Source organism: Haliotis rufescens, unplaced genomic scaffold (genome assembly GCF_023055435.1).
Source record: "Haliotis rufescens isolate VD_foot unplaced genomic scaffold, xgHalRufe1.0.p SCAF_7, whole genome shotgun sequence".
Taxonomy (NCBI): Eukaryota; Metazoa; Mollusca; class Gastropoda; order Lepetellida; family Haliotidae; genus Haliotis; species Haliotis rufescens.
In genome coordinates, this window is record NW_025964361.1 from 3,534,136 (window position 1) to 3,606,224 (window position 72,089).

Here is a 72,089-nt window from a genome sequence, read left to right on the forward strand (position 1 = left end):
TCTGTTAGCCATTCCACAATTTTCTTTTGTTCAGGTTTCAAATTTTTAATCGAGAATTTGTCAAAAAATGTTTCGAAGCGTAGCCGCCAATTTGAAATTAGTGCCGTAAAGCATGAGAAAGCAGCCTTCTGATTGGTCATTCCATTGGTCGGTCAAAGTTCGCGCAAGGTCGGTCTGACATGACCCGTAATGTGATATCCTCAGATCTATGTTTAGCGGTAGCAAGAACTAAGATCTGATTTTAATGAGATTGGGCTGACATGGAACAGATCAACCAAATCACCGCCCGTTTCTTGTGTCCCCTGCTGTGGCATTACTGGAATATTGCTCAAAGTGGTGTCATCCCAACTCACTCACTCATTCAACCAAGTCACCAAGTCTGGACCCGTGATGATCCGGGGTAGAAAAGGTCTTCAGCAACCCATGCTTGTCGTAAAAGGCGACTATGCTTGTCGTAAAAGGCAACAAACGGGATCGGGTGGTCAGGCTCGCTGACTAGGTTGATGAATGTCATCGATCCCAATTGCGTGGAATGATGCTCATGATGTCAATCTGGACCAGACAATTCAGTGATCAATATCATGAGCATCTATCCACTCAATTGGGATACGATGATATGCATCCACCAAGTCAGCGAGCCTGACCACCCGATCCCGTTTGTTGCCTTTTACGACAAGCATAGTCGCCTTTTACGGCAAGCATGGGTTGCTGAAGACCTATTCTACCACAGATCTTCACGGGCCAATCCTGTGAAGTAAAATAGGTATTGGCTGGTATATATGGGACCTAAGTTGTGACCCTCACCCTTCAGAAGCTGCAATGCTGCTGATGTGGCCTCAGGATGTCTACCGGTGTGATGTGTTCACTGCACAACTGTAACTGGGACTTCTTTCATGTCAATTATTGCCAGCATCAAGCTTTTATACACTCAACATCACATCAAAGATATAGTATTATCTATCAAATTAAAGTGAATTAATAAATTTTATAAACAAGTTTGGTTTCAATTCAGATGTGATTAACAATAACATTAAAGTAAATTTTATGTAATTTAAAGTATCGACTTCATATAACTTGACAAAAACAGTCTATAAGGTGTGTAACTGCATCAGTGCACATGCTCCCAAGGGGTAACATATATTCCTGCTATATGGTCAAAATGACCTATATTTATATGATTAGAGACTATATTTAGCTTAGATTGACTATAAAACTCATATTGTTTGGTGTATTTATTATCATTGTTTTTAATATTTCAATATTGATACTTTGCAACAGATATTGTGCATTTCTTCACTCACAAATGTATTCATAAATACACACACAGACATTTAGCCTGGAAGTTAATTTAAGGTACCGACGTTTACTACAATATCTGAAAAACTATCGGACCTACTCCAGTCAAAGTTGGTATGAGATTATTAAACAGTCATACATACAGTTAACTACGGTTATAACGAACACGCTTATAACGAATTACAGTTATAACGAACTAAAATTAGTAGTCCTTTTGAGTTCGTTATAACCGTAGTTGACTGTAACTGGATATTACATTTAACACCGTATTCGTGCGTGCGTGATTCCCGTGCACTGTTTCGAGTTGAGTTGATTGGTTCAACTGTGTCATATGGCCTTGTGACGCAGCGGTAGCATTATGCAGATGGCTGTTTCAATGAATGCTCGTTCCACCCGTGACAAACAGGTCTGGTTGTTGATGAAATATAGTGATAGCTAAATAGCCAGATTTTTTATTCATGCACCTATTGTCTTTAAATGTAATATCCAGTTATGTATGACTGTTTAATAATCTCATACCAACTTTCAGATATTGTAGTAAACGTCGGTACCTTAAATTAACTTCCAGACTTATACGTCTAAGTCTGCAACCAATGACCCATATACTTCATTGACGAGGTGACTGGAACAATTAAAATAACAAAGTAATAGATCTATTAACAAAACAAACAAATATTATTTAATATCAATTAACAACACATGGTTTGTTACTGTTTACAAAAAAAGTGTATATTATACTTTAAAATTGGGTACTTAGAATTATAACTGATATAATATTACAACAATAATACAAAAATAAAGTGCCTAGTCTGAGAGGCAGACATTTTTATTCCATTCCATTATTCTGTAACTTGCCCATGTCATTGCCATGGACGCACAACCCGTGTATTTCGAGGTTCGTATTAAGAGTTAGAAATCAAGAGTTATCTCCCTTTTGTTTTTCAGCATCAAGCTCCCCCCACCCCCGTGACACCTCCATTACACTCTCGGTAAAGAGAGCGCCGCGTACGGCTATCGCTGTGAGGAGCTTGTTTCAGCATCACATGTCAAAGCAGCTCAAAGTGCACAGGAACCCGTACAATCCGTTCACATAATATTGTGTGAATAAGGAGACGATATCTTAATTCATTTCATATTCATTCACGAGAAGGAGTCAGAATGGTGTCCAAGTCTTCAGTTTGTGCGTCGATCTGTTGTGTTTTGGGCGTTGCGTTGGTGGTTGTTGGCGGAGCCCTTATTGTCGTTTTTAAGAATTTGATACACTCGAATATTGAAAAGGTTTGTAAATAGTTTATTCATTTTGATGACAGTTGTTATTTTTGTAAGCAGTTGAATCAAACTATTGTACAGTATTACAGAGTAATTCACCTATCAAAAGATGTTTAAATATATCATGTATAGCCTACCCCAGATAAATACGTAGTAGCAATGTCACTCTAACCTAACTAGCTCCCGAGGGTATGGTTACGATCGAAACGAATGACATATTTTCAACATTACTAATGTCGAAGATATATATTATTAAAACCGGAAGAGCTGCTATAAAATATGTTCACAATTATTTTCATTCAAGGATCCAAGGGCTTTGTGATGCAGTTATTCTTCCTATTCTTTGCTGTGGATTTGAATGGGGGAACAATGGACACACAAAAATCCATACCAAATTTTAATATGTACTTTGAGTTGGTAAAATTTAAACAACAATATGGCTCTTGTTGAATGTGGAGATTGCCATTGCTGTTCACTCATATGTTAAGGGCTGTTAGTTCAGGCATGGGCCCAACTTATTAAGTGTCCATGGTTCAGGGTAACCTAGCCTATTACATCTATTTACTAACCCTTAGCATTGTTAATGGTAAGACTTCCACAGGTACCCCCCCCAAAAAAATATATATCTGTAAACAAATTGAGCAGCAATGCATACATTTATAACTTTTGGGCAGGGGATACAGGAGGAAGTAAATATGTATTATGTGTATGTGATACGTAATTTTTTTTATGTTTATGGAACACGTAAGTATGTATTATGGATAGGCATTTTTTATGAGATATTGATATAGTTTTTCTGATGCTGTTTGGGTTGGGGCGCTCTCAAAATTAGAAATAGGGGGCTCTTATTAGAATGTTATTTGGGTGGAAAAAACAGAGTTGAAAGATAAATTTCATGGTTTATGCTGACAGCCTGAAATGTTTATGTACGACAGATATATTTTTCCAGAATTAAATGCCCATAATTAAGGGTGCATATAACACACGAATGCATATTATACGCGAATAAATAAGTCTTGTGTACATTGATCACTCGGAAGGGGTGCTGATTGGGATTGTTCACTAGCCAATATCTTAGCAAATGTCGCTGTGGGCGCTTATTAGAGTGGGGCGCTTATTACGTCGAATACGGTAATTGTAAAACCACACCAAGGCAGGAATATTGTCACACATGGGTGAGTAAGCACATCTCATGAAATGTTACCTAATATGCATGAGTAAGCAACTTTTAGGATCCGGATTTGAGATATAGATATCCTGTCATTTTTAAAATTTTATATGTTACGGTATAAATAGATTTAATGACTTCCATTGAGTTACAAAATTCAGAATTATTTTCACCATGAACATATTATTACAAAATTGATGTTTTGGTTGAACAATATTTGTATCTATTCTAGGGAATATCTTTTTATCTAAGGTTGACATGATTGCTATTGGATGCGAAGTCATAATTTGATATATCTCTCCCAGAAGCAGTTTTTCTGAATTGTATTGACTAATTTAATTATCCTTCTTTTTCTAAATCAACTCTTGTTCCACCCTAAAAAAGGTTATACACTGACTTAGAAAAATAGAAAAATAAAACTTGAAATATATTGATAATGTTGATCAAGGTTTGCCCTAGCCTATTACAACTGTGGGTCATTATGACTCCTTTGCTGTATGTAATACAGGGAGTCATAAGTCTTTCAAAGGGGGTCATGTTAACAAAATACTAATCCTGCTAATTGATGTTTGATTTCGTAATGCATTTAATTTTTAATTTAAAACATAATATCTTGTTTCTTTTATCAAGCTGTTTAAGTCATGTTTTAAGTTTTTATCTACTCTATGCAAGTTGCTTATCTAATTACATGTCAAATATTTGTTATCAGGGTTAGAAACTAACAGTTTTCGGCCACTAGTCCTTATAATGATAACATAAAGCAAAACCCTAAAAAAGGGCAAATTTCTACTAGTCCTTATGATACCTTTACCATTGGGCAGTTTGGCAAGGACTATAGGACTAGTGCCAATTTCTAACGCTGTGTTATTATATTTGCAGATAACAGATTGATATAGACTGATAAGGGAACTGCTATATAATGTTATCACTCTTTACATGATGTGACATAACCTGTTCTTGAGAGTGACTGACAGGAAATACAACAACCCTGCTAGGCAACTATTGAGACTTAATTCTGATTGGCTGCAACTGAGAGCTTCCTAGTAGGGCTGTACCATATTAAGATGTTAGGTTTTCCAATATTAAACAAAAGTGATATCAGTTGTATTTTATTGTCAAGGGATATGTCCATTTCAAATTTTATTGTTGCCAATGTATAGTGCAATTAATTGATTTTGACAGTCTGACTGATCTGCATCATAACGGACACAGTGGAGAAATAGTATTGCATATTTTCTCCATAGATTGCGTCAAATACGCAGGTTTTCTGCGTCAGGGCGAACACTGGAGAATGTTGTGAATGTTGCAACAGTTTTTATAGATTTGTTTTTTTGTTGTTTATCACCACACTGAGCAATATTACAGCTTTATGACGTCGGTCTGTAAATAATCAAGTCTGGACCAGACAATCCATTGATTGACATCATGAGCATTGATCTACGCAATTGGAATGCTATGATATGCATCAACAAGGTCAGCCAGCCTGACCACCCGATCCCGTTAGTCGCCTCTCACAACAAGCATGAGTTGATCATTCATAATATATTGTCATTCATATGCAAATTGTGATTAACTTGTCAAGCTACTATTTCTTCAAAGTTAAATTTATTGTTACCACAAAGTCAGCACACCATGGTAAATGATCTTATCCTGATCCCATTACGCCTACTTGTTAAAGAAGAAAGCACGTTTTGTCAAGTGGTTTCATTGGCCGACCTATTGTCCATTTGATATTCAAAGTGGTTATGCCCTAAAGTGGCAGACCACCTCCGTGGTCTATTTGTAGAGCGTCTGCCCGGAGAGTAGAAGGTCAGGGGTTCGATCTCCTGCCGCGTCATACCAAAAGACGTTAAAAGATGGTACTTGTTGTTACCATCTGACGCTCGTCATTAAAGGGCTAAAACAAGGACTGGTCGGCTCGGAGTCAGTATACTGTGTCTGAGTGGGGTATTCAGGTTAAAACTGCAGCATGGTATCTCGGTGAGCTAGCACTATAAATCGGCATCAGTCCAAACTAGTACAAGCAGTCACAGACACACACGTGCATGCACGTCGCTATATAAGTGCAATAATCTTGGACGTGATGTTAAACCCCATTTCTCCTCACCTAAGTTGCCTTATCCTATTTCTGATGATTATTGAGTAGGAGTGTTATGGAGTAGTGTCTATTAAGTATTCTCTATTATTATAGAAGGTCTATTGAAATTGAGAAAGGATAATAGTTTACAATAAATTCATTTGAGGTTTCAGCTGGAACAGTAGATGCGGGAAGTGTAAAATCAGTCAAAGTCAAAGATATTTATTGCATGTAAGGCCTCCGGCCCATATACAAGAGAGTTACAAATAAGTAGTTTACATATTTGGACATATACATGTACTCATGTTTAACAGTTTGTTTCTGAGGGAAATTGAATTTTTAACATATATAGCCAGTTTTAATATGACAGCATCATCTTTTGAAGAAAGAAGAGAAATAAAAGCAGGTACAGGATAATTTGACAGATAGCCTTCTGGTATAAACTTTCTTCTTAGGTCACAATAATAAGAACATACAAAAGTAAAATGAATTTCATTTTCTATAGCTGAACGACATAATGGGCACAGCCTCTTCGATTTTTCAGTGGACATTTTTCTTCCTTCATTTATCATGAGATCTAACAATCCGAGTCCAAATATTGATAACATTTATCTTTACACTTCCTGTAGCATAATGACATATTAATGTTATGATGTTTCATTATAGATGAACGTTTTATCCATATGTGCCTAAAATACTAAATAAACAGAGATGGAAATTTGCACTAGCCTACTAGCCGGACAAGTATGGTTGATGTTTAAGGTCCTCTAAGGGCTAAAGTACTCATGGAAATGAAAAAAACCTGTTTTGCTGGATTTAATAATCGACACAAAGCATTACATAGATGTAAATACGAATTAACAAAACAACTGGAAAAGTACTAGTCTGGATTTGCTAGTTTTATCTCAGTGCTCAATACAAAATGTACTTTACAGGAGGTAATTTGTAGGCACTTTCAACATTCAAAAATAAAACTAAGTCCAAATTGACATGGCAGAAACAGGCTATAGGCATTATGAAATTAGCCTGGAAAAAAGTTATCAAAACAACAATAAAAATAACAGCAATGTTTATGTACATAATAATAATGACCTGTAAGTTGTTGTTTGAGAAGGGAATATGTTACTTTTACGTTCTGATATTTTGACGATGATTCACTATCCCACAATGCCACTCACAAATCACTAACCACTGACAAATCACATGCACGTGGGTTTCAAGCACCTGTTTTCACCTGTCGTCAAAGTGTCATAGGTCATGCACATTCACCTTGATCTACTAACACCTGGTTATGCTCAGTTTCACAATAGTCTGTTTTGTTCATATTTTTACACACTTTTACGTGTAAAAAGACCTTTGATAAGCTGTATTTGTGCCAAGGCCCAATTAGTACTAATTGAGTTGTTTGAATATTTATATATTTTGTATATTAACTGCATTTATTTAAAATCTAAGATCGAAAAAACAGTTTTTTTTCATTTCTGTGAGTACTTAAGAAGAATTTTAAACAATTTAGGGGTATTGCTATATGTTATCACAATTCCGTCTAGAAGACGTTCTTGGTTAATGTCAATCCCTGAGAAAGATAAATATGATAGATTATTCTTTTATGCATTACTGTTACCATGGTTACTCGGTGAGTGATCCATAAATTCTTATCCTTACTCGGTTAACATAGCACAGTGCACATCATTTAGATATTTACATTACCGATCCTATCCAATGTTTATTTGCACAATAGTAGCTATGTAGGGCATCAGATAAGCCGCATATTTCAGTATAATATGCAGAATTAACACCGTAACCCTATTCATTTTGCCTTGCTTGCATACACAAATGCAGGAAAAGTTTAGCTCAGCATGATAACAACACTGAGTCAAGTAGCATCACGCAATGTAGCACTTTCAGCTTGTGTGGCTGTATTTCTTTAAAGATCTTTATTTACTCATAGAATCCAGGCATCACACAGATATGAACTCTACTGTAGTGAATATAACACTGTCAAAGAATTGTTTTCAACAGAATTATTTTAAATTTAGTTAGTATTGGTCTAAAAATACCCAACAGACTGGACCCTAGGGATAGAAAATATATTGAGTACCCAATGAAAACTATTACCGTATTCGACGTAATAAGCGCCAAGGGCGCTCTCAAAATAAGAAATAGGGGGCTCTTATTAGAATATTATTTTGGTGGAAAAAAACAGTTGAAAGATAAATATCGTTATTTATGCTGAAATATTTATGTACGACAGATATATTTTTCCATAATTTAATTGCCCATAATTAAGGGTGCATATAACACATGAGTGCGTATTATACGCGAATAAATAAGGCTTGTGTACATTGATCAATCGGAAGGGTTGCTAATTGGGATTGTTCACTAGCCAATATCTTAGCAAATGTCGCTGTGGGAGCTTATTAGAGCGGGGCGCTTATTACGTTTGAATACGGTAATACCCAATGTGAATGATACTGTGAGTAAATACTCAATGGTAAGCATACCTGCCTATGTATGTAAATACAACCAGAGACCATATAATAGATGGTCTCTGATACAACACAGGTGCAATTTTACAAATCTGTTTAAAGGAAATATTTTCAATGCATTCAAATTTCATGAAGCACTCTAGAATCATTGTGGACACCTGGATGTTTTCAATATATTCTGTCAACTGTTATATTTCATATATGTAATAATGCTGTGTGTTATGTGAACAAAATACACATACCAAATAATCATGTATTCAAAAATACATTAATGACTCTCTGTTGATTTGGTGTAAATTTAGAAGATGGATTGCCCTTAAACAGATCTGTGATGAAACTGGTTTCACTGTTAGTTCGAACAGCAAGCTACGTTCTTTTTGCCAAGCGGCTGTGACCCAATATGTGGTACATGTGACTTACAAAAGGGAAGGTGGGGGTCGGGGGTCCCTGTGGGTCCAGGGACCCCTATAAATTAATTGTAGGGTCCTCACTAGCAATATGAGGGTGCCATAAAGTAATGAAATAATGAAATGGTGTAGTGTACTGTACGTTTTATAATTACTTTAGAGCCTGGAGTGAATCAATGATCATGTGGACACTGGTCATTATTGATAGATGAAATGACAGATGCCAACTGCTCTTGATGTGCTCCAGGTACAATGAACGTTATTGAATTGTATATTCTTTTTCTGCGTCTGTTCTCAACATGTGTGCCTACTGGACCTACATTTGTGTACATGTGTAGCGTATAACCCTGGGTATAGAACCGTATCATCCGGCACAGATGTGTATATGGGGCATCCTTTACTTTGATTGTTAGTAAACATGAAGTTCTGTCTACATTCAGAGAGTTTGGGCCTTATAAATGTGTATCAAACTGCTTTAGTTATGCACAGTCTCATTAAAAAATCAGATCTTAGTTCTCACTGCCGCTAAACAAAGATCTGAGAATATCCCATTACGGGTCATGTAAGAACGACCTTTCATCCGACCAATCAAAGCGTCGCTTACCAGATCATGATAGTGACGGAATGTATTTTCTTATCATGCAACCTCAGAAACGTTAACACAGGGTATTCCGAACGACAGTTACAGTACGTAGGAAGCACTGCCATAACTCTCAACCATATATTAGACATTCCGGAATGTTGGTTTGTTCAGTTTTCAAACTATTTATCGAGAACTGTGTCAATATATTTTTCAAGCATAGACAGAAATGGAATTCGCCAAGTTGAAACGAGTGACATAAAGCTCAAGAAAGCTGCTTTCTAATTTGCTGATGTGGACTTCTTGTTAGTCATTTCAGTCATCGGTCAAAGTTTACAGGGGTCGTCCTGACGTGACCTGTAATGGGATGTCCCCAGATCTTAGATCTGATTTTAATGAGATTGTAGTGATGCAATTATAGACATAACCACTAGTCCGTTAGACTAGTGAAAATCTAGAGAGACAAGTTGGTATATCCCCAAATCCATATTTTACACAGCCATAAGTCTGAAATGAGCTCTTGGCTACTTGGATATGACCAGTTGCGTCTACCCCTGTGATGTTAAGTTGGAGACCAAATTGATTCACAAAACCACTGTCTGCTATTTGATTTTATTCTGTATCAATTTTAAGTACCCATGAATGCTGTATTTTGTGTCAGCCAATCACAGCCTGTGAGGAATTAGCCACCATCTTGTTTAGGTAGACTGGAACTGAGTGAAATCAGAGAAGATCCTGACATCTTCAAAGAAAGTTTAGGATAAAAAAAAATAATACTCTTGGTTCTCAGGCAATGCCCGCTTCATTATAAAGTCTGCAGCACGTTTCTTTTTTATTTCAATTTAAAAAAAATCCTAATACTATAAAACAATGCAATCCAAAATAGCATGCAGTTACTTCCCTTTACATGCACACTGCTTTACTGTGCATTTCGTGTTATGGTCATGGCGGCAATAGGAGTGTGTATGCTTGTTTATTTGATGCGATGTTCGATGGAAGGGAGGTAACTCTTGACAGACAAACTTACATTGAGCGTAGCTAAGAAGCGAGCTGTATCATTCAGTTACAGCGTGATTAATGGCTGTTTGTGTGTGTATATGAAGGTGAGCAGTGTTAAAGATGCTCGTTGTGTTGAACTCTTCTCTTCTTGTGTGGGTTAGACCGCGCTGCTTCACGTCAATAAAGACAAACACCGCTGCTCCGTTACACTTGGTGGAAGCTCAGACGTTTCATGAGGAAGCAAAAACACGGAATGGTTAATGTGAAACACTAACTTACAACAAACGAAATACGAGTAATGGCGTAGGGAGGCCCTTCTCCAGGTTGATGGTACACAACTGTTTATTTGGTTACATACTAGTTTGAACAAGCCGTTAAGATTCTGGGTAGAATAGGTCTTCAGCAACCCATGCTTGCTGTAAAAGGTGACTATGCTTGTCGTAAGAGACGACTAACAGGGTCGGGTGGCCAGGCTCGTTGACTTGGTTGATGCATGTCATCATATCCCAATTGCATGGATCGATGCTCATGATGTCAATCACAGGTTTGTCTGGTCCAGACTCGATTATTTACAGACCGCCATCATGTAGCTGTAATATTTCTGAGTGTGTCGTTCAGCAAACAAATAAACAACCAAACAAGCCTAAAAAAACAACCACCACCCGCCTGCATTATATTTTCAAAATTCATTGCCTGAGAACCAATTCTTTTATTTTTTTAAGCCTTAGTAAAACAGTTGTGAGTAATTATTCCTCAGGTGACATTATCTTCTTGCAGCAAGTGAATCTGAAAGAGGGGTCAGAGACCTACAATGATTGGTTGGACCCACCGGTGCCAATCTACTTTCAAGTGTGGGTGTTGGATGTAATCAACCATGACGAGGTTGTCAGTCAGGGGAAACGCCCATCTGTCGTACAGAAAGGACCTTATACATACAGGTAACCAGCACACAACACCAGATGTTTGGCAGGAGTGAGTGAGTTGGGTTTTATGCCGCCTTTAGCAATATTCCAGCAATATCGGAGAGACACTTGAAATGGGGTTCACACATTGTACCCAGGGGTATCGAACCCAGGCCTTCAGCATGATGAGCGAAAGCTTTAACCACTAGGCTACCCCTCCATCCCAGTTTGGTAGGAGCTGTGCTAATATAGTTTATATGAACAGAAACTTTTATTATCCCCCGCCCAACAAAGTTTCGTTTCCGGAGCATAACTCATAAACCGTTCAATATTTTTTCATCAAACTTTGCAGGTCTGTCAGGTACATGCTGAACTGGAGCATTTTGCTATTTAGAAATTTTAGAAATTTTTATTTTTTACATTTCCATGGCAACAAGATGGACTTAGGTTCTGTGAGGGTAGGGTTCGATTCCGGAGCATAACTCATAAACCGTTCAATATTTTTTCATCAAACTTTGCAGGTTTGTCAGGTACATGCTGAACTGGTGCCTTTTGCTATTTAGAAATTTTAGAATTTTTTTTTTTTTTTACGTTTCCATCGCAGCAAGATGGACTTTGGTTCCAAACTCTTCTTTTTTTTACAATTTCCATGACAAGTTCTACCCAATTAAAAAAGGTTAGGGTTTGTTTAGATTTAATTATGTCATTAATTCTGCAACAGGGGAGGGGGATATAGCCACGTTAGTGGCAAACTCTTGTTTTCAGATTTTTGATAAAAAAAATTATTATCACACCTCCATGTCAGAATGATGAGATTTGATTGGTCCACGTGTTCTTGATGAAATACTATGAATCCTGCCTTGGACAGTGTGTTCGGAAAAAAAGCTGCATGCCTTTTCTGAGTCAATGAAAGTCACGTGACATAGCACAAGTTATCATTAAGAGGACAAGTAGATTAAAAATGTTAGTTTCTATCGCTGTTGGGCAGTTAAGGTTTGGTAAAGGTTCATCTGACTTGACCTCCAGGGAAGGTTTTGTGAGATCGGCATGCAGAGAGGCATAGTATCAGAGTAACAGATCTGATCTCAGTGAGCCTGATGCCTGTAAAGACAGCCTCTTTGAAAGTATTGACAGACTGCAAACTGTTATCAGAACACAGATTTACATAGGAAACTGTCATGAACACAATAAACGTTTTTTGTATGATTGACAACTGCCATGAATATTGCCCTAGCATTTTGATTTGAGAATGCTACTGATAACCCTTATATATAACTGAATGTTCCTCACGATTGTGAAAAACATTTTTTGTGTCGGCGACAGGGAGCACCGTGGGAAGGTGAATATTACATTCAATGACAACGACACAGTGACATATCGGGAAGACCGGTCGTTCGAGTTCAAGCGCCATATGTCGGCGGGTCCGGAGTCCGAGACATTCACCACCGTCAACTTACCAATGTTGGTAGGTATAACAGCTAGACACCTTCACCACATCTATGTCTGTATAGTGGTCACTTTACCTATGTTGGTATGTATAGCAGTCAATATACTCATGTTGGTAGATAAAGCTGTCAATTTACCCATGCTGGTATGTATAGCTGTCAATTTACCCATGTTGGTATGTATAGCAGTAAATTTGCCCAAGTTGGTAAGTATAGCAGTCTATTTACCAATGTTGGTATGTATAGCAGTCAATTTGCCCAAGTTGGTAAGTAGAGCAGTCTATTTACCTTTGTTGGTAAGTATAACAGTCAATTTACCTATGTTGGTAAGTATAGCAGCCAATATACCCTTTGTGGTAGGTATAGCAGTCAATATATCCTTGGTGGTAGGTATAGCAGTCAATATACCCATGTTGGTAGGTATAGCAGTCAATATACCCTTGGTGGTAGGTATAGCAGTCAATATACCCATGTTGGTAGGTATAGCAGTCAATATACCCATGTTGGTAGGTATAGCAGTCAATATACCCATGGTGGTAGGTATAGCAGTCAATATACCCTTGGTGGTAGGTATAGCAGTCAATATACCCTTGGTGGTAGGTATAGCAGTCAATATACCCATGTTTGTAGGTATAGCAGTCAATATATCCTTGATGGTACTTATTTATCTGCTCCTCTAATGCTGTACATATTTATCTGCTCCTCTAATGCTGTACATATTTCCCTGCTCCTCTAATGCTGTACATATTTATCTGCTCCTCTAATGCTGTACATATTTCCCTGCTCCTCTAATGCTGTACTTATTTATCTGCTCCTCTAATGCTGTACATATTTATCTGCTCCTCTAATGCTGTACATATTTCCCTCCTCCTCTAATGCTGTACATATTTTCCTCCTCCTCTAATGCTGTACATATTTCCCTGCTCCTCTAATGCTGTACATATTTATCTGCTTTTCTAATGCTGTAGATATTTCCCTGCTCCTCTAATGCTGTACATATTTATCTGCTCCTCTAATGCTGTACATATTTCCCTGCTCCTTTAATGCTGTACTTATTTATCAGCTCCTCTAATGCTGTACATATTTATCTGCTCCTCTAATGCTGTACATATTTATCTGCTCCTCTAATGCTGTACATATTTCCCTGCTCCTCTAATGCTGTACATATTTCCTTGCTTCTCTAATTCTGTACATATTTATCTGCTCCTCTAGTGCTGTACATATTTATCTGCTCCTCTAATGCTGTACATATTTCCCTGTCTTCTAATGCTGTACATATTTCCCTGCTCCTCTAATGCTGTACATATTTATCGGCTCCTCTAATGCTGTACTTATTTATCTGCTCCTCAAATGCTGTACATATTTCCCTGCTCCTCTAATGCTGTACATATTTATCTGCTCCTCTAATGCTGTACTTATTTCCCTGCTCCTCTAATGCTGTACTTATTTATCTGCTCCTCTAATGCTGTACATATTTATCTGCTCCTCTAATGCTGTACATATTTATCTGCTCCTCTAATGCTGTACATATTTCCCTGCTCCTCTAATGCTGTACATATTTATCGTCTCCTCTAATGCTGTACTTATTTATCTGCTCCTCTAATGCTGTACATATTTCCCTGCTCCTCTAATGCTGTACATATTTATCTGCTCCTCTAATGCTGTACTTATTTCCCTGCTCCTCTAATGCTGTACTTATTTATCTGCTCCTCTAATGCTGTACATATTTCCCTGCTCCTCTAATGCTGTACTTATTTATCTGCTCCTCTAATGCTGTACTTATTTATCTGCTCCTCTAATGCTGTACATATTTATCTGCTCCTCTAATGCTGTACATATTTATCTGCTCCTCTAATGCTGTACATATTTCCCTGCTCCTCTAATGCTGTACATATTTATCGTCTCCTCTAATGCTGTACTTATTTATCTGCTCCTCTAATGCTGTACTTATTTATCTGCTCCTCTAATGCTGTACTTATTTATCTGCTCCTCTAATGCTGTACTTATTTATCTGCTCCTCTAATGCTGTACTTATTTATCTGCTCCTCTAATGCTGTACTTATTTATCTGCTCCTCTAATGCTGTACATATTTCCCTGCTCCTCTAATGCTGTACTTATTTATCTGCTCCTCTAATGCTGTACTTATTTATCTGCTCCTCTAATGCTGTACATATTTATCTGCTCCTCTAATGCTGTACATATTTATCTGCTCCTCTAATGCTGTACATATTTCCCTGCTCCTCTAATGCTGTACATATTTATCGTCTCCTCTAATGCTGTACTTATTTATCTGCTCCTCTAATGCTGTACTTATTTATCTGCTCCTCTAATGCTGTACTTATTTATCTGCTCCTCTAATGCTGTACTTATTTATCTGCTCCTCTAATGCTGTACTTATTTCCCTGCTCCTCTAATGCTGTACATATTTATCTGCTCCTCTAATGCTGTACATATTTATCTGCTCCTCTAATGCTGTACATATTTCCCTGCTCCTCTAATGCTGTACTTATTTCCCTGCTCCTCTAATGCTGTACATATTTATCTGCTCCTCTAATGCTGTACATATTTCCCTGCTCCTCTAATGCTGTACATATTTATCTGCTCCTCTAATGCTGTACATATTTCCCTGCTCCCCTAATGCTGTACTTATTTATCTGCTCCTCTAATGCTGTACTTATTTATCTGCTCCTCTAATGCTGTACTTATTTCCCTGCTCCCCTAATGCTGTACTTATTTATCTGCTCCTCTAATGCTGTACATATTTATCTGCTCCTCTAATGCTGAACTTATTTATCAGCTCCTCTAATGCTGTACTTATTTATCAGCTCCTCTAATGCTGTACTTATTTCTCTGCTCCTCTAATGCTGTACATATTTCCCTGCTCCTCTAATGCTGTACATATTTCCCTGCTCCTCTAATGCTGTACATATTTATCTGCTCCTCTAATGCTGTACTTATTTATCTGCTCCACTCTTGCCTTTCCTGCTTCTCTGCTCAAGTCCTGCTTGACAAGGTTCCCCAGACATGTGAACATGTTGGAGATTTCTTGTGATGTGACTTAAGTAGTGAGTGAGTAAGTATGGTTTTACGCCGCTTTTAGCAATATTCCAGTAATATCACGGCGGGGGACAACAGATATGGGCTTCACACATTGTACCCATGTCGGGAATCGAACCCGGGTCTTCGGCGTGACGAGCAAACTCTTTAACCACTAGGCTACCCGACTGTCCCCTGTGACTTAAGTAATGTAGTAATGTGACAAAACAGCTGCCACTCCTATCGCTGACTCACTAACATGTGATCTCCTCATATGTTTCAGACAATTGCCAACATGATTCGTTTTGAGTACGGCTTCATCCAGGAGCTGGCTGACTTGATACTGGAGGGGGCCGGGGAGACACTGTTCCTGAATCTCTCCGTGGCCGACATCCTGTGGGGGTACGAAGATAAGCTGCTGAAGGATGTGGATGAAATCTTACAGCGCACTATCAACAAGACCATTGATGACCACTTCGGCCTCTTCTACAATGTAGGATAATATGTCTTCGTCATTGCTTCTTTAAAATTGGTTTCATGGTTGGCGCTGTCCGTCGTTGGTGCTGCAGTTTTTTTAGGAGCACAATAACTTTAGGGTAATGGGTTCAATCCAAAAATTCAGCAAGATCCTTGATGACCACTTCGGTCTCTTCTAAAATGTAGGATAATATGTCTTCGTCATTGCGTCATTAAACTTGGGTTCATGGTTAGTGCTGTCCGTCGTAGGTGCTGGAGTTCCTTTAGGAGCTCAATAACTTGAGAATAATTCGATGAATCCATGATGTGCCCTGAATACAAAATTATTGTTTTGTCAGCACCATATTAATGCTTGTGGGTTTAACCAAACTAGTGAACGTCTAGGATCTACATCAGTTCTGGATTTTTTCCACGGCATTATGTTGACAAACCATGATAAAACAGAAATATTGTTCATAGCAGCATTAAACTTCACTCACTTTTCAAAAGCAGCTTACTTTGCTGTAATGACATCTGTGACAACTGTGACATCTGTGGCATCCTGCAGCCAGGGTGATGGAGAAGCCTCGTGGTTCAAGCTTTCATATACTGAACACAGGGTTCAGTGAATGACAGCGATACCATTCATGGCATACGTGATATGGGAGTCATATTGGTAACTCAGTCACTGGTACTGTGTGGTGACTATCCAACAGTAGCGTTTGCCCGGAGCGACCAGAAGATGTTAAAAGATGCTACTTGGGGCTGAAAAAAGGACTGGTCGGCTCGGAGTCAGTATACTGTGTGTGAGTGGGTATTCATTTGAAGCTGCGGCATGGTATCTCAGGCGGCGAGCCCTGTAAATCGGCATCAGTCCGCTTTGTACAATGGCATCCTGGACTGTAACTGAATGCAACGTGGTCTGTAACTGAACTGGTCCGTAACTGATCTCGTCCGTAACTGATCTGGTCTGTAACTGAACTGGTCCGTAACTGAATTGGTCCGTAACTGAACTGGTCCGTAACTGAACTGGTCCGTAACTGAACTGGTCTTTAACTGAACTGGTCTGTAACTGATCTGGTCTGTAACTGAACTGGTCTGTGACTGAATTGGTCCTTAACTGAACTGGTCCGTAACTGAACTGGTCTTTAATTGAACTGGTCTGTAACTGAACTGGTCCGTAACTGAACTGGTCCGTAACTGAACTGGTCTGTAACTGAACTGGTCTGTTACTGTACTGGTCTGTAACTGAACTGGTCTGTAATCAGATTCCTTGAGTGTGACAGGTTGACATTTGGATTGGAGGACAGATCTTTTGCTCCGATACGATACCTGCTTGACCTCCATAGGTCACCTGATGTTACCCTGAGCCAACTCTGGCTCCAAATCTAAGTAAGGATGCGTTGGTTATTGGGTCAGTCACATGTCAGCTTTCGACAACAAATTCATTTCTTTTTTCACATCAGTTCGCAATTTTTACCCCGACAAAAGCAAACCCACACAGAATGCCAGTTCCATCGAAAGTACTTTCTTGTAGTTATAGAAGCCATGGTGCTCCAAGGCTAAATATCTAAAGCAATAATATCCTTTGCGATATTTACTGGTTTCTATTCTGACTGACTGTTTATATTTGTTTTCAAGATACAGAAATCAGATATGCCACTCTGAGTGTGTCACTTGCTTGTTCTGAGAAATTTGGAGCCTTAATGATGATGGGGGCCGGTCAGGTAGCCTAGTGGTTAAAGCGTTCGCTCATCACGGCGAAGACCTGGGTTCGATTCCCAACATGGGTACAATGTGTGAAGCCCATTTGTGGTGTCCCCCGCTGTGATATTGCTGGAATATTGCTGAGAGTGGTATAAAATCTCACTCACTCACTCACTCACTCACTAATGATGATTGGCTGATTAGGAAATCCCCTGAAGAGACCTTTCTCCCAGAAGGTATCATACAAAATAACAGATCTGATTTCAGTAGGTTTAACGGATACTCATACAGTCTATCAGCGTTCTAACTAGTATATAGTTTTTCCTTCACATTTTCAGCAAAACGGATCTGATGATGGGGTGTACAATATCAACACTGGTGTCAAAGATCCAAGTCACTTTGCTTTGATAAGGAGCTGGAACTTCAACAGGTATGTGACATGTTCCAGAAGTACAAGCATAAGGTTCTGCTGCAGATCTCCTAGAGACCCTGAGCAGAAAACACCCCGCGTTCAGTTGTACTGAAAAGGTGATATTTGTCCAGAGCTACAGATAAGCAGCGTATTTGCGTAAATTATCCCCCAAAAATATTCAAAAACCCAATTACATTCTATTAACTTGCGTACAGAAATGCATGCATTAAATGAAAAACTCAAATGTATAAAAACAGCTCGCGTAAATACCCAGCGAAGCTTTTTCGGCAAGCGTACAAAGGAGCTAATTTCCGAAAAACAATAACGAGCTAAGTTACTTTCCGAGTCAAGCCTATATATTTTTTCAACAGATATATACATCTTAAACATTATTTATATTTTTTAAATCTTAAAATGTTCACTTATTTTGGGATAAACCCAATAGAGTGATGAATAGATGAGTGAAAAAATATTGGTTATCCAATGAAAAATGTAAAAACCCAGTTAAAAAGAGTAAAAACTCAATTTGTTCAAAATGTTAGCTCTGGAGCTCTATTTGTCACAGTGTGAGTAAGTTGGATTCTATGCCGCTTTCAGCAATATTACAGCAATATCATGGTGGGGACACCAGAAATAGGCTTTATACATATGTGGCGGAATTGAACCAGGATCTTGGGCGTGACGAGTGAACACTTTAACCACTAGGCCACCCGACCTTAAATTAGCCTAGACAGGGTGTGAAGTGTGTCTGGCTGAGAATCCTTTAGGAAAAAGGCCTGAGTTATGACCAGTAGAAACAAGACTATCTCAAGCTTATCTCTGTGGTTGACATGTCATATGATTGCTTCTTATCCAAAGAAAATGAAGAAAATTTCCATTGCTGTACAGATATAAATAAGTTTTGAAATTTCCTTTGTAAACATGTGATTTTGAATTTATGTCATTTTGTGGGGCACGGGTGGCCCAGTCGTCTAAGGCGCCACGATTCGCTATGCAGAGTTGCGTCCCTTGGGCACGCCAGAAACCTATGATTGTGGGTTCGAATCCCGCTTCGCCCCGATTATGTTTCTAGGTTTGTCAGCACCATACCCGTGCTCGTGGGTTTCACCGAAGTGGTAAACGTCTGAGACCTGCATCACTTGGGGCTTTCCTCCCACATTAAGCTGACACACCGCGATATGACTAGAATACTGTTAAAAGCGGCGTTAAATCCAGGTCACTTACTCATGTCATTTTGTCCAATTATGATTTGTTGAAAAGCATTTAACAATTCAAATTAAATTGACAACCTACTCTAAACTTTGGACTGAACTGAATACTCCTCTCATTTAACTTAGCCAACAACAAAGAGTTTGCTTTTATATTTGACTGGGTGGAGTGGTGACAATGTTACTTTAGCAGGTATTTAGATTAGATAGTGGTATATTAAAGCCTCAAGCTGGGCATTCGGTTCCACCGTTTGGTGCTACAGGTAATACGGCTCAACGTGGAAAATGTTTATGCTCTGTAACAATCTAGAATTCAGCTAATTTGGTTGTTTTCTTTTTCTAGCAATCTGCCATATTGGACTTCTCCATCGGCAAACATGATCAATGGCACAGGTAAGACATTTGAAGTTAATTTTTGCTCTGGTTCATTAACATTAAAAATGATGCTTAAAATGCAAATATGATACTTTTGTTATTTTATTTTAGCAGGGAATCTTATTAAGAATAGATCTTTTACTCTGACACAATGCCTCTCTGTGTAGAGATCTGAGAACACCCCCATAGGAGGTGGTGTCAAGTCAACATTCTACTCGGCCAATAAGCATCACAGCCTCTAAATTTTGGTACGAGTGAACAAAACTTTTAGAGTAGCACATATGTCTTCTGTATCTGAAAACGAGTATGATCTGGGAGTTCCTAATGTAAACGATAAAGTATGTTTGTGTAATTCTTCAATTCCAAACCTCTATTTCCAGATGGCACTATGTTCCCTCCATTTGTGGACAAGTCTGCGCCACTCTATCTGTTCTCTTCAGACATTTGCCGGTGAGGATACTCTCAAATGTGTTGGTGTCCGAAATTGTTTCATGGCACCAGCCATTGTTTATCATCAGGGGCATGTATAAACTATGTTCCTCCTTCGTGAAACGCGAAAAACAATACATGTCGGTAAATATATGAAGACTCATTCATATTCAAGAGAGATTTGATTGAGACGATGTGCAAGTGAGTGGGTGAGTGAGTTGGGTTTAACGCTGCTTTTAACAGTATTCCCTGTTACATCGCAATGTGTCAGCTTAATGTGGGAGGAAAGCCCGAAATGATGCAGGTCTCAAACATTTACCACTTTGGTGCTGACAAACCTAGAAACATATTCGGGGCGAACCGGGATTCGAACCCATAATCATAGGTTTCTGGCGTGCCCAAGGGACACACCCCCGTGCCCCCCGGACGATGTACAAAGAAACATACTGGTATGTTGTGTGAACCAATGCTCATGAAGGCATCACATGTGACGTCATAGACCCATGACACGAGATGCACCATTTTTCTCGTGCAGGATTAGCGTGTGAAGTTTGGTAATTATGTGCAGCATATAGAGAATCTCACCCGAGTGTATTTTAATATCAAATATATCAACACGAGTTGATAAAAGTGGGAAAACTCTGAGGCTTGCAGAGGATTTTTTCCCACTTTTATCAGCAATATTCCATATTATTTACAGCACTCAGCAATATTCCAGCTATATGACTGTGGTCTGTAAATAATAGAGTCTAGACCAGATAGTCCTGTGATTGACATTATGAGCATTGATCCATGCAATTGGGATACGATGACATACATCAACCAATTCAGCGAACCTGACCACCCGATCCTGTTAGTCGCCTTTTACAACAAGCATCATTGCCTTTTACAGCAAGCATGGGTTGCTGAAGACCCATTCTTCACGGGTGAATACTATTAGACTTGCGTAACCTTTACACCATGTAGTTACCCAACAACACCAACACCAACACCAACACCAACAACAACACCAACACTAACGCAACCAACATGGAATACCATGGTATCTCAGTGGGCTAGAACCATTGACGGCAGCCTCCATGGTCTAATGGGAGAGCGTCCGCCCGGAGAGCGGAAGGTCTGGAGTTTGATCCCCAGTTGCGTCATACCAAAAGACGTTAAAAGATGGTACTTCTTGTTACCCTGACTGGCGCTCGGCATTCAGGGGCTAAAACAAGGACTGGTCTGCTCGGAGTCAGTATACTGTGTCTGAGTGGGGTGTTCATGTTAAACTGCGGCATGGTATCTCAGTGTGCTAGCACTATAAATCAGCATCAGTCCGGCCGGTACAAGCAGCCACACACACACATACACACACACAATGCACGTCCCTATATAAGTGCAATAATCTTGGACGTGACCTAAAACCCCATTTCACCTCACCACCTAGAACGATTGACCCTTTATGGCAGCAGGCTCCTACTATAAAACGGGCATAAGTCCAGACTGGTACAAGCAGCGACTAATTCTCTCGTTTGCACGCACTTGACGTTCATCCCTCTGACTGACTCTCTACTGCACTTCAGGTCCTTGGACGTGAAATTCAACCATGATTATGATTTCAAAGACATCAGCTTGGCAAGTTTTGTGGCACCAGACTCCACGTTTCTGAACGTGACCTTGAACCCTGACAATGCTGGCTTCTGCACCCCTCCGGGCAACTGCCTCCCTTCTGGCCTACTCAACGTCAGCGCCTGCCGACAAGGTCAGCACATGTTCATTTATATTTTCCATCCTCCTGAACAACAAAAAATTTAGACCCTTGTCAAAAAACATGTTTATCTCACTGAGTGATCCAACAAAATTGCACAGCCACGATTGAAAATGTTATTTTCTCAGGTCATGAGACTTTCTATTTATTATGTATCCAACTAAAAACAAGTAAAGGATCACCCATTTCTTCCATATTAGGGGCGGTCGGGTAGCCTAGTGGTTAAAGCATTGGCTCGTCACGCCGAAGACCCGGGTTCGAATCCCGACATGGGTACAATGTGTGAAGCCCATTTCTGGTGTCCCCCGCTGTGATATTGCTGGAATATTGCTAAAAGCGGTGTAAAACCAAACTCACTCACTCACTCTTTCATATTACTATAAGTAATATGCCATGGCACAGTATGTCTTCTCACTGATGTTACACGGTTGGTTTCAATTTTTTATGAATATAGTATATTGGTTCTACGTACATTATGAAATCAATTCTTTCTTTGAAGATGTCTTATATGGAATCGCCTACTATTCATTTAATGGAAGTATTATCATTTGTCAAGTGAGATATGTTAGATTTATTAGAATCTATTATGCAAACAAAGTGCTGATGGTCCTTGTTTTATATTATCCCGGTGTTCTAAGTCTATTTCTTCAGGGGGCACGGGTGGCCCAGTCGTCTAAGGCGCCGCGATTTGCTGTGCAGAATTGTGTCCCTTGGGCACACCAGAAACCTATGATTGTGGGTTCGAATCCCGATTATGTTTCTAGGTTTGTCAGCACCATACCCATGCTCGTGGGTTTCACTGAAGTGGTAAACGTCCAAGACCTGCATCACTTCGGGCTTTCCTCCCACATTAAGCTGACACACAGCGATATAACTGTAATACTGTTAAAAGCGGCGTTAAATCCAACTCACTCACTCACTCACACTATTTCTTCATGTTGTATTTTGCCTAGTAATGGGATAGTGTTTTCAGATTTCACAGGTAGGATAATAAAATCAGATTTGAATGAGATGTGTTCAAAGTCTGTATGAAATGTCAGCAAAAATTCCCAAATGGGACAAAATTTCTCTTCTCATGTTATGTTAGTAATGTGATGGCTTGGTCAAGGCGACTTGTGTTTAGTGATAACAGGACTAGCTGAAGAGGCTTCAATGCTCAATTTAACATTATTACATTGAATTCAATTTGAAAATACAATACCACAGAAATTGAGAAAATATGACTAGTGTACCAAGGTTACATATACTTAAATGTGAATGCTAGGTAAATTCCTGTAACTTAAATACTGTTCATATAAGGGTAATGCTATTTTTCAGGGCATTATCATTTGCAAAAGCCCGAGGTCTTTCATTAACTGCCCGACGAAGGAGCTTCTGCAAATGATAATGCCCTGAAAAATAGCGCTACCGTTATTATAGCTAAAATGGATGGAATTTGTTATCAAATAAAAAGAAACAACAATATCGGTTTTGAAACATTTACTGCAATCAACGCGAATGTCACTGACCCACTTTTACAAGTATGGAAATGTCATAGAACAAACCAGATGACGTCACTATTGAACGTGACGTCACCTATCCCTATCCTATGATGTCACCTAAAAACGGGTGTGATAATGTCCCGTCGTCAAGGAATATGAGGGCATTATTATACAGTGGCCCACTCATTTCTGATAACATGCGGACGGTTTAATGATAATTCTATCCATTTTAGCTATAATATAGAATACTAAACGAGCTCTCGTGTGTTGGTATTACGCGGGAGCAAGTTTGGTATTTTATTTATCACTTGCCATTTATAACTTTTTTAGAATTTCACTCTGGTGTATGAATAGATGATCCACAACATAATCAAATTGAGTTTATTAACAGAGTAATATGTTAAACGTTGACACATATTAATTTAATACCATACAACGGCCCACCATTAGAATTCAGGGATCCATTCTACAAAGTTATCGTATCACTAAGGTTATCATATGGTAACTCAAATACTTTAACAAAAACCTACGACTGTTGTTGCGCAACAATACGATCGCCTTGTTGAAAGTCTACAATCACGTCACAATACCCGATGACGTAATTTGGGGAATTTTGTTGCAAGATCCACTGGCGACACAGTGTCATGTGATGTCAGCCTAGCAACAGGGTTGCTGGGGTCATTGAGCTTAAACAAGCTCCTCTCAGTGATCTAGCATCTCCTCACGCAATGTCGTTGAATAAGCCAAGGGATGTTGGGAGTTTCCAATATTTGTTAGTGAACCAGTTCCCGCAGTACATAAGCACGCGTTTTGGTATTACACAATGTGTAATACAGCTATATGTTTATTAAACGGGTGGTCTCTTCACGGGCAAGTAATAAAAAGTGTTATTAAACTCAACTCAATCACTACTTTGCTTGTTTGTGGGATCAGGAGCGCCTGTGGTGATGTCACAACCTCACTTCCTGGCTGCCGACCAATCAGTGATCAATGGCGTGGAGGGCATGCACCCAATGAGAGCTGAGCATCAGACGTTTGTGGATGTAGAGCCGGTATGTTGCAACTTTTCCTCCACATAAGGCTTAAAAAATAAAAGAAATTGGTTCTCAGGCAATGGCGGTATTTTTTTAATATTTTTTTTGTTATACAAACAAGTAAGTAACCAAATAAACAATTGTGTAAGCAAATAAACAGTTGTGTACAATCAACCTGGGAAAGGGCCTCCCTACATAAATGTATTCCTTGATGTTTCTTATACTGGAATACAGTATTTGACTACCATTGTACTTGGAATATTTATAGATTTTTTTGTTTTGTTTTTTAAAATGGAAATAAAAATGAAACTTGTAGTGCCTGAGAACCAAGACTATTATTTCTTTTAGGCTTAACAATAAGGCCACACTTTTTGGGGTTTACAGATATTTGGGTAACCAACCAGTATAACCAGATGAAAACTAAATTTGTGTTGCTGAATGTGTTCCTATATTTGGCATGTGGTATGGGTCGCTCTATGGGTTTATTTATTAATAAATGCTTAGGGGTGATATTATTTTTTTGTCTAGGTTCTGTTCCACAAAGCGATTGTAGCGCTAAGGAACTGGTTATTTATTGCAAGCCACAAAAGGAGCATCAGATGTTTTTGATGCTGAAAATAATGACCCTCCCCTAATGCTTGTCATATTATGGGATGATCCTCCCCATATCCTTGTGTAGTTTTTAATCACCCTCCCTGAAAAGATAACATGCAAAAGCACATTTTTTCATAGCATTTCCCATATATTTGTATTGTTTATGACCTTTCCCGAGCAATTGCCTAATGTTTGGGTGAGACCGCCTCCGTGGTCTAGTGGTAGAGCGTCCGTCCAGAGCGTGGTAGGTCCGGGGTTCGATCCCCGGCCGCGTCATACCAAAAGACGTCAAAAGTTGACACTTTTTGTTACCCTGTCTGGCGCTGGGCATTAAGGAGCTAAAACAAGGACACGGGTCAGGATCCTGTGTCTGAGTGGGGTATTCATGCTAAACTGAGGCATGGTACCTCAGTGGGCTAGCACTATAAATCGGCATCAGTCAGGACTAGTACAAGCAGCCACACACACACACACGTGCATGCACTTTGCTATATAAGCGTGATAATCTTGGGCGCCACGTTAAACCCCATTTCACCTCACCCCTTATGTTTCATGTTTGGGTGACCCTCCCGTGATTCCCTCTGGCCCATCCCCCTATACTATATGATCACATCTTAGACTTATATCTGTTCTAGCACTACAGTCACTTTGGTATGTAGTTCTGATGATTTCCAAATGTAATTGTGGCTATGTAACCCATGCCCTCCCCAGTCTTTGCTTGATAAGGATACTAGCATCGGTACCGAAATGTCACATTGAAAGTTTTGGAAGTTGAAATGATAACCCTACCTTCATTGACACTGCATCTTCTATATACCACTTGAAGACTCTATTAGCTTGAAGATCCGGGGTAGAATAGGTCTTCAGCTACCCATGCTTTCCGTAAAAGGCGACTATGCTTGTCGTATTATTAGGTGGTCAGGCTCGCTGACTTGGTTGATGCATGTAATCGATCCCAACTGCGTGGATTGATGCTCATGATGTCAATCACTGGATTGTCTGGTCCAGACTGGATTATTAGCTGGAATATTGCTGAGTGCGGCGTTAAACAACAAACAAACAAACAAACAAACAATGATAACACCTGTTACATTCTGTTGTCCTCCAGATGACAGGGGTAGCCATGAATGTGGCCAAGAAACTTCAGATCAACGTCTATGTGGAGCCAGTCAGGCATATCAAGTAAGTCGGGATCTGTCCTTTTGGCTAGCCAGTGGTCAACTGTCCCTTTGATCCATGAAATGTGGCTGGACTGGCTTATTCAAGGGCTGTCAGTCCCTGCGCCCAGTAGAAATTACTTGTATTATGTAACTACGACCATGACTACACTATGCACAGTCCAATCAAAATCTGTACTAGACATTCGGTTTGTAAACAACATGGATTTCAACGTGCAGATTTCGGTCAACTGCATGAATCGCAAGGCATGTGTACCGTCAACTGGGCATTGACAGATATTTTTCAAATCTTTTCATGTTTTCAATCAAGGTACTCACGTGATTAGATGAACTTAGCGAAGTAAGACCCTTTTTAGTACAATATTGATTTTGCAATATATTTTGTGATATGAAAGGTGGAATAAAATGGAGTGACATAGAAGGGACATAACTCGTAATAGTCACTGGTGGTGCTACAATCAACCCAAGAAATTCCAGACCCATGAAGATTCCGGGGTAGAATAGGTCTTCAGCAACCCATGCTTGCCGTAAAAGGTGATTATGCTTGTCGTAAGAGGCGACTAACGGGATCGGGTGGTCAGGCTCGCTGACTTGGTTGATACATGTCATCGATCTCAATTGCATGGATTGATGCTAATGATATCAATCCTTGGATTGTCTGGTCCAAACTCGATTATTTACAGACTGCCGTCATATAGCTGGAATATTGCTGAGTGTGGCGTTAAACAACAACCAACCAACCAACCCAGAAATTCCAGCCCCGTCTGGCAAGGGTGGAAACTGGACTTTTACAGTCAGTTAGCTCCCTTACTTCGGGAAGATGAGCCCATATGGGGTTGTCAATGCTAGATTGACGAAAATCAATCATTGACACCCTCAAGTTTGAAGTGATGTGTAGAGAAGGAAGTCACAAGGCTGTGGCACTTTCTGCATGAGAAATATTCACCTGATGATGAAGGAGTAAGCATATACTCTGAAACGTTGTGTTCCTCATAATAATGAAGCTGACATCCATATATTCTCTTCCTTATGAGGTTCTGGTGTCTCCCGCCGTGATATTGCTGGAATATTGCTAAAAGCGGCGTAAAACCATACTCACTCACTCACTCACTCACTCTGCCTTATGAGAAATAATGCCGACATCATCTGAGTGCTGATTGGTCGGGCACTTGATTCGGTGGTTAAATACAGCAACTACACTGCAAATCATGTGTGATGGAGAAATGTCATCTATTCAAACCCGTGAAGTATTGTCGATGACCTGATTACACTTGACAGGTTGCTGTGGGGGAGGTGGAACATGATTTAATACTGTCTGTGTTTTCTTTTACAGAGAGACAGAGAAGATAACGCCTGTGTTCCTACCTATTCTCTGGATCAACGAGGTATTGTTACCTCCATTTTGTTTCATATTAATTAAATCATATTAATCACATAAGGTCAGACTTTTTAAATCATTTTGTTAAAAAATTTGCCGACTCCAAAAAATGTGAAGTATATAAATGAAAAGCAGTGTTCTTTTTCATTTTGCTGACCAGAAATGTTTTAAGTGAAAAGTAAAATGAATATGCCTTGCAATAATTTAAATAATTGATTTTTTATATATTTAGCAGTTAATACTCTATCTTGAGGGGACACTTTTGGCCCAGCCATCTTAGGTTCCACAATTTGCTGTACAGAGTTGCATTGCACAGAAACGCTTCCCAGATTTGACCTGATTATAGTAATAGGTTTATCAGCAACATCCTCGTCCTTGTGGGTTTCACCAGAGTGGTAAACGTTAAGACCTGCATCACTTCTTGCTTTCATCCCACCTTATGCGGATACAAAACCAAAGTCACTCACTCACTCATTCTCTATCGCTGAATGTCCTGCAGATGGTCTGCTACTGCTAATCTGTCTCATTCTGTAAATGGGGGCGGTCGGGTAGCCTAGTGGTTAAAGCGTTCGCTTGTCACGCCGAAGACCCAGGTTCGATTCCCGACATGGGTACAATGTGTGAAGCCCATTTCTGGTGTCCCCTGCCGTGATATTGCTAAAAGCGGCGTAAAACCATACTCACTCACTCACTCATTCTGTAAATGATAAATAATGAAATAACTGAAATTGCAGAGTGCTGCTATTGATGATAAAACTGCAAGGAAGTTCCGAGACAAAGTCCAAGAACCAATCAAAATCACAGAGGCTGTGCAGTATGGCTTGATTACTTTGGGAGCCTTCATCCTGATCTGCGTCATCGTCATCTTCATCCGGAGAACCATGTGTGGGAATGTGAGTACACAGGGCAGTTAGGAGATAAACCTTTCTTTTATTGTTGTTTAATGCTGCACTCGGCAATGTTCCATTTATATGACGGTGGTCTGTAAGTAATCAAGTCTGACAATCCAGTGATGTACATCATGAGCATCAACCTACGCAATTGGGATCGATGACATGCATCAACCAAGTCAGCGAGCCTGACCACCCGATCCCGTTAGTCGCCTCATACGACAAGCATAGTCGCCTTTTACGGCAAGCATGGGTAGCTGAAGACCTATTCTACCCCAGATCTTCACAGGTCCGGTGTTATTCAAGCTAATAGAGTCTTTAAGTGGCCTATAGATGTAGTGTCAATGAAGGGAGGGTCATCGTTTCAACTTCTTTATTTTTCAATGTGACTTTTCGGTACCAATGCTAGTATCCTTATCAAGCAATAACTGGGTAGGGCATGGGTTACATTGCCACAATTCCATCTGGAAATAATCAAAAACTACACACCAAAGTGACTGTAGTGCTAGAACAGACATAAGTCAACCAGGTTAGTGAGCCTGACCATTCGATCCCGTTAGTCGCCTCTTACGATGACAAATAGAGATATGAGCTTGTTTGTTGTTTTATAAATGAGATAGTCAGCATTATTACATCTAAATCACTGTGGCCTGTAAAGAACCGATCCTGGACCAGGCAAACCAGTGGTTGATATTAAGAGCAACATTCCATACTGTCTCGTTACAAACTTTTGGGCCTGTTAGGATTCCAAGGAAAGAATGAAGCCTTGACATATCACCTCCCATTTATTGTGAGAGATGACACAAAGATGTTTTATATTACCATGACATTTGTTATTACCCATAAGGGCATGGATATCATATTCCCGAGGCAAGAGAGTTCACTGACTATAACAGTCCAGTTACCACCCTTGCCGAACTAGGCTGGTATTATGGAGTTACATTTTGGCTGTACAAATGAATCTATGCATAGTCAAATCAAAATCGCGCACCAAAATCGAAATCCGGTTCGTAAACTGTCGTGCAGATTTCTGTCGATTGCAGGATTTGCAAAGCATGTGCACCGCCAACTCGTTGTCAACAGATATTTTCCAAACCTTTTTATGTTTTTGATCAAGGTGATTTGTTGCACTTCGCCTTGTAAGACGCGTTATATCACAATATAGATCTTGATTATCGATCAGATTCTGTCGACTTGGCACCGCCATTTTTTTAAAAACAAATGCAAGTGATGGAATCGGATTGGTCCATAGGAGAGGCTCAGAAGGGACATAACTCATAATAACCACTGATGGCTCTACGATTGAGCCCTGGAATTCCAGCCTAGTATGGCAAGGGTCAGTTAACTAACTCTCTTGCCCCAGGAAGATGGCCTAGTTTGGCAAGGATGGAAACTGGACTTTAAAGTCAGTTCATTCTCTTGCCTCAGGAAGATGGCCTAGTTCGGCAAGGGCGGAAACAGGACTTTAAAGTCAGTTAACTCTCTTGCCTCAGGAAGATGGCCTAGTTCGGCAAGGGCGGAAACTGGACTTTAAAGTCAGTTAACTCTCTTGCCCCAGGAAGATGGCCTAGTTCGGCAAGGGCGGAAACTGGACTTTAAAGTCAGTTCACTCTCTTGCCTCTTGCATGGATATAGGTCAAATCATTTTCTGTAATTTACACTTCGCATTATAAGAGTTGTCCCATTGTTTTCATTGTTTGTGAACAGGCCCATACCCAAGATTATCACATGAATGCATTGTTGCGAATATTTGAAGATGAACGGTCAGAACGCATTTGTTGTTCATGACGATTTTATGTGACATTGTTCAAACAATAAAGTAACTGAGCTTATGCCTCCATTTGAGTTCAGGAAACCCACATTTTGTTCATTATCTCAGAAAAAAGATGGTTATATTAAAAATAATTGGCTATTCAGAATTATGAATTATCGCACGAAGGCTTGGAACTTCCGAATTAATTCCCTCTGGACAGATAATCCAAACTTCCTCCTTGCTGATAGGTTATCCTCAAAATGTTTCCTACAGGAGAATGAAATATGATCCATCTCATCCTTAGGGTGGGGAATGGAGTTAAGAAGGTTTTGAGTGACCTTCATTCAAGGTCAAGGTCACTAGATGTCATTTGTAAGATATTCTGCTTCTTTGTATGGCGAAGCAAACCCCTACATTGGTGTGACATGTTTCTAAGAACTCACACTCTGTCACATACTTTTTAGTCCAATGTATTAGATGACATTTCTTGATATTCTTTCCAGAATGACATCCACCTTCAAGACCTTAGTGGAGAAAGAGATCCTCTCCTGAACTAGTTGAAGACGTGAGCCACTTGAAGCAGCTCCCCAGTGTCCTACTCCACAGTTTACATGAAGACCACCGACAGACTTCACTCCTATGGACATCCGTGGGTGGTGGAGCTCTCAGCTTTGAGTTGATTCTCAACAAACTTGCCGAACTCTTTTCTGAGACAGATTTTGTTCATCAGAATGCTGTTCTGAGGAAACATCAAAGGAAACATGAAATGTTTCCCTTTCATCTGAAGAAAACGAAACACCAAGCAATATTCAATTTAAGAGATCAAAAGTTGTTATGGAATATTTATTACGTATGTACATCAGTCCGAGTGATATAAAATAGATCAGAGATATATGCTAGGCTAAAGCAAAAATATAACTGTTTCTGGTGTTCTGATGGAACTATTTCTTGCGCTGCAGAGTGTCAGTCCATTCACTGGTACTGTTGTATCATCAGAACTAAGTTATCAGATCTGTGTACATTTAGCCACATTATTTTGTTATTTTAAACTTCATGCTGCCCGTTAGCTTTCAAATGGTTAAATCTATAGGTATCCTAGCTGTGAATACAGCATATTTATCTCCCAATTGGGAGCAACCTTCATAAGTGTCAAGCAAAAGGAGAACACTCGCCTGCCTATAATTCAAATGCATGTCAATGAAGAAACAGTTATCTATTTGTTTGGCCTTGGTTGTTTAATGCTTCTGATCATGCCTGACTAGAGGCAAGATAGACCTGTGTTAACACTTGTGGCTGTTCAACTGTTCAGCAATATTTATTACATCTTCCCGAGGCAAGAGAGTTAACTGACTTTAAAAGTCCAGTTTCCACCCTTGCCGAACTAGGCTGGTATTATGGAGTTACATTTTGGCTGGACTAACGAATCTATGCATAGTCCAATCACAATCGCGCACCGAAATAGAAATCCAGTTCGTAAACTGTCGTGCAGATTTCGGTCAATTGCATGATTTGCACAGCATGTACACTGTACAAATCTTTTCAAGTTTTTAATCAAGGTGCTCACAAGATTTGACACACCTTTCGATGTAAGACCCGTTGATTGTCGATCAGATCGTCTTGTCTGGGCGCCGCCATTTTGTTTGAAGCAAATGCAAGTGATACGAGAGGTGGAATCTGATTGGTCCATAGGAGAGGCATAGAAGGGACATAACTCATAACAGCCACTGGTGGCGCTTTAATCAAGCCCAGGAATTCCAGCCTAGTTCGGCAAGGTGGAAATTGGACTTTTCAAGTCAGTTAACTCTCTTGCCTTTGGAAGATGTATTTATTGAAGTATGTGTCTTTTGTCATAAGACATGCACTGCTTCTCATTACATTGTCTTTCAAAGCAAATATTTTGAGAACAGTTTCTCTGAAACATGGTGAAGATTCTCAAACATGACAACATCATTCATCAAACCTACCTGTCATGCTGGCATTTCAAGTGAAATATAGTCAAGTCCCGTTAATACGACATCGATGGTTGCATATGATTATGTCGGATTAACGATTATGTCGGATAAACCAAATTAAGCAGTATCAACGTTCTTGATCGAAAATCAGACAGCTACCCGGTACAGGATAGATAACGATTCAAACATGCAATAAAAAAACATAAAATAAATATCCATATTGTTATGTTACATTGTTAGCGTAATATGTTTTCTAATAATGCAACCTCTTAAGTTAAATACAAAACAACTATTACGGACTGTATGACTTATTCAAAATATTTTAAAAAGCATATTCTGGGATGGAACTCGCAACTTTGAAACTGGTACCGCAAAGCTTAGAAAGCTGCTTTCTAAGTGGCTAACATTGACTTCCTGTTAGTCATTTCATTGGTAGGTCAGGTAGGTAGGTAATATGCAGCTACCAGCCGATTCGTCTCGCATCAGAACACAGGCTGTGCACTCGCGGGCAGATGACCACGGAGTACGCTGATCACTGTGTCCTATTAAAGAGACTGATTAATGAGTAATTTCGGTAATTCGTTGCAAATTACATGTGTCGGAGTCGGAGTGCGAGACTGACTGATTAACTGGTCTCAGTAGCACTGATTTAATCGATTCCCATCATTAGTGTCGGATAAAGTCGATTGTTGGATTAACGAGTGTCGGATTAACGAGTGTCGGATTAACGAGACTTGACTGTATCTTACATTTTGTAGCATACGAAAGAGGCTCCCTACCCTCAATAGTTTCTGTTGCCTTGTAACCAATTGGTTGAATATTTTCAACTGCTTTGAAAAAGCTTTGATTAACGAAATGTTATCTTATCATAAAATAAACAGAAGTATGAAGCATGATAATAACAATAACAAAACAACAACAATAACATCATGTCCAGTACACTGACATTGTTACCCTGGTCAGTGGATCAGCGTGCAGTCCCATTGCATTCTCAGCTCCATGGGGAGTATGCAACCAATGCTGCCTGTACGGTGCTGGAAGATTCAACAGTCACATGACCATCTCATCTACATCCTCACCCATTTGCTGCCTGTTGAGAGGAACATTTCGATCAAAGACTGCATGGCATATAAATAAGTGCTTTGAGGTTGTGTCCATATCTGTGATATTCATGGGTTGGAACAGTGTCAATGTGCATTTTGAAAGTACAAATATTACCTTCTTGACTTTTTGTAAGAATAATATTTTCTCTTATCTAATTAGTGAGTGAGTGAGTATGGTTTTACGCCGCTTTTAGCAATAGCCAGCAATATCACAGCGGGGGACACCAGAAATGGGCTTCACACATTGTACCCATGTCGGGAATCGAACCAGGGTCTTCGGCGTGACAAGCGAACGCTTTGACCACTAGGCTACCTGACAGCCCCCACCATAATAAATTACTTACACTCACTATTTGCATTCCCTGAACTTGTTGACTTGATGAAATAGTCCATATGCATAGTCTACCAACTATTCGCACTTCATGTGAATCGGATCTGTCGAAAATTAATGTACACAGATTCCTTGAACAGTTTATTTTTGAAATTTCAAACGAATATTAAATGACTCCCACCTCTCTTTAAGAAAAAAACCAACATGAGAGTAACCACAATTCTCTTGCTCAATACTGATTACTTCTCCATCTGTTGTGAAGTGTGGAAGTGATCTGTTATGAAATTATGAATACCCCCATGGGGGTATGTTAATTTTTGAGAATAATTGATACTATCAGTTTGATAAATGCGAGACATGTTTTTGTTTATGCTAAAAAATCCTGTTATCACTTTTAATTCAGTGTTTCAAGAATAAGTAATTTGATTAACTTTCTTGCAAAGAAATAATCATATCGAATATTTATTATTTTTTGAGACTTGGAAATGTTTTAAATAAATATCAGTTGTATGTGTTCCTAATAGAACTTTCTATATTTAGAGTGTTTGGGGCTGAACATTTGATAATCTTGGGGGAATTGTGATTTTTAAAAATCTTACCAGTAATTTGTTCCAGAAAATACTTAAAGTATTAAATGGTCCTTCCCTAACTTTTATTAGAACTATGAAATTATTTCAATTTTTAATCCTGTTCAACAAGAACAAAATTGAGGTTTCATTATTAAGAGTAATTGTGTATAATTTATGAGATATTAATTCCAGACACATTCATACACCAATATTCACTTATCTCAATGTTCAGTTTTACAGTTACCATGGTTACAAACATAATTCCGTCCTGTGATGTTAAAGGTCATTCCGGTGCAGTGATTGTTGTTGCAGAATTGTACCATTGGAAGTGTGATAAAGCCTTCAATATCCTGGAAAGGTTCATATGAAGAAATGATATGTGGACTGACATTCCCATGCTATTTTTGACTATTTTCTGTATATGTTGTGCCTTGTTGCTATGTCTGCCTTGACGACTTCTGTGATTTTTTGGTATATATTTGGCATTTGAATTACAGTGTATAAAAGTGACTGTTTTGCCCTATCTTGGCAATTTTCGTTAGTTATTGAACACATTGTGAATGGTTTCCAATATACAGTTGAAGTCTATTAAGTGGAGTCGAAAATGTCTACTTGTTCAGAATTCTCCTTATCAAACATGGAGGCCTCCCACTATTTCAAGTTGTGGAATATATTCACAACTGTGAGTTGAATGTTTTTTAACACATTCCACATGTTAATAAACGTGATTTTTAGTTTATTCATTGACTGGGGAGCATGGGTGAACCTGCCATCCCTATGTATTGCAATTTGATGTGCAGAGTTGCTTCCCTTGGGGCTGCCAGAAGCCTATGATCTTGCACCAGTGTTTCAGTGTCCTGCTTGAGAACCAATCGTGTTTATGTTTGTGTAAGTGATACTATGTGGTTTTTGGAAGGAAATCTTATTGATGATATTTCAATATTTCAGTTCTCCACATATTTATCATGGCTGGTGTAATGTGTGGAGATATAACTTTCTTGGTGAGCGACATATGAATATTGCTTTATAACAAACAGAAAGATCATGTGCAGATTCAGTGATTCATCAGTTCATTAATTGATATGAGAACCGGGATTATTCTGTGGGTACAGAATGAAGGTTACAATGAAGTCACAATATTGTTGTTGCAGTTGATTCTGATCCAGGAATATACTGGCCATTCTGAATGTGCATTTTAACAAGTACACCTGACACAACTGTAGGTCATTATGCAAAAGTATTGAGAAATGCTATATCAACCGTAACATTGTTTTAGTAGGAGAAATCACTCAAATCTTTTGATATCTGCATTACATATGGAACTACCCCAAACTTTTGGTACTCAGAGCTATTGCGGTTGTGATGTTGCGAGCTGTTGCTGTTGTGAGGTTGCAAGCTGTTGCTATAGTGATGTTGTCAGCTGTTGCTATGGTGAGGTTGAGAGTTGTTGCTATTGTGAGGTTGCAAGCTGTTGCTATAGTGATGTCAGCTGTTGCTATGGTGAGGTTGAGAGCTGTTGCTATGGTGAGGTCGAGACCTGTGAGGTTGCAAGCTGTTGCTATAGTGATGTTGTCAGCTGTTGCTATGGTGAGGTTGAGAGCTGTTTCTATTGTGAGGTTGCATGCTGTTGCTGTAGTGACTTTGTCAGCTGTTGCTATGGTGAGGTTGAGAGCTGTTGCTATGGTGAGGTTGACAGCTGTTGCTGTAGTGACTTTGTCAGCTGTTGCTATGGTGAGGTTGAGAGCTGTTGCTATGGTGAGGTTGAGAGCTGTTGCTATGGTGAGGTTGACAGCTGTATGTTTATGATCCCTCTGTGTTGGCAGTACACTGAAGACAGGATCAACAGATTTCAACTGGTTTATCTTGCCCTTAGAAAAAGGACAAAAAATAGCACCTGTACTCCAGCTTCTCCAAGATATGGTGAACACATGGTTCACTGGATCATGGCTACTGCTGGTTTGTGGATGGTGTGTGTGAGTGATGGTGTGTGTGAGTGATGGTTGGTTGTGGTGATGGTGTGTGTGAGAGATGGTTGGTTGAGGTGATGGTGTGTGTGAGTGATGATGGTGTGAGTTTGTGGTGATGGTGTGTGTGGTTGATGGTTGGTTGAGGTGATGGTGTGTGTGGTTGATGGTTGGTTGAGGTGATGGTGTGTGTGAGTGATGATGGTGTGAGGTGATGGTGTGTGTGAGTGATGGTGTGTGTAAGTGATGATGGTGTGTGTGAGTGATGGTTGGTTGAGGTGATGGTGTGTGTAAGTGATGGTGTGTGTGAGTGATGGTTGGTGTGAGTGATGATGGTGAGTATGAGTGATGGTTGGTTGAGGTGATGGTTGGTTGTGGTGATGGTGTGTGTGAGTGATGGTGTGTGTGTGGTGATGGTGTGTGTGAGTGATGATGGTGTGTGTGAGTGATGGTTGGTTGAGGTGATGGTTGGTGTGTGTACTGGCGTGGGAAGGATGTTGTACTGTAAGGAGGATTAAAGCATTAAAGTGATATGAAAAGGAACATCCTGACTTAATGATATGTATTCTTTAAAATATATTTTTATTTCAGCATTGTTATCATTTTAGGCTAAAAAAAAAAATAGTCTTGGTTCTCAGGCCCTGCCCGCATCATCATAAAGTTGGCTGCACGTTTTGTTTTTATTTCCATTTTTAAAAACAAAAAAGAAATCCTTAAGTCCAACAGTAGTCAAATACTGTATTTAAGTATTTTACTAATCAAGGAATATATTTATGTAGGGAAGGCCAGGCTCTTTCCAAGGTTGGTTGTGCACAACTGCTTATTTGGTTACACATCTGTTTATTTGGTAACCTACTAGTTTCAACAACAAAAAAGGGGAAAAAAACCCATGCCTGCCTGCACTATATTTTCAAAAAACATTGCCTGAGAACCAATTCTTTTATTTTTTTAAGTCTTAAAGTTTCTTTGAAGTTTGTCCTCATAATAACTTTCATTTAAGTTGCTTTTCACTTTCAAGTTTGTTTATTATTTGCTGATATCTTTTGATTAACTTGCATTTTGAAATGGGAATATTGCTTGAAAACAGGGTCATGTCAGTTGAAGGGTGATTGAAGGTTGGTTAATATTGATTTGGCTGAACATTTTAAGCATGTTCAGTCTTTGAATGAATTGTGCAGATTAAGTTAAATGGCTTGTTATTTTTCTTCATCTTTGGTTCCAATATTTACATGGATCACAGGGTTGGACCTGGCTATGGCTCACAAGGTTGGCCCTGGCTATGGTACATAGGGTTGGACCTGGCCATGGCTCACAGGGTTGGACCTGGCTATGGCTCACAGGGTTGGACCTGGCTATGGTACACAGGGTTGGACCTGGCTATGGTACACAGGGTTGGACCTGGCAATGGTACACAGGGTTGGACCTGGCTATGGTACACAGGGTTGGACCTGGCTATGGTACACAGGGTTGGACCTGGCAATGGTACACAGGGTTGGACCTGGCTATGGTACACAGGGTTGGACCTGGCAATGGTACACAGGGTTGGACCTGGCTGTGGTGCACAGGGTTGACCTGGCAATGGTGCACAGGGTTGGACCTGGCTATGGTACACAGGGTTGGACCTGGCTATGGTACACAGGGTTGGACCTGGCTATGGTATACAGGGTTGGACCTGGCTATGGCTCACAGGGTTGGACCTGGCTATGGTACACAGGGTTGGACCTGGCTGTGGTGCACAGGGTTGGACCTGGCTGGGTTGGAATAGCTACCTGCTATTTGAACAATTAGGCTGCCTGACCTTTTTTAATGTTTCTCAGGCACACTTGTCTTAAAAGTCATTTGGCTTGTAGAACTTTTTTCTGTATGTTTTTGTCCCCACCAAGAGTGCCAATAAACAAAACTGGGTGTCGTTGTACAAAACAACCTTAGCACTAAGACTGTCGTAAGTCTGTCTGTGTTAAGGTATGGGAGTTACGATCACCTTAGCGCTAAGATCGCTTTGTACAAGGGCACCCTGGGCACACATTGAACTCGTCCCTTGAACACAATGTCAGTTGTCAAGTATTTTATTTCATAACAAAGTTTATCAGCCAAAACTGGCTCCCACAGGAGATAGGGCTTGGGTGAGATCAAGCGATATCTACATTTTAGATATCCTGCAATGAAATTGCATCACAATGCCTTGCAAACCATGACGTCACAATCAAATGACATCACTAATGGCTCTGCTGCTGAAGCTGTTAGCAGTACTTTCTACGTTTAAGACGCTGCTTATTACTGTCTACAAACTGAAAAAGTTGGAAGAATGACGTTGGATGATAAATAAAATCATCACTTATTGATTTATTTGATATCCAAGGACACTCGGGTGAGATTCTCAATATGCTTATAGAGGAAAATTGACAACTATTTTTCTATTGGCAATAACAATGACTGACAGACAGGATTCAAAGAGTCACACCAGTTCGGGAGGAATTGTTTAGCCTTGCCGAAAGTTTTCTTTGTTATCCATTGTTTGTATCTATCAGATGTGTGACTCTGCTTTTTTCCAAATTAGATGAGTGATGAAAAGTTGTCCGTTTTTGCAATTTAAACTTTTAAGGACTGTCAGGATGTATGCTTTACCATTTTTAAACATAATCATATAAACCAATGGTGGTCTCCTGAGTGAACGTTTTGTTCTGTTATGTTCTGTTCGCATGGTAAGGAGTCTTTTAACATGTCAAGATCTTTTTTGTTTAGTCTCTTCACAGAGAAGGAAACAAGTATGATATAAATTCATTTAATTTATTTTACAAATAAGACCAGACCAATTTTATTATTTTGCTGTATTATGGCTTGTATTGTTTCGAACTGATGTTTGACACTTCTCTGGCAATTATTCTGAGGGATAATACTGTTTCACTGGGTCCTGTTGACTACATGAATATATATTTGTTGAGTTTTATAGGCTATAGATGTAAGAAATATGCTGTCAAATCCTTTATCGAAGTCCTGTGGTCCAAACAAATAGTTTGATTTATTTGGTTTAGACACAGACGCATTTCACATTGAAAACATGACATTTCATTATCACAGGTAAGAGGCGACTAACGGGATCGGGTGGTCGGGTGGTCAGGCTCGCTGACTTGGTTGAAGCATGTCATTGATCCCAATTGCTATGATCGGTGTTCATGATATCAATCACTGGATTGCCTGGTCCAGACTCGTTTATGTACAGACCGCCGTCATATAGCTGGAATATTTCATTCAATATTGTGTGCGGGGTAAAACAACCAACCAACCAACCAACCAATCATTATCATGGAAGTGTGTTTGGTGTTCGTTTTATGAAGTTATTGTTTCTGTTACATGTTGCAAACAATTTGTTTTGAATGATATACTTAACACGAAGGGATTATATTCCCAAGTACAATGCTATTTTGGGGATGTTTATGCAAATGTTCAGGTTTGGTAAGCAGTGAAGTGCCTAACACATTGTTGCTTATTCTGAACTGTCAGACATCATATTCTGTTTTAGCTTGAGAGTTTGATGATATGAATAGATTATTATATGTCATTGTTTGAAAAATGAAATTTCCCGAGTGGCATCACAGAGTTCATCTGTACACGTTTACCAGTATTTAATTATATTCTTTTCATGTTTTCTTATATTCTGTATGAATAAAAATGTGTTTGAAATTAACTGACGACTTGTAAGAATGTTTGAATAATCAAACTCTTCCTCTTGGAGAACACAGGTTAAAATTGGTCCCCATTAATCTATGTAAGGCACATTTTGCTTCCTACTGTGAAGATCCTGGGTAGAATAGGTCTTCAGCAGTCCATGCTTGCTGTAAAAGGCGACTATGCTTGTTTTAAGAGGCGACTAAGGGGATCGGGTGGTCAGGCTCGATGACTTGATTGATGCATGTCATCCCAATTGCCTGGATCGATGCTCATGATGCCAATCACTGGGTTTTCTGGTCCAGACTCGAATATGTACAGACCGCTGTCATATAGCAGGAATCCGTTAGTAGCCATTTAGGACAAGCATAGCCGCCTTTTACAGCAAGCACGAGTTGCTGATGACCTATTCTACCATGGATCTTCAGGGGTCTCTACTGTATGTAACAGCTGTGGAAATCGTCCAAAATATGCGTCACTGTATGAACTGTAGCGTTCAATAAAATCAGATCTTTGTGGACACTCTCGCTACACAACTGTAACAAGATTGCGTATATACTGTGATGTAACTGAAATAAGGTATAAGGGATCCATCATTTAATATTCAGGATGTGCCTGGGATTACTGTTAGAGGCAGGACATATTTTCCGTCATTGCTTCAAAACACGTTATTTATTCTATGAAACAACGTTCACCCGCTGACTGTCAGCTCACGACTTATTGAGACATCATACTGAGCATCATTGTCTCGCATGGTGTCTTTTAGCAGAAGGCGTCAATTCAAACAAGGGGGTGGGTTAGTGAGTGAGTGAGTGAGTTGGATTTAACACCGCTTTTTAACATTATTCCAGTTATATCACAGCATGTCAGCTTAATGTGGAAGGAAAGCCCGAAGTGATGCAGGTCTCAGACGTTTACCACTTCGGTGAAACCCACGAGCACGGGTATGGTGCTGACAAACCTAGAAACATAATTGGGGCGAACCGGGATACGAACCCACAATCATAGGTTTCTGGCGTGTCCAAGGGACGCAACTCTGCACAGCGAATCGCGGCGCCTTAGACGACTGGACCACCCGTGCTCCCGGCGGTGGGTTAGCCTAAGTGTTTTTTCTGATGTACCGTGCTGTGATAGTGGCTGAATGTTGAGATGCTTAAACCACATTTTCTCACAAAATAATTTCATTTGACACATTTGATTTATTAAAAAAACATTTAGTACAAAATCAGCTTCCGAGGACAATTTCTGAGATACGTTAAGTTTCATACCACGCAACCCTTTGCGTGTACATTTGGCAGTGAGAATTTACAAGGGTATATCGACATCTACATTATGGGTAGGTATATACATCAGCTGCCACATCCCTGTATTTGACTACGTTCCGATATACGTGGTGTAACCATGGAGACCAATATGGACGGACACATGAAGGTTCTGGCAGTCGGGTGGAGTCTGTAGGCCCAGCTGTGAATGAAAGAATCATGACAGTCTATAAATGATGTATGATGTAATTTGTAAGCTTAAAAACATTCATGTGTTTTTCTGAGAATCATACACCAATGCCAAGAAGCAGGTATTTACGTCTACATGTTAAACTTTGAAACTAGTAGTGCTGATTTATTCTTGAACTTGCTTCAATGCAATTACCGATTGCAATAGGGGCGGTCGGGTAGCCTAGTGGTTAAAGCGTTAGCTCGTCACGCCGAAGACCCGGGTTCGATTCCCGACATGGGTACAATGTGTGAAGCCCATTTCTGGTGTCCCCCCCCCCTGTGATATTGCTGGCTATTGCTAAAAGCGGCGTAAAACCATACTCACTCACTCACTAATTAGATAAGAGAAAATATTATTCTTACAAAAAGTCAAGAAGGTAATATTTGTACTTTCAAAATGCACATTGACTCACTCACTCACTCACTTGGGGCAAGGTCTGGGCTGTAGGAGGGATTGTCTAACTAAAGCCATATTCCCTCATACATGTATGTTAGCCTCTGTAGATCTGGACTTGTGAACTGGAGCATTGTCGTGAAGTAGTAGAACCTTTTGTGTCTACGGCCCTTTCGCTTGAGTATTGCTTTATTTCATTCTAGTTTTCGGAGCAGATAATCCTCCAATAACAATCCCTTCGAATACTGGGGCTATAATCTTCCCAGCTGAAGGGGGTCCGAAACTTATTAGGGGTATGAGATTGGTAAATTAAATAATTCAGCTTTGGTCTTAGGATCTCGGTGACAAAGCTTCTTTTCATCACCGTTACGAAACATCACACAAACTTTCTTTCATCCGTCACCTTATCCCAATTGCCTGGATCGATGCTCACGATGTCAATCACTGGATTTTCTGGTCCAGACTACAGGCCGCCGTCATGTAGCTGAAATCCGTTTGTCGCCTCTTAGGATAAGCATGGTCGCCTTTTACAGCAGGCATGAGTTGCTGAAGACCTATTCTACCACGGACCATGGTGGTGAGTGAGTGAGTATGGTTTTTACGCCGCTTTTAGCAATACTCCAGCAATATCACGGCGGGCGACACCAGAAATGGCCTTCATTGTACGTACCCATGTCGGGATTCGAACCCGGGTTACGGCGTGACGGGCGAACGTTTTAGGATATCCTCTTACATTAAGGTAACACGCTCTGATATCAAGGAAATACTGTTCTCAGGAGTCTTAAACCCATCCCAACGCAATGGCGGAACTCACACAGTATGATACTGCCCATGCTGGCATCCAAAACGAAATGCATTACCATTTGACCACGTGTCTCAGTTGGCGGAGATAAACTTGAAATACTGAGTGTTCAAAACAACGTTCAACCCAACTCGTAGTGAGGAAGCAGTATATAAAGCTTTGATCGAAATTATGGATCTCTCTGAAGTCACATCTGTGTGATTTGTTGTTTGTTTTGTTGTTGAACGCTGCACTCAGCAATATTCCAGCTATATGACGGTGGTCTGTACAAAAATCGAGTCTAGACCAGACAATCCAGTGATTAATATCAGATATCGATCTACGCAGCTGTCAGCGAGTCTGACCACCCGATCCCATTAGTCGCTTCTTAGGATAAGCATAGTCGCCTCTTACAGCAAGCATTGGTTGCTGAAGCTGAAGACCTACGCTAACTCGGATCTTCACGGGTCCACATCTGTGCGAATGTAGCAAGTATCGTACATCATCGTGTGCGGGTTTCGGTTAACGCTGTTTTGAACGGTATTTCAGTTACATCATGGCATTATCTGGGGTTCGAGACATCAGGGTAAGTTTATGCTAATTTGGATACTCGGGTCTCCCAAATGAGTTCGAGACAATCGGTAATTCGACGCATCCGAGTATTTAAGATAGTCTTCTGTGTTACAGGCAGTCATCAAACCCTCATTTTACGAAAGGCTTGGGTGTAGGTTTTGTGGAACGAACCACGACCTAAAAGAATATTTCTTTCGCATGATGCATTCAATCATAATGTTGTCCTTCTGACGGGTGCAATCTTCCCGAGGCAAGGGAGTTAAAACTGGACTTGTAGTCAGTTAACTACCTTGCCTCGGGAAGAGGGCAGGTCCTGAAAAGGAATTCTTTCGTCCGATGCTTGCTGCTGGTAGAGCAAGATTCCTACCTTTAACTAGTACGTCACATTCGTCTCGGGCAAACAGCATACATTGGACACCAGTGGTACGTGGGCTACTTATTGCAGGATCCAGGATGATCTGAACTTACCTCAATGAAAGGACAAATTGGTTGTCCCCCTTTCTGTGAGAAATAGCTTCCGGTGTCGAGATGAAGTTTGTAGCGACCCCCCGGGGTCAAGCTCCGACCCTTCAGCAGCTTCATTTGTCCATCATCCAGGGTACATCTGGGGACAGGAAGTACACTTCATCAGTATAAGCCGTGATCCCTTCATCTTCAGCAGTCTCGTTATCATTGAGTTACGCTTGATGCTGCAATTTTCTCATATGCTGTGTGCATCAATGACGTTCTTATCAACTGGGGCGGTCGGGTAGCCTAGTGGTTAAAGCGTTCGCTCGCCACGCCGAAGACCCGGGTTCGATTCCCGACATGGGTACAATGTGTGAAGCCCATTTCTGGTGTCCCCCGCCGTGATATTGCTGGAATATTGCTAAAAGCGGCGTAAAACCATACTCAGACTCAGTCTTATCAACTGCCGTGGAAAAGAAGTTTCAACTTGAAAATTGGATTTGACCAAAAGATAAAAACGTTATTATACCGTAGGCTGAAAACAGTTGCCGAAACACTTCATCCTTATGGACCAAATACAACTATGATACCCGCATCAAATACTTCATCATCGAAAAACCAAATCTTGTTTGTTTCATGTTCATCCACCATCATGGGTGTACACTTTCTTTAGCCCGGCAGTTTATGTCATACCTGATCAAATTCCTTACTTATGTCACAAAACACATTCCAACCTCCTCACCTTGATCTAAAGCTTTGGCAATTAATTGATATAAACTCCTTGGTAGAACCCTGTCGAATCACCGTATGTAAAACCCGATTGCAGTTGACTAATTACAATATTGGCCTCAAAGAAATTAAAAACTATACACATGGCACCATACACATATTTTTAATATTGGCTAAACCTGAAACAAGGTAGGGGTGGCGAGCATTAAGATCCGATTGAAACAAATTGAGCAAACACGTTACAGTTTATACAGTGACGCATGTTTGGGCCGATTTCCACGGATGTTACATGTAGTAGAAGTGCTTGATTGTCCGTTCACAGTCAGTAATATTACAGCTATATCACGACAACCTGTATAAGTCGACGCAGACGAACTAGTGGTTGATATAATGGCCATCTTCCCACGCCGTGGGTGTACGATGCAACCCATCCATTCAGTTGCTTCTTACAAGCAGACCCGTGAAGATCCGGGGCAGAATAGGTCTTCAGTAACCCATTCTTGCCGTAAAAGGCGACTATGCTTGTCGTGAGAGGCGACTAACGGGATAGGGTGGTCAGACTCGGTGACTTGGTTGATGCATGTCATCGTTTCGCAATTGCCTAGATCGATGCTCATGTAGCTGGAATATTCCTAAGTGCGGCGTTAAACAACAAACAATCAAATCTTAAAAGTTTTTTCTAACCATGATCCCACACAGGGTTAGTTTAGATGGAAATAAAAACACATTCCAGATCAACACGTTCAGCTGCAGAAACTATTACGAAGCGACGGAGTAAACGTTTCACCCTTCTTCCGCTACCTCCCATCCCTTCTTTGTCGTCTGCTCGTAAAGAGTGACCGGAAGTGACCTTCCTGGGCTCCCGGAAGTGGTGTCAAGAACTTGCAGCAGAAAGGTTGGTCTCACTGAGATCTGTTAAAAAACATATGAATCTGTTTAGATTGTGACAATAGTGTAAATCCTATTTCACCTTCGTCATATGATATACGTATTTGTGGTTAAAATGTTTGGGTATTTGTTTGTTGTTTAGCGCCAGCTATATGACGGCGACCTGTAAAGGATCGAGTCTGACCTACACTATCTAGTGATAGATAGTGTGTGAACAGTCCACGCCTTTAGGTACAAGGGCGCGCTATCAACCAAGCCATCAAGCCTGACCACTTGGTCCATTTGATCGTCACTTCCGATCAGCGTAAAAGACCTGAAGATCCAAGTTGGAGCCTGCATGAGTACTATGTGTAAACCCTTTTACTGCGGTACTCCGCCGTGTTACTACTGAAAGCAGCACACTCCCTCCTTCACTCACTCTTTCAATCACCCACTCACCTCCCATGCTTTTAAAAACGTTACACATCGGGTATTTGTAATGCATGGCCTGGCTATTGTCGATTTACCATCAAACTACTGTTGGTAAGGTTAACCAATGATGCTCCGATTGTATAGCACGACCAAATCCGAATGACAATCCGGATATACAGGGTCTGATGGGTAATACCACGGTTATTCCCGTGTACATCAACCGGACAGAAATTTCAATATTTCAACGGTATTGTGTGTTTAAGGAAATTTATCCTCCAAAACTGGCTCCCACAGGAGATATCGCTTGGGTGAGATCAAACGATATCTACATTGCAGAGATCGCTGCAATGAAATGTCATCACAATGCTTTGCAGACCATTGTGATGTCATTGGTCACCATGACTTCACAATCAAATGACATCACTAATTGCTCTGCAACTGAAGCTGTTAACAGTACTTTTTACACTTAAGACACTGCTTATTACTGTGTACAAACTGAAAAAGATGGAAGAATGATGTTGGATGATAAATAAAATCTCACCCTCGTGTCTTTTGATATCAAATATATCAACACTCATTGAGAAAAGTGGAAAAAATCCTCAGCAAGCCTGGGAGTTTTCCCACTTTTATCAACTTGTGTTGATATATTTGATATCAAAAGACACGAAGCTGAGATTCTCTATTTATCATCCAAAACTGGCTCCCACAGGAGATATCGCTTGGGTGAGATCAAACGATATCTACAATGTAGATATCGCTGCAATGAAATTGCATCACAATGCTTTGCAGACCATTGTGACGTCATTGTTACCATGACGTCACAATCAAATGACAACACTAATGGCTCTGCTACTGAAGCTGTTAACAGTACTTTTTACACTTGAGACACTGCTTATTATTGTCTACAAACTGAAAAAGATGGAAGAATGATGTTGGATGATAAAAGCAGCACACTCCCTCCTTCACTCATTCATTCAATCACCCACTCACCACCCGTGCTTTTAAAAACGTTATACATCTTGTATTTGTAATGCATGGCCTGGCTATTGTCGATTTACCATCAAACTACTGTTGGTAAGGTTAACCAATGATGCTCCGATTGTATAGCACGACCAAATCCGATTGACAATCCGGATATACAGGGTCTGATGGGTAATACCATGGTTATTCCCGTGTACATCAACCGGACAGAAGTTTCAATATTTCAACGGTGTTGTGTGTTTAAGGAAATTTATCCTCCAAAACTGGCTCCCACAGGAGATATCGCTTGGGTGAGATCAAACGATATCTACATTGTAGATATCGCTGCAATGAAATATGCATCACAATGCTTTGCAGACCATTGTGACGTCATTGATACATGACGTCACAATCAAATGACAACACTAATGTCTCTGCTACTGAAGCTGTTAGCAGTACTTTTTACACTTAAGACACTGCTTATTACTGTATACAAACTATAAAAAGTTGGAAGAATGATGTTGGATGATAAATAAAATCTCACCCTCGTGTCTTTTGATATCAAATATATCAACACTCGTTGATAAAAGTGAAAAATCTCAAGCCTCAGAGTTTTTCCACTTTTATCAACGAGTGTTGATATATTTGATATCAAAAGACACTCGGGTGATCATGAGAATCTCTATGTCTACCACATACTATGCATTGTAGATATGTCTTTATAACAGAGAGACACTAACTTGTAACTGACATACTCACATGCGAAGTGAATGTCTTCATTTTCCCTCCTGACTTGCTGTCGGAAACCGGTTCCACCTGAACAGCGGCGTCAGAACAACAAACGCTCATTTTCTCACCGAATTATCCCCAAATCAGTAAATCACGACGTCCTCTCGTGCAAAGTGTTTATTACGACCTACACAAGTAGCTCTCAGCAAGTTCGATTTTTATCTCACCTGCTCCAAGAGCCATAATACCGGCAGTGACTAATGCGATAACTGTTTGATATGGACCATTCAATAGCTATCGATGTTGATAAAGGCGAGGCAGCGCCGATGTAAACACCACGTTGTGGGACGGCGTGGCGGAGTTTACGTAAGGCCCTTCGCTAACAATGTCAATTAACATGTTCAAATATTTGACATTCTCAAATATAGGGTTTCTTTAATAGGTCGGTCTCGCGACAGGGTCGTTTTCGTGATACGGTCTGGACTCGGAATGCTGCGGGTGATTTATTAATATAAGGTCTATTGGTCCGGACTTTCTGTACTTGTTTAAGTGCTCGTCGGTAGCATACTTCATGCACAAATACAAACAGCTGGCTGTGAACTTATAAATACGCTAGAAAACAGGTTCGGTGGAGGGTGTGTGGTGTGGGTGCATGTACTAAATTTGTCCCATGTCAAACATGACACTTTTTCAGAATTCACTGGAGACAAGTCCAAATTTCAAATTAAAAAAATATTATATTATGAATATATGAAAAATTATATATAAATCTAAACATATGTACAGTATGGTTATAACGAACTCAAAGGGACTACTAATTTTAGTTCGTTATAACCGTAGTTCGTTATAAGCATATATTCAGCATAACTACAGCAAATAGTCGGGACCAAAAAAGTAAGTTCGTTAAATCCGTCAGTTCGTTATAAGCGTGTTCGTTATAACCATAGTTTACTGTATGTAAATTATATAGATTCAAAAGTCGGTTTCGCAGCAAATGCACTGTTATGTGAATGTAGATGTTGGCCAATGGGTGGTGGGATTAAGCAACAATTTCCTTGTGAACATTTGTTGATTAAAAAACATCAGTGTGTAAAATATGCCAACCCCCGTCCTCCCATGGGCCAAAAATATGAATAATGTCAAGTTGATTTTCTGTTCAGAGTTTCGTGTTCAAGTGTATGTTTCAACCGCTAAATGTTCTTATAATCTGCAGTCGGCATGCTCTGACGGACAAGGATATAGACCCAGGTTTGCTCAAGCCTTGCTCTTGCCCAATAAAGCCTTTGTCAGGGAGCAATTACTTTAACTGAACAAATCACCTTGCCATGTCATATATATTGTTAGATTTAAGATAACGGTAACGATGATTGCTTATCATGCTAAGGTGGTGAGTATGTTTATCTTTCTGGTTCTGAATAGAAAAAATAACATTCAACCCATGTTGTATGATTTTATTTTGAGAACTGCGTTCGTGCCCCTGGTACTTACAAGATCACCTAATCATTATATACTAGTAATCAGGATATCTGTGGACTCCCCATGGTTTCTGAACAAATGTTGGTTGGGTAATAATGAGTTTCGTCATTGTAAACAACATTAGAGCACTGTAAACAATATTGAGGTGAGAATTCTCCTGTAAACCTGACAGAAGACATTTTCTTTATATATAAATCCACTGATGCTTGAGAGGAGGGGGTTAGTTTCAATGGAAGTTGAGCGTGTTCAGCTGCAGAAACTATTACGAAGCGATGGAGTAAACGTTTCACCCTTCTTCCGCTACCTCCCAACCCTTCTTTGTCGTCTGCTCGTAAAGAGTGACCGGAAGTGACCTTGCTGGGCTCCCGGAAGTGGTGTCGAGAACTTGCAGCAGAAAGGTTGGTCTCACTGAGATCTGTTAAAAAACATATGAATCTGTTTAGATTGTGACAATAGTTTAAAATTAATCCTTTTTCACCTTCGTCATGTGATATACGCATTTGTGGTTAAAATGCTTGGGTTTTTGTTTGTTGTTTAGCGCCAGCTATATGACAGCGATCTGTAAAGCGTCGAGTCTGACCTACACTATCTAGTGATAAATATGTTGTGGACAGGCCACGCCATTAGGCGTAAACATAAACATATGTATGTATTATTATAAAGATTCAAAATTCGGGGTGTCGCATTCATATTGAGTCGCATTTTTGGCTAGGGGCCAGCAGTCGCATTCTTTTGGAGACGCATTAATTTCATGATTTACAGTAAACAGGGGATCTGTGGACTCTGAACAAATGTTGCTTGGTTGGGTAATACTGAGTCTCGTCATTGTAAACAACATTAGAGCCAAATGATCTTTTCCATTTTTCATTAATAATCATAGAATATGTCGTGCAAATGTATGTCATAACCGATTTTGTTTATAGAACATTATTGTTTTTTTTATAAAATTGAGCAACTATTTAAACTATATCACGGCAATATTGGTAAATAATCGAGTTTAGACCAGGCAAACTAGTGGCTAATAGTATGAGTATTTAGGAGAACCGTCGAGGTACGATGACACACGGTAGGTTGGAGTCTCATTATAATCAGATATCGTACTCCGATGTAACTCTATCCTGCGTCAAGATCTGACAAACGCTCCAAGAAGGAAGCGTCGGTTCCACTGCCCTGTGCGTTTCGCACGCTGCTGCCGAGAATTTAGAAGCCTCGACACTGATGATTAGATGATAAAATGAGGGGTATCGCACAGGAGTATCAAAATCTTATTAAAATCTGATCTTTTACTCTGACACGATATGCGTTAAGATCTGACGAGCCAATCAGATGTCAGCTTTCTAAAACAATTTGGCTTCATTTCTCTTCCACCTCGAATCGGTTATTTCAGACATTGCCACAGAGCACAGAAACGACAGGGTGTATTAAACATTTCCACCAATATAATTATGCCGCCTTCATTATCAATTGGACCGCCTCCGTGGTCTAGTGGTAGTGAGTCTGTCGGGAGAGCGGAAGGTCGGGGGTTTGATTCCGGCCCGCGTCATACCCAAAGACGGTAAACGTTTGTACTAGTTGATACCCTGCCTGGCTAAAACTAGGACCGGTTTGCTCGGAGTCAGTAAACTGTGTCTGTCTGAGTGGGGTATTCATGTTAAACAGAGGCATGGTATCAACAACCCCCCCCCCCCCCCCCCCCCCCACACACACACACACACACACGTCATTGCACGTCGGTATATAAGTGTAATAATCTTGCATCGTACCCCGACCGCGTGGATCGTTCTTCATATCAATCAACAGATTGTGTGGTCACACGCACGCACACATGCACGCACAGCCACACCTCTGTAATAGATTTGATGACTGCAACATGAACACAAGTCTTGTGTTATGCGGAATCAGATACTAAATAAGTGGCACAGTCTTGAACAATATAAAAAGTTGCTGATATTCCAGATAATGTTTCACAATGCTTCCGAAAAAAGACGTCGCTTAAATCAATTATCAATGCTTCACCTCTACGAACCAACAATATTAAGTCTACACCTTGAACCCATTTCACGTTAATATCTGCTCCTGGCAAGTAAGTGATCAGGAAATATGAACTGATCTATTGATTGGTCATCGATTGAGGTAATCAGGGATTACTCAGCGTCAAAGTGCATTGTTACCTGTCAATGTAGGATACCATTGCCATGGTCACTCCTAACCTGACTGTCCTCAGCAGCAGGACGAATGGATAGGAGACTTTCGAGGACAGCTTGTTCTATTGCAATAGTATTGAGACAGTTACAAATGCTTTGCGATAGTACTGCACTACAATTCCACTACATGTAGGTTATTTGTTTTGGTTTGGTTTGTTGTTTTACGCCGCACTCAGCAATATTCCAGCTATATCACGGCGGTCTGTAAATAATCGAGTCTGGACCAGACAATCCAGTGATATACCTCATGAACATCGATCTACGCAATTGGGATCGATGACATGCATCAACCAAGTCAGCGAGCCTGACGTAATAAGCTAGCGGTCAAAAGAAAATACACACCCATGTTTGATAGAACTTAACAAACAAAATATGGTTAGTCGATAGCGAAATGACACGGGTGTCTAGGTTGTGGTTTGGACATTAAGTTTGCACGGCGACTGTCATCAGCCTAGTAACGTTTTGATAACGTTTTCAATTTTGGGTAAAATCAGTTTTAAAGTTTGCTTGCATTAAACGACATGCATGGTGACTGAGCATCAAGCAAATTCATGGTTATGCGCACATTGCTTGAGGGAATTTACGGTGGCTAGTGGTCATTTGAGTGAAGTCTTTGTGTAAGGAAAACATTGGACACTAACATCTTTACCCCAGTAGATAATTTGGTTTGGGAGATATTTTCAATCAATATGTTATACTTCTGACGTGTGTCGTACAGGATTTCCAGTGTGGCCTAATCAGGCCACGTGTTACTTCAGGTCTTCCGCCTTTCTGTATGACTCGATGTCTATCTTTGCGGAAGATACCCGTGAGTGAGTGAGTGAGTTTGGTTTAACGCCGCTTTTAGCAATATTCCAGCAATATCACGGCGGGGGACACCGGAAATGGGCTTCACACATTGTACCCATGTCGGGATTCGAACCCGGGTCTTCGGCGTGACGAGCGAACGCTTTAACCACTAGGCTACCCGACCGCTCCAGATACCCGTGAAGACCCGGGTGAGAATAGGTCTTCCTCAACCCATGTTTGTCGCAAGAGGCGACATTGCTTGTCGTTAGAGGCGACTAAGGGGATCGGGTGGACTGGCTGCTTACTTGGTTGATGCATGTCATCGTTTCCCAATTGCGTAGATCGATGTTAATTATGTTAATCACTGGACTGTCTGATCCAGACTCAATTATTTACAGACCATCACACAAAAAACAAAACTTTACGGGAGGTATCCTCAATTGTTGTTTTTTATGGCGGTCGGGTAGCCTAGTGGTTAAAGCGTTCGCTTCGTCGTGCCGAAGACCCGGGTTCAATTCCCGACATGGGTACAATGTGTGAAGCCCATTTCTGGTGTCCCCGCCGTGATATTGCTGGAATATTGCTAAAAGCGGCGTAAAACCAAACTCACTCACTCACTCGGAGGGGCATTCACGTTTATCCTCTCACAAAGTATATTTTCCTCAAAACGAATTGAAAAGTAACGAAACGGGGGCAGTGTTCATTTTTATTCATAAATCACGAGGAAGCGCGTCATCCATATTAACAATAACTGATATTTGTCAAAGCTGCAATAAAAACACAAATTTTGGCTAGGTCAGCCAGCTCATTTTCCGAGTACAGGAATCTAACACATAAACCCCAGGTCCGCACCAAATGTCACCTACTTAATATCTTGGCCCACACTCAGCACACGTCATCTTGTTAAAAAGGTCATCACTAAATAATGAGAAACATGGTCGGTTTTAATTACTGGAAGGATAAACATTTATAAGACATAACAATCTTACACAATACCATCCAATCACAGCCTTCAGATCATTCTCGATCTGCACTGAAGGCTCTTCGAAAACGGCTCAAGCACAACTGATTTTGATTCAGTGTAGTGGAACCTTTATGACAATCAAGGCATGCAGTGGAAGGGAGTAGCTCTCCTCGAATGTTCCTATAATATCAAGGCATATAAAAAGATGAAATACATCATAATTTTCTTTCCAAGGGGTGATTGTAGTAACTGTAACCGAAAGATTTGAATATTTCGGATTGTGATCTGAATTTTAAGACTTCACAGGGAAGGGAGGTTACTCTGAAGTTGGACCGGAAGTTTTGACTACAGTAACAATTACCTCCAGTGTGAGTGGGTGATTGAATATTAATTTAGACCGCGTCAACGTTTTTACGGGGCTTAAGTCGTACGTTGTGTGTTAACTGGCTTAAACGCTCTTAAAATCATTCTACTACTCATGTTTTTCGTGTCAGTCTCAACATAGTATTTGTTGTTGTTCAGCGCCGCACTCCGCGATATTCCATATATATATATGAGTTCTGTCTGTAAATAATCGTGTCTGGTTTAGACGACCGTGTGATGGATATCATGAACATGGCTCTACGCAATTGGGTTATTATGACACGTCATCATCCACGTCCATCATCCGATCCATTTGGTCGCCTCTTACGAGAGGGGGATATGTTGCTGAGACCTATATTTTTTTACACGGAATTCCTACGGGTTTCGAGGTCAGCAGATTGGTAAAACACTGTTGGGTGGTTGGAAAAAGCAACACATTTTGGCATGTGAGTGAGTGTCGTTTTACGCCGTCGTAATTAGTATAATTGGTATATCAAGCTTGTCTCGATTATCCACAGGACGTCATCATAGCTGTGATATTGCCGAGTGCAAAGTTCAATAACAAACACACCAACAGTATGTGTGACCATTAAATCGTGGACATTTTTTTATCAATAAGTTAGTTACCCTTTTAGAAATACCATGTCATCAAGGAATGATACATTAAGTATTTGAAATGGTACATAGAGTATTGGAATATATGGGAGATAACTCGTCAAAGACAACGTCAAACCGTGCCCATTGTGTGGACTTTTCATTTTTAAGAACATGTCCCAAATACTACTACTACTACTCCTACTACTACTACTACTACTATTACTATTACTACTACTACTACTGCTACTACTACTAGATTGATTCTTTATATATATATAAATACCGCGAAAAGTGAATTTTTTAAATTATGTATTCTGCTATGAACAGTATTCCAGTTATATGTGGGGGACACGGGTGGCCCAGTCGTCTAAGGCGCCGTAATTCGCTGTGCAGAGTTGCGTGCCTTGGGCACGCCAGGAACCTATGATTGTGGGTTCGAATCCCGATTATGTTTCTAGGTTTGTCAGCACCATACCCGTGCTCGTGGGTTTCACCGAAGCGGTAAACGTCTAAGACCTGCATCACTTTGGGCTTTCCTCCCACATCAAGCTGGCACGCTGTGATATAATTGGAATACTGTTAAAAGCGGCGTTAAACTCAACTCACTCACTCCAATTATATGACGGCGTGTCAGCTTGATGTTGGGGAAAAGGCCGAAGCACTTTCCTGGAACCCACGAACACGGTTATGGTAAGAACAAATAAAAAAACAAACAGGGTCATTCTGGCTTTCGAACCACGATCAAAGGCTCTGGCGCGCTAAGGGACACAGGCAATTGCAGCGGATCACACGACAAGGCAATCCGTGCCCCCTTTAACATTGAGAAAATAATGTCCAGACCTCATTGCTGCAGACATAAAATAAAAAAATGATTTTATTCAATGATGTTATAATTTGTTGTCCTAAACTAATTACAATTCTTTGAAGACGACCACATGCGACATTTGTGTCGTGTCAGACAGAAATCAGTTAAGTAAAGCGACAAAGCCCTTTCCATATCCAATAGAAATCTATGTATGAAGCAGAGACTATACTCCGATTCTGACTATAAACACTCTATTCTAACGCTCATACGCCTTACAACAACGGGATCGGGTGGTCAGGCTCCTTGACGTTGTTGATGCATGTCATCGATCCCAATTGCGTGTATCGATGCTCATGATCTTAAACCCTGGAATGTCTGGTCCAGACTCGATTATTTACAGACCGCCGTCATACAGCTGTAATATTGCTGAGTGCAGCGTTAAACAACAAACAAACCAACAACCAACCAACCTTAATCTCAACAACCGACCAGCACAGTGATGACATCGGATCTACGGAACAACACCTTGTTTGAAGCTACTCGACCCACTGTTTAACAACAGAGAGGATTATCCTAGAGACGACGTGCCTTCAAAACTGTAACAACATCAGACAAGGTTCTCGGTATGTATTTTCCCCTGTCTACCCGGAAAAGTTATATCTATTGTGTATGAGGAGTGTTCATAAATGAAACCTACTTGAGATCTATTTGAGTGTACGAAATACAAATGGCAACAGTGATATCTGACTGTCACAGCTAATCGTTTCTGAATATAATTGCTGAAGTACATCTTTATATGAATGGCCAATTTGTCTCATGTCATCACCCTACAGTGTGTGGATATGTGTTGGAATAATAACTTCGTAAATTCTTTGTATGTATCCACACAACCAGAACGATACGTCTCCAAATTTCCTGAGTCTTTATAAAACGAATTCCGACTAGATAAGACTCTTGACTATGAACTTTTCTAACCCACTACGTTAAGGGAGGTATTTCTTTCCGGTTCGGAAAAAGAAGTACACTTGCAACATTGATTGTACAGTTTCTCCTATCTATTGTGCTAAATACCATAGACGCATTCGATATCATAGCTGCGTTTCGGAAGTGACGTCACCATCTTCTTATCCTATCATAAACTTTCCACGGATTTCTCTCGCACTCGAATTTGATTTGATTGGACGTTTGAACGCAAATGGCCAGTGATGTTATGAAATGTCTATATAATAAACTGCATAAACGACAAGGTTTCAATTTGACTTCCTTAGTTTTGCAAAGTAACTCTTTTTCAGATGTGTCTTGCAACTAGACACTAAACCAATCCATGTAGGTACCTTCCAAACAGACCCGTGAAGACCCGGTTAGAATAAGTCTTCAGCAACCCATGCTTGCCGTAAAAGGCGACTATGCTTGTCGTAAGAGGCGACAAACGGGATCGGGTGGTCAGGCTCGCTGACTTGGTTGATGCATGTCATCATATTCCAATTGCGTAGGTCGATGCTCATGATGTCAGTTACTGGATTGTCTGGTCCATACTCGATTATTTACAGACCACCGTCATATAGCTGGAATATTGCTGAATGCGGCGTTAAGCAACAAGCAAACCTTCCAAACCTGGTACATGAAGCCAACCGTAAGCATTGACCACTTTGGTAAAACCAAGGAGAAATGGCACTGTGCTGACAAATAGAAGTTGGTCCAGAACGTCAACGCCAGAGAACAAGAAGTCTCGACTGTCTGCCGAAACAGATTCCATTGGGCGAAAAGTCCAGACAGCGGTAAAAGTGATAAAAATGGATCGCTGAAAATCAGTGATGACACCCATTCGTGACCAACTTGTGTTATTCCGGGACAAGCCGAATAGCGATTCGTGCCCCTCTCGTGCGACCGGGTTCCGTCTTAGCGCAAACGGGCATACCTAATACAATTGTCAACTCGTTGCGTAATGGTTCAGACATTTCCCCCATATATTATATACATTTCAGATGCAATTTAAAGCACATCAGGGCGTGAGGAATTATACAGTATGATTGAACACATTTAACTGTGTCTTTGGTATATTTTAGATGCAAGACATATGTAAAATCAAAAATTATTTCTGAGGGATGCTTTGACGAAGAACTTGAAATCATACGCGCATTCTGATTGGTTTGTCGTATTTTCGCACATAACATTCATCGATAGGGGGACGAGTCTTCTTGCAGGTTACGGAAATGGGCGAGTGGTGACGAATGTGATGACAACGGGTGTTCCCGAAGCAAAGGATCATGATCGGATCACTGGTGCCATCGCGCGACTGTGAGGTAAGATATGTAACTCCTTTGATTAAATGTAACATATATATGTACTCCTCGTTCTTAACTACGGTTATAACGAACTCAAAGGGACTACTCATTTTAGTTCGTTATAACCGTTGTTCGTTATAAGCATAATTATATATAGAATAACTACAGCAAATTGTCGGGACCAAAAAGTAAGTTCGTTGTATCCGTCAGTTCGTTATAAGCATGTTCGTTATAACCGTAGTTTACTGTAATAGAATCCAGACATGACAATTGAAAGCGGACAGCATTAATAGCGGTCCACGTCTTTTGGCTACGACTTAAAGTCAACCGGGGGCTGTCGGGGAGCCTAGTGGTTAAAGCGTTCGCTCGTCACGCCGAAAACCCGGGTTCGATTCCCGACATGGGTAGAATGTGTGAAGCCCATTTCTGGTGTTCCCCGCCTTGATGTTGCTGGAATATTGCTAAAAGGGACGTAAAACCATACTCACTCACTCACTAAAGTCAACCGCCCAGGTCAACCAATCCCCATTTAGAAGCTTCATCTGGAAAACATGTTCTGGCACGAATAACCACGCTTGCACGCCCTTCGATGCTTGCTTGAATGTTTTCAAAATATTATCCATCAAAAGTATTTACCGTTCCAACATGCGTTTCATTTCTAAATACATCCTGGCAATTTGTTTTTTAGATTTTTTTCATCACATACTTGAGGTTTCTATTAAACTAGGACCAGACAGCCCTGTCAGAGTGTATCATCATTACGTCATGATGGCGATGATAGTAGCTTCAGCAGCTTTCACACGTCCACAAAAGATGAAGATGTATGCGGAAGATTATTCCGTAGATAGAACGCCATGGAGACATAACTGATGCTTATCTGGTTATACATTATTTGGCGGTTTTGTGATGGGTGTATCTGCCTCGTAAATCTATTTGTGTTTTTTTGGCTGTTTCAACAAAAAAATGTATAGTGCTCTAACCGGATCTGACGGCTACCGTTAATGTTGGGATTTTAGAGGTCATTCATTTGACCTTTGAGTGTATATACTGGCTTAGTAGTTAGGTTACACCGAGTGCAATCCGTTGCTCAACGCTTGCTAGGAGTGTGGTCTCTGTGAATGACGTTAAAGAGGCATCGTCACTCACGATAGACCTGATGATAAACTTAAGCAGTATTTGAATAGCAATGGCTTATCTCGATTAAAAAAAGTTCTTTGCAAATCCTAACAGTTTTGATAAACATAGAACTGCATACATCATTATCAAATTTTATATGCAGCAAGCATGAGTGATGTGATATAACCTGTTTTACTTTTGCGTGTCATAAGAAGTGTCTGTGCTTGTCGTAAGAAGCGACTATGCTTGTCGTGAGAGGCGACTGACGGGAACGGGTGGTCAGGCTTGCTGACTTGGTTGATGCATGTCGTCGTTTCCCAATTGCCCAGATCGAGGGTCATGATGTTAATCACTGGATTGTCTGGTCCAGACTCGATTATTTACAGACCATCATATACCTGGAATATTGCTGAGTGCAGCGTTTAACAACCAACAAACAAAACTTTACGGAAGGTATCCTCAATTGTATTTTTATGAACGCCTTCAGATCAGAGGGCCATCCACGTTACAGAAGACCGTCATGGCTGGAATATTACGGCGTTAAACAAAAAACAACAACCAAAAAAACAAAGCTGAACCCTTGTATTCATGATCAACGCTATGGTGTATACTGTTACGAATTTAAAAGTGGCAGCCATTATTTTTTCAAAATTCATTAATGTTGCACGTATACTTCGCCGATTCCTTTCTCTTCGTCACCATGTTTGTGAAAACAAGAAAGTAGTGGCCTCTCTTACCATTTTTCATCAACACGTCAATAAAATAATATACACTTCCGGCTGACGTCATGTTTCATCACAAGCGAATAAGCCATTTCAACCCCATTGGAAACAGACTTTACTGACAGCAGATATAGACGATATTTCCTCCTTTATAACGCGGAAGACATGAAAACAAATCATACATTGGGACCAACTGTTTCATATTCTTGTTCTGCGTGAGTGTGTGTGAGTGATTTAATGTGTATTGTGTATGTGTGTATGCGTGCGTGCGTGCGTGCGTGCGTGCGTGCGTGTCTCTCTCTATTGTGTGTGTGTGTGTGTTGTGTATTTCTATTGTGTGTAGTGTATGTGTATTGTGTGTGTATGTGTAGTGTCTGTATGTGTGTGTATTTGTTTTGTGTGTATTATGTGTATGTCAATTGTGTGTATTATGAGTATGCCTGTGTAGTGTATGTGTGTAGTGTGTATGTAGTATATGTGTGCGACTGTGTGTACTGAGTGTGCGTTTGCATTGTGTGCAGTGTATGTGTATTTTGTATGTGTGTGTGCGTGCGTCCGTGTGTGTCTATTATGAGTGTGTGTGTTGTGTATGTGTGTGCAGACTGTTTATTTCGATCGTGTGTAGTGTATGTGTATTGTGTGTGTATGTGTATTATGTGTAGTGTCTGTATGTGTGTATTTGTTTCGTGTGTGTAATCGTGTGTATTACGTGTATATCTATTGTGTGTATTATGAGTGTGCCTGTGTAGTGTATGTGTGTAGTGTGTATGTAGTGTAGTATATGTGTGCGACTGTGTGTACTGAGTGTGCGTTTGCATTGTGTGCAGTGTATGTGTATTTTGTGTGTGTATTAAGTGTGTGTGTGTCATGTGTGAGTGTAGAGTGTGTATGTATTGTGTGTCTTAGAGAGTGTGTGAATCGTGTGCATGTATGTGTGTTGTGAATTATGAGTGTGTGTATTGTGTGACAGAGAGAACGTACCGTACGCACACTGAGGAAGTGTGAATTCTTAAAGCATAACAGTGTATCTACGTATCATACAGAACATATAACTTTGTGGTATGGCACATCCATTCTCACCAGTGAAGCGTAGGGAGCCGTCCTTCTTACACACTTGTGGGTGAGAAACCCATTTTGAGATAACTGGTGTCAAACATATGCATATGTGTGATGCATTTTGAATTTTATTCGACTTCGAAGTAAGGGTTGATGAGGAGGGACATACCAGTATATTTGACGCTTTGGCATCCAGGGGGTAAGGCTGTTAAACACCTAAGGTTCAACACAGACGTAGGTGAACATTCGACTAGCACGAGCAACTTATGAATGACGATAAGGAAAATAGTCCGTCATAATCTGACCTCAGGTCATCACCATGGAGTAGCTAACCACGGGCCTGGAGTTCTATCTCACATATATGTTTGATACCAGTTATCTCAAATGTTTTTTTCACCCACGAGTGTGTAAGAAAAATATATACATTACAATGATCAGGTAAATTCAAGAGAAATCGTAAAAGTTTCCGTCATGTGTGACGCCATGACTGACGCAAAATCACGCGCAACGACGACGGTAGTTATCTGCATTTTCTTACTAATTCCCTTGGTAACATTGGAAAACATAAAAACAAATAACAATACGTAGATTGTCAGATTGTTTCTGATTACTTACATGACACACTTATGTTAAAGGATCTCTCGATCAATGAAAATCCTCTGAAAGTCCCGCATTGTGTAACGCCATTTTGTAAAAGTCAGTCACCGGTAGTGATGTCATACGAAAGTAAATATTGTTGTACATATTTTGTAATTTCTTGAGGTGAAAATTATTAAGTCGGCATCCAGCGTGTGCTTTGATCTCATCTACTTTGCATTGTCATCATCGCCTTGATAATCCACAGAAACCTTTTTGCGTTGGGTCACATTATTTATAAGTACAGTAAACTACGGTTATAACGAACTCAAAGGGACCACTGATATTAGTTCGATATAACCGTAGTTCGTTATAAGCATATGTACAGCATACATACCCGGTCCATAAATGACCAGGACAAAAAAAATATGCTCGTTATATCCGTCAGTTCGTTATAAGCGTGTTCGTTATAAACGTAGTTTACTGTAGTAAGCAGTACACCGGGTTACGTCAATAATGTCTGTTGTGTTATGTATTAATGCGCAACTGCGATCATGAGAATGGCCAAAATGCACCGATTCGATACTAAACAGGTGCGAATTTAATATGTGTAAGAAACAAATGAAGGCATTCGCCTGTCCGATTGCATTTCTCTTACACCACCTTGTTTTAAAGCTTTCGCGGGGCGGTCGGGTAGCCTTGTGGTTAAAGCGTTCGCTCGTCACGCCGAAGACCTGGGTTCCATTCCCGACATGGGTACAATGTGTGAAGCCCATTTCTGGTGTCCCCCGCCGTGATATTGCTGGAATATTGCTAAAAGCGGCGTAAAACCATACTCACTCACTCAAAGCTTTCGCTCGTTAGATACGTTAAGAAACAACCCATAAGATAAAAGGTATCTGACAGACTCTGTGTAGTAATCTCTATTTCAATGGGATACGGAATACAGTAGACCTTGGTGACATATAAATACTGCGTTATGAATCGGATCAAACTAATGACAATGACACTTTGTTTGTCAAGATATTGACGTGACTCAGATTTACTAAGCCTTGTGACATTTTCATTGTGTATTTTAATTTATGAGCTCTCAAAAAGACTATTAAAGCGGATTATTGAATGATGTATCTCTTGTTTTTGTAGACACGTTGATGGACTGGCTAATCCTAGAGCAAATTTTGACATTTAAGGTTTATTAATAGTTTCGTGGATTATGGATCACATTAATATATACAGGTCACTTTAATACACAATGGCATAATGATGTAGCTTCTTTCGGGGTATATGTGCATCAAATGCAATCACTATACAACTATGAAAAGTGTGAGTGACTTTTAACGCCGCTTTGAAAAGCATTTCGGCAGGCAATTGTATGTGAGGTAAGCATGCATTGATGCAGGTCTTAGACGTTTACCACCTTGACGAAACTCACAGGCAAAGCAAAACACATCATCGACCTATGATCATAGGTTTCTGGCACGCCAAAGGGAAGCAACTCAGCGGAGAGAATTGTGTCACGTAACACGACTGGGCCACCATATGAAAATTGTGACCGGAGATTTGCATGTTGTTTCACCGGTTAATAACAGTTAACAGGTTAATTCAGTTTAACGCTGATTTGACAACTGTTTCACTAATATAAAAGTGAGCTGGTTTATTGTGGGAGGAGAAGCCAAGATTGTAGCAGGTCGTAAATCTATACAAGCTTAATGAAACATGTGAGCAGCGTGTGGCAGACCAGGGGTCGTAATGAATGCAAACTTTGGTCGTATTGAATGCAAATTGTGAATTCCAACCAATGAGACCCGTGAAGATCCGGGGTAGAAAAGGTCTTCATCAAACAATACTTTCCGTAAAAGGCGACTATCCAATTGCGTGGATCGATGCTCATGTCTGGTCCAGAATTGATTATTGACAGACCGCCATATAGCTGGTATATTGCTGAGTGCGGCGTAAAACAACAAACCAACCAACCAACCAACCAATGACCCTGAAAAAGCTGAGTTAGAAATGTGTGACTGAGTGTTATTAACAGGTGTTCTGATAATCAAATGCTGCTTAAGTCCTACCCAGCGATACCTTACTTGGCATTTACAACATGGAATCCAACAACTGTCCAATACCTTACTTGGCATTTACAACATGGAATCAAGCAACCGTCCAATACCTTACTTGGTATTTATAACATAGAATCCAGCGACCGTCCAATATCTTACTTGACATTTACAACATACACTCCAGTAACCGACCAATATCTTACTTGACATTTATAACATAGAATCCAGCTACCCACCAATATCTAACTTGACATATATAACATAGAATCCAGCTACCCACAAATACCTAACTTGACATTTACAACATAGAATCAAGCTACCCACCAATTTCTAACTTGACATATATAACATAGAATCCAGCTACCCACCAATACCTTACTTGACATTTATAACATAGAATCCAGCTACCCACCAATACCTTACTTGACATTTATAACATAGAATCCAGCTAACCACCAATTCCTTACTTGAGATTTATAACATAGAATCCAGCTACCCACCAATACCTTACTTGACATTTATAACATAGAATCCAGCAACCGACCTATATCCTACTTGACATATATAACATAGAATCCAGCAACCCACCAATACCTTACTTGGCATTTACAACATAGAATCCAGCTACCCACCAATACATTACTTGACATTTATAACATAGAATCCAGCTACCCATTAATATCTAACTTGACATTTACAACATGGAATCCAGCAACCGACCAATACCTTACTTGACATTTACAACATGGAATCCAGCAACCGACCAATACCTTACTTGACATTTACAACATGGAATCCAGCAACCGACCAATACCTTACTTGACATTTACAACATGGAATCCAGCAACCGACCAATATCTTACTTGACATTTATAACATAGAATCCAGCTACCCACCAATACCTTACTTGTCATATATAACATAGAATCCAGCTACCCACCAATATCTTACTTGACATTTATTACATAGAATCCACCTGCCCACCAATATCTTACTTGACATATATAACATAGAATCCAGCTACCCACCAATACCTTTCTTGACATTTATAACATAGAATCCATCTGCCCACCAATATCTTACTTGACATATATAACATAGAATCGAGCAACCCACCAATATCTTACTTGACATTTACAACATAGAATCCAGCTACCCACCAATACCCTACTTGACATTTATAACATAGAATCCAGCTACCCATTAATATCTAACTTGACATTTACAACATGGAATCCAGCAACCGACCAATATCTTACTTGACATTTATAACATAGAATCCAGTAACCGACCGATATCTTACTTGAAATTTATAACATAGAATCCAGCAACCAACCAATATCTTACTTGACATTTACAACATAGAATCCAGCTACCCACCAATACCCTACTTGACATTTATAACATAGAATCCAGCTACCCATTAATATCTAACTTGACATTTACAACATGGAATCCAGCAACCGACCAACATCTTACTTGACATTTATAACATAGAATCCAGTAACCGACCAATATCTTACTTGAAATTTATAACATAGAATCCAGCAACCGACCAATATCTTACTTGACATTTACAACATAGAATCCAGCAACCGACCAATACCTTACTTGACATTTACAACATAGAATCCAGCAACCGACCAATACCTTACTTGACATTTACAACATAGAATCCAGCAACCGACCAATACCTTACTTGACATTTACAACATGAAATCCAGCAACCGACCAACATCTTACTTGACATTTACAACATAGAATCCAGCAACCGACCAATACCTTACTTGACATTTACAACATAGAATCCAGCAACCGACCAATACCTTACTTGACATTTACAACATGGAATCCAGCAACCGACCAATATCTTACTTGACATTTATAACATAGAATCCAGCTACCCACCAATACCTTACTTGTCATATATAACATAGAATCCAGCTACCCACCAATATCTTACTTGACATTTATAACATAGAATCCATCTGCCCACCAATATCTTACTTGACATATATAACATAGAATCCAGCTACCCACCAATACCTTTCTTGACATTTATAACATAGAATCCATCTGCCCACCAATATCTTACTTGACATTTATAACATAGAATCCAGCTACCCACCAATACATTACTTGACATATATAACATAGAATCCAGCAACCCACCAATACCTTACTTGACATTTACAACATAGAATCCAGCTACCCACCAATACCCTACTTGACATTTATAACATAGAATCCAGCTAACCACCAATACCTTACTTGACATTTATAACATAGAATCCAGCAACCGACCAATATCTTACTTGACATATATAACATAGAATCCAGCTACCCACCAATACCTTTCTTGACATTTATGACATAGAATCCAGCTACCCACCAATACCCTACTTGACATTTATAACACAGAATCCAGCTACCCATTAATATCTAACTTGACATTTACAACATGGAATCCAGCAACCGACCAATATCTTACTTGACATTTATAACATAGAATCCAGTAACCGACCAATATCTTACTTGAAATTTATAACATAGAATCCAGCAACCAACCAATATCTTACTTGACATTTACAACATAGAATCCAGCAACCGACCAATACCTTACTTGACATTTACAACATAGAATCCAGCAACCGACCAATACCTTACTTGACATTTACAACATAGAATCCAGCAACCGACCAATACCTTACTTGACATATATAACATAGAATCCATCTGCCCACCAATATCTTACTTGACATTTATAACATAGAATGCATCTGCCCACCAATATCTTACTTGACATATATAACATAGAATCCATCTGCCCACCAATATCTTACTTGACATTTATAACATAGAATCCATCTGCCCACCAATACCTTACTTGACATATATAACATAGAATCCATCTGCCCACCAATATCTTACTTGACATTTATAACATAGAATCCATCTGCCCACCAATATTTTACTTGACATATATAACATAGAATCCAGCAACCCACCAAAAACCTTACTTCACATCGCAACATAGAATCCATCTGCCGACCGATATCTAACTTGACATTTACAACATGGAATCCAGCAACCCATCAATATCTAACTTGACACTTATAACATGGAATCCAGCAACCGACCAATACCTTACTTGACATTTACGACATGGAATCCAGCAACCGACCAATACCTTACTTGACATTTACGACATGGAATCCAGCAACTGACCAATACCTTACTTGACATTTACAACATGGAATCCAGCAACCCACCAATACCTTACTTGACATTTACAACATGGAATCCAGCAACCGACCAATACCTTACTTGACATTTACAACATGGAATCCAGCAACCGACCGATACCTTACTTGACATTTACAACATAGAATCCAGCAACCGACCAATACCTTACTTGACATTTACAACATGGAATCCAGCAACCGACCGATACCTTACTTGACATTTACAACATGGAATCCAGCAACCGACCAATACCTTACTTGATATTTAGAACACAGAATCCAGTAACCGACCAATATGTTACTTGACATTTATAACAAAGAATCCAGTAACCGACCAATACCTTACTTGATATTTAGAACACAGAATGCAGTAACCGACCAATATGTTACTTGACATTTATAACATAGAATCCAGTAACCGACCAATATCTTACTTGACATTATAACATAGAATCCAGTAACCGACCAATATCTTACTTGACATTTTCAACATAGAATCCAGCAACCGACCAATATCTTACTTGACATTATAACATAGAATCCAGTAACCGACCAATATCTTACTTGACATTTTCAAGATAGAATCCAGCAACCGACCAATATCTTACTTGACATTTATAACATAGAATCCAGTAACCGACCAATACCTTACTTGATATTTAGAACACAGAATCCAGTAACCGACCAATATCTTACTTGACATTATGACATAGAATCAAGCGACCCACCAATATCTAACTTGACATTTATAACATAGAATCCAGCTACCCATCAATATCTAACTTGACATTATGACATAGAATCCAGCTACCCATCAATATCTAACTTGATACTTATAACATAGAATCCAGCAATCCACCAACATTTTACTTCACATTGCGACATAGAATCCATCTGCCGACGGTATCTTAGATGACTCTTACATCATAGAAGCATCCATGTACATGACTACATAATAGTGTTCACGTGCCTCTCGCTGGCAGATTTACGACAGACGAGCACAAGACCTCTACCTTGTTGTCAAATAAATAAAACACTATCTGCAACAATGACAACCAGGACGTTACTTTGTCCCCACTTCTTCTGAGCAATGTATGGAACTAGTGGAGGATGCAGAGAAACACTATCTGCAAGAGTTACAGCCAGGGCGACAGTTTCTAGCAGCTTCTTCCGAGCAATGTGTACAACTACTCCGAGTAGTTAAAGAAGTTAGCTCGTACAGAAAAGGGTCTTTGTTTGTTAAACTTGATATGTCCAATTAGAGCTCCACCCATGAACCCGCCTGCTGTCACGTGAAACAAAAACCGTTGCGTTGAGGAATACCAGGCAAGATCCGTCTCAAGAGTCGACAAGTTTGATCTCTGCTATTCACAAGTTTGAATTTATGGTTTGATCTGTCCTTGCTAAATTTTCTTTTTGAAAGAGAACATATTCAGTTATAACAATTGGTATTCACGGATACTCAGACGAAGGCAATGATGCATGATGCATGGTGCGGTTGGTACAGTTGCATGCAACTTACGGTAACATGCATACCCTCTAACATACCCATGAACAAAAGCAGACTGAAGGATGAATCACGAGACAGTAGGATTTCAGTTAGAAGGTATGCATTGATGAGGCAAAAAAGATTATGTGTATGTATGTGCAATTTTCAGACCCCCATGTCAGAATAATGAGATCTGATTGGTCCTCGTGATCTTGATAAAATACTGTGTGTCTCGTCTTGGAGGGGAATACATTTTTCTGCGTGCGAATAAATCTCTTATACCCCGTCACGAGTAAGTCAGGCTGCACGTGGATTTCTGAGAGGCAGAATAAATCCTTTGTACCCGCTTTAAAGCAAAAAGTCGCACGCCTTTTCCGAGTCAATGGATCAACATAGCACAAGTTAATCTCAGCTCAATCGAACAGCTGTTTTCTATCAAATATTTTACAATATCATATCAAAACATGTCGGTAAGATAAATTCGTTGTAGCAGGATCACGAGGGTTACATGGGGTTTTATAAAACCAAACGAGGGTCACATAAAACCCCATGTACCCCTCGTAAAACTTATATAGTGCACCACTGTAAACAAAACAATTGTGCCCTAATACAAAAAGGATTATGTACAATTCTGAGAAGGTGTTTATGAACAATACAATAATGGACACATGTACCATTAAGTACTGTGAGTGAGTGAGTATGGTGTTACACCGCTTTGAGCAATATTCCAGCAATATCACGCGGGGGACACCAGAAATTGGCTTCATACATTGTACCCATGTGGGAATCGAACCCGGGTCTTTGGCGTGATGAGCAAACGCTTTGACCACTACACTACCCCACTGCCCCCTGTTAAGTATGCATGCACTGTATTGTAAGGTATGTCTGTACCATACTATATAAAACATGGGTACAAATACATTTACTATACTATAAGTTATGTATGAATACTATACATGTACGAAACAATATGGTACGTCTACAGATTCTTTCATAATAAGGGAGGATCTGATATTCGAAACCTTTATCAAAGGATTGGCGTACGCCCAAGGGACGCAACTCTGTTCCGTATCTGATTTTCCTCTAGTCTCCCAAACACGTGGGAATTCCAAAGCCGACACAATTAGCAACTGTTTTTGTGGTTATGATATGTGACAGGTCTTAGTGTGTGTCATTGTGACCCGACGTCGTAAGGTCGTTGCTCATGCTATTAACATCTGGTTTGCCTGGTCCTGGGAGTTTACAAACAAACAAATAAACAAACAAACTAACAAACTAACTAACTACCCCCCTCCCTTCTCCGCCAGGCAAACAAACAAACAAACCCTCTCCCTTCTTCGCCAGGCATCCAAAACTCCCCCAAAACAGAAAAAAAAAACCACAATAATATTGTTTTTATTGTGTCCGAAAACATGCATACCATTAGGCTCGAGCTCATGAATAAACACATTAAAGGTTAACAAACTGTATTCACGCTGGCCTACAAAAGACACTTTTCGGGCTACATGTAATTTCTCACTGATCCTTTGGTGTGTGAAATTGCAACCTACTTCGGGGCCCTTTAAAGACAGGAAATATCTGTTCAGATTTCAGTTTTATGGTGACAGATCTTTGCCTAACGGTATCACTTCTCTTCGGTAACAAAGATGACCAAAAGCGTCCTCCGAACGCTCCCTTCCCACGGTGTGATAGTCGACACAGGATACGATCATTCTCAAGGGCTGAATAATAGCAAGTTTCATTTTTTAAACTTTATAACGTTAAGGTTACCAAATCATTGATCGTATGATCTCTATAACGCAGAGTTGCTTCATGCATCGGCACATCGTATTCATTGGGATAAGTATACCATTCATGTCAACTTTTCAGATATAGGTGGCGCTTAAGATGCTCCGTTATGCTTGCTTGCTATCACTTATACCGTAAGGGGCGCACAAGAGAGTATATACATTGTCACCTCTAGTTAAAAAAGGCATTCAATTCGTTTAATTTTTTAGAGTATTCACAATACCCTGGACCTCTGTCGTATATCTATATCGTGTGAACGCTCTCCGCGGAATACTTACCGACTCCCTAAGTGGACTGCAAGCCCTCCAAAACAAAAACACCAAAAACCGACCTAAATTAATAAATCAAATACTTAAAAGCTCCAACGACCTAACTAAGACAGGCAAACAAATAACCTTCTTGTGGATACCCGCCCACGTAGGAATATACGGTAACGAAAACGCCGATAAAGCAGCTAAACTATCCCTCAAAATCCCAGAAATAAGCTTAAACTTACCCATCTCAAAATCAGAAATTAAAAGTGTAAACAAGCAAAAACTCACAAAAAAATGGCATAACCTATATCTAAACTCAAATAGCCAAATCAAAAAAGTGCTCAGCAAACCACTAACCAAACCCAAAATTCTCCATCCATCGAAAAAATCGACAGAGTAATCACTAAACTCCAAACAGGACACACCAACCTAAATAACCACCTAAAAAAAATTAAAAACACACTACAGGTAACTGCCCACACTGCAAACAACCAGAAACCCCAGAACACGCACTCATCCACTGCACACACTACCTAATACATCGAACCGCATTACAAACCACCCTCAATCTAAACAAGGCTCTAACTCTAGAAGCAATACTAAACCCACAAAATAAACTAGAAAACTTCAAGGCCTTAGGCGTATTCTTAATAAAAACGGAACTAATAAAACGCATCTAAAAACACAATAACCTACCAAATCAAAATCACATAAACAAACAAACATCCACCATACCCAGCTCCCTTAGTTCTCCTCCCCAATCCCATCGGCATCTATTCCAAATCTCAAAATTCCCCAATTCTATATAAGCAACCCCTAAAACCCCCCTCTTGGGTTGCACAGACCACCTTCGCCCCTTTCGGAAACCCATTAAATGGCCTGGCCGGGCCCGTGTGCGAAATACGCATCAGTCGGAAAGCGCACGTTAAATCTCCAAGGTAAGTAAGTAAGTAAGTAAGTAAGCTCTCCGCGGTCTGCTTCGATACATTTGGCTGAATCGGACTGTCTGGGCGTGTATGTTCGTTATCAGTCACTGATGACTGTTGTGGCACTCGTGTAGCTGAATGAAAACACAATGGAGTTGGCATGGGGGTTGAGAAAAAAGCAAACGTGAACAATGACATGACAAGGCATTAGAGTATCATGAGGCATTTGGGATTGGGACTCGCTTACCCACCTACTCGTCAGCTCGCTCGCTCACCCACTCACTCAATCACCTCCTCGCCCGCTCGCTCATCCACAAGCCATCCATCAACAGAGATCAAGGCTATTTCATCCCACCCGCCTACTATGAACTCATCAAACAATAATCACCTGTTTATTGGCTTCATGCCCCTATTGGCTTCTAGCTATGTGTTTTCTGTCCATCGTGTTGTGACAGCATCATCCCTTTGTTGTCACACCTACCTATGTTATCCCACTCATGTATGCTTTTGTTGTTACTGTTAATCCTCTACTGTTAATCCTCCACCTACTATATATATTCTGCACTATGTCCCTCATTCAGTCTTGCTTGACAACGGTATAAGGACCTTTACCGAAACGTCGCTTTTCACAGTATTAAAGAAGTTGTTATCCATAAAAATATTGTGTCTATCTTGCTCATTCACTCACCTCTTGCCCGGTCACTCACTCACTCACCTCCTCGTCCGCTCACTCATAGTCATTCTCTCACTCACTCACCTCTTCGCCCGCACGCGCGCTCATTCACTCACTCACTCACTCACGACCGCGGGGGCGGTCGGGTAGCCTAGTGGTTAAAGCGTTCGCTCGTCACGCCGAAGAACCGGATTCGATTCCCGACACGGGTACAATGTGTGAAGCCCATTTCTGGTGTTCCCCGCCGTGATTTTGCTTGAATATTGCTAAAAGCGGCGTAAAACCACACTCACTCACTCACGATTCAGCGAACGTTCGGCGATATACCACGATGTGAGGAAGGTCATGCCAAGGGCGAATAACTCTAAATGAACATGCCTTATTGAGGGTCGATCTCCGCGTGTAATAAAATGTGTGCACATATATTCCTTGGCCGTACGTTCATTTGAGTTGGAGTTTCGTTATGGGAACACTACAGTTCTACCTGATGGGCTAATGGAACGTCCCATTTGGCTCGACTCAGTCTAATATAGGTAGCGGAATAAGCCGAGTTTACCCGAGGGATTCCGATCTGAACCGACCATGTATGACAATGTTGGATATTACACTGACAACCACGAAGGTTGAACAATATGTGACAATTAAGGAAGTTGCTGACTGCGACAACTCTATCCATCTGACCGCCCACAACGGAGGTCCTTTTATTACAAACAAAACATGCGCACACGACTATTTGATTTTTATGTTCACGGCACCAAATCGATCTGTGGTGTAACAGGAAGTCAACACATCACCAAAATATTGCGATGCAGTCGAGAATCACCGATGAAAAGTCAAACTGACTAATGTCAAAGACAAGGCGTTATACATCAACCTAAAAGAGAATTTATTACCGTTTTACGACAGGTCGCGTTTTGCTTACGGCAACACTGAAAGAGACCAGAGCCGACGTTCTTTATATAATATGACGTCACTTCAGTGTAGCCTCGTTTTGGAACCTCAGTACATAAAACAATGGAGGAAATACGTAAACGCAAACGTACTTATCTGTAAGCACACTAACATTAAGAAATAATTATATTTTTTTCTGATAGAAGAACGTTTTATACAAATGTGGTTAAATTAGAAAATTTTAAATACCATTAATTGAACTTTATGAAAAACTATTAACACGAGGAGAGATTTCTACGTCTCTACAGTCCACAGAGCGCAATAGAGGGCGCAGAAACCCTGTTCTTTTTCATTTATAAGTTAGAATATATAATCCTTTTTTTTTAAATACCCATCTTAGAAAAGGTGAATGCTCTGAATACAACCCAGCACACATCCTCAACAAAGGGATGTACTGTTGTATCCCAGTCATATCATGATAGTGTTACTGCCAGTGATACACAATGATA

General features: G+C 40.1%; 2 protein-coding genes and 1 long non-coding RNA gene across 3 annotated transcripts; 2 read left to right on the top strand and 1 right to left on the bottom strand.

Annotated features, from left to right (window-relative positions):
- Nucleotides 1-2,296: 2,296 nt before the first annotated feature.
- On the top strand, nucleotides 2,297-31,532 carry LOC124139596 (lysosome membrane protein 2-like). The gene is made up of 13 exons (XM_046506772.2): nucleotides 2,297-2,574; nucleotides 11,063-11,223; nucleotides 12,511-12,652; nucleotides 15,953-16,162; nucleotides 18,171-18,262; nucleotides 19,796-19,845; nucleotides 20,208-20,277; nucleotides 21,822-22,000; nucleotides 24,421-24,539; nucleotides 26,224-26,297; nucleotides 27,627-27,678; nucleotides 28,406-28,564; nucleotides 30,818-31,532. The coding sequence occupies exons 1-13, from the start codon at nucleotides 2,455-2,457 to the stop codon at nucleotides 30,869-30,871; spliced, it is 1,482 nt and encodes a 493-aa protein (XP_046362728.2). The 5' UTR covers nucleotides 2,297-2,454; the 3' UTR covers nucleotides 30,872-31,532.
- Nucleotides 31,533-32,027: 495 nt separating this feature from the next.
- LOC125376122 lies at nucleotides 32,028-36,150 on the top strand. Its single transcript, XR_007219035.1, has 2 exons — nucleotides 32,028-35,729; nucleotides 35,814-36,150. It is a non-coding gene; the product is annotated as an uncharacterized LOC125376122 (long non-coding RNA).
- Nucleotides 36,151-41,078: 4,928 nt separating this feature from the next.
- LOC124139679 (5-hydroxyisourate hydrolase-like) lies at nucleotides 41,079-47,572 on the bottom strand. Its single transcript, XM_046506941.2, has 4 exons — nucleotides 47,335-47,572; nucleotides 45,104-45,228; nucleotides 43,609-43,744; nucleotides 41,079-41,363 (listed from the first exon to the last, which is right to left on the bottom strand). The coding sequence occupies exons 1-4, from the start codon at nucleotides 47,422-47,424 to the stop codon at nucleotides 41,274-41,276; spliced, it is 441 nt and encodes a 146-aa protein (XP_046362897.1). The 5' UTR covers nucleotides 47,425-47,572; the 3' UTR covers nucleotides 41,079-41,273.
- Nucleotides 47,573-72,089: the final 24,517 nt, after the last annotated feature.

Coding starts and splice junctions, on each gene's coding strand:
- LOC124139679 (XM_046506941.2), bottom strand. CDS start 47,424: ATGAGCGTTTGTTGTTCTGACGCCGCTGTTCAGGTGGAACCGGTTTCC. Junction 45,229..47,334: donor TGAAGACATTCACTTCGCAT/GTGAGTATGTCA, acceptor GTTTTTTAACAG/ATCTCAGTGAGACCAACCTT. Junction 41,364..43,608: donor CAATTTGTCCTTTCATTGAG/GTAAGTTCAGAT, acceptor TTTCATTCACAG/CTGGGCCTACAGACTCCACC.
- LOC124139596 (XM_046506772.2), top strand. CDS start 2,455: ATGGTGTCCAAGTCTTCAGTTTGTGCGTCGATCTGTTGTGTTTTGGGC. Junction 2,575..11,062: donor TACACTCGAATATTGAAAAG/GTTTGTAAATAG, acceptor ATCTTCTTGCAG/CAAGTGAATCTGAAAGAGGG. Junction 20,278..21,821: donor TTCTCTTCAGACATTTGCCG/GTGAGGATACTC, acceptor ACTGCACTTCAG/GTCCTTGGACGTGAAATTCA.